Below are 72089 nucleotides of genomic sequence, written 5' to 3'. Positions count from 1 at the left end.
CAATCACTGGATATTGATCAGGAACTATAAACTGGCTAAAATGTTCCCTCCAATTCACCAGCACCTCAGTTGTCACTTGGCTTAGATCAATTTTCTCAATATACTGTAGGCAAGTAATTCAATGAGAAAACTTAATACTTTGTTTTTAATTCTACATTTAAAGATATAGTTACTTCATGATGCATCCCTTTCAACTCCATCAGCCAAATAATTAATTCCAGGATGCATTCATATGGAAGCTGTCCCTTACATCTCTTACAAATTTTCAGCCTGGTTTTGCAGCTTTTCTCTGACCTATACAAAGACTTCCATTTAATTTGTGTCTCCAAGGAAGCCCAAATTACTTTATATATATATATATATATATATATATATATAATAAAATCCTTCAATGAGCTATTATACAGACGAATAAATATACTGTATGACAGAGGCTACTATATGCAAAATAATTTAACAACCCTTACAATATCTGCCTGCTGTTATTCTGGAGTGAGTGCTGAGAGCAACATTTATGATCGGTGGAAGCAACATAAATTTATATCCAATTTAAACACATGGAATTTAACTTAATTTTAAGACATATATCACAAGTTCACAAGTTATAGGAGTAGAATTAGGCCATTTGGCCATTGAGTCCACTCTGCCATTCATGGCTAACCCCTGCCCCCTAATCCCCTTTTCCTGCCTTCTCCCCATAACACTTGACACTCGTTCTAATCATGAATTTGACGATCTCTGCCTTAAAAATATCCACTGATGGCCTCCAGAGCCCTCTGTGGCAATGAGTTCCACAGATTAACTACTCTCTGACTAAAGAAGTTCCTCCTCACCTTTCTGAAAGACCGCCCTTTAATTCTGAGGCTATGACCTCTGGTCTGAGACGCTCCCACCAATGGAAATATCCTATCCGCATCCACTCTATGCCTTTCATTATTCTATAAGTGTCAGTGAAGCTCCCCCTCAACCTTCTAAACTCCAGCGAGTAGAGGCCCAGTGCTGTCAAACACTCATCATATGCTAACCCACTCATTCTGGGAATCATTCTTGCCTTAGCTCTATATCAAATCAAAATAACAAAATATGTTACCTTTTAAAGTAAAAGTTACCAGCTCTTATCTATTCTGTTTTATTGTAACCTGAGCATGTAGTTTAATCCAACAAAAATGTATGAAATGATGGGCTCAGAGTGATGACTTCCAAAAGTTCAATCCTGATCCTTAATTGTTCAGATCATACATTGGGAAACATGGAGAAACATAAGAGATATAAGCAGGAGTAATTTGACTCTTTCAACCTGTTTAAAACAAATCATGGTTGATCATCTTTCTCAAAATTATATTGCTGCTCTCCATACCCTTTGATGTCTTTCCAATCTAAAAAGAATACTTATTCCCTTCTAAAATCCCCTTCTTAATCATGTATTAATCATGTATTGTCTTTCCGTTGACTGGTTAGCACGCAGCAAAAGCTTTTCATTGTACCTCGGTACACGTGACATTAAATTAAACTGCGACTGAAACTTAAATATGCTCAGCAATTTTGGTGGTAGAGAATTCTACAAACACATCATCCTGTGAATGAAGAGATTTCTCCTCATCATCATCCCAAATCTCTTGGTGCATGAGATTTGTCGAGACTGATCTGAGATTGTTAACCACTGTTCTGGACACAACGACCAGGGGAATCATCCTCCCTCCAGTCAGTCTTCTAGAATTTTGCATGTTTCATCTAGATCCCTTTTCATTCTTCTAAACTCTATTCATACAAATTAATTTATCCTCATATGGCAGTCGCACCACCCTGGGAATCAATCCGTTTCTTTGTTATACTCGCTCTATGGCAAGTATATTCTTTCTTAAGTAAAGAAACTGAAATTGCACGGAATATTGTAAGGGTATCTCACCAACACCCTGTATAACTGCAGTAAAACATCTTTGCTTCTGACCCCACATGTTCATGCTATAAAAGTCAACCTACCATGTGCCTTTTTAGTTGCCTGCTGCTCTTGCACATTTGCTTTTAGTGATGGTTGTATAAGAACATACACACCTCAACATTTTCCATGCTAATATAATTAGAATGAATGCTGCCTTTCTGTCTTTCCTACCAAAGTGGGTATCTTCGTTTATCCACATTACACTGCATTAACTTACTTTTTGTCTCCCAATCTATCTAAGTCCCTTGAAAACTCTTTGTATTCTTCTCGCAATGAACAATCCTACGCAGTTTGCTGTCATCATCAATGTTCAACCCATTACATTTTGTTCCCACATCAAAATCATGGATATGTTTGATAAATAGCTGAGCTCCAGGCTCTGATATGTGTAGTTACCCCACAAGTTACCCTGAGCCACCCCTAAAAAGACTGTTTCTTGACAACCAATTTTCAATCCACGTCTATGCATTACCTAAGATGCCATAAGCTTTAATTTTACACACTAGCCTTCTCAGTGGGACATTATCAGAGGCTTTCTGGAAATCTAAGTACATCACATCCACTGGTTTTCACATTTCCCACAATTTACAACCAATAAAGTTAATAGACAGAAAGTCATGGAGAACTCATCCATGATTTCCCAATATTTCTTCCCGAAAGATACATCAAGAAAGTTAATGCTGTAGGTCCCATTCTTGTCATAATAAAGGAGAAATTAAAATGAATGATATTATGATGCATATGTTTGCCAGACAATTTTAAAATCAAATTTATTAGAGTTATTAACCCATTTAAAACGAACTGGATAACACTGCAAGCAAAATAGCAGTGAGAAAATTTGAAAAGAAGACAATAAGTGGATTTCTCAAAGTAATTTCCAGATTAATACATTTCACATGTATAACTTACCCAATGTTGCACCTCCCCAATGTTGATAGTTCTGTAATGGTCACTCACAATGTTTCAAGTTGTCTAGCCTTACCGTACATCACCCATTGGAAGTCCCACTCAATTTGATTTGTTTTTTTTTACAATACTGCAAAGTAATATTAACTTCTTGAACTATTGCAGTTATTCCGGTGAAGGTACTTCCAAAGTGCTGTTAATGAGGGAGTTCCAGGATTTAGACTCTGCAGCAGTAAGACAATGGAGACAAATTTTCAAGTCAATTTGGGACATTGACGTGGAGGTGATCCTCTGTATCTGAAGCCCTTGTACTTTTTGGAAGGTAAAGATTGCAGGTTTGGGAGACACTTTCAAAGTAGGTTAAGGAGTAACAACAGTGATTATTGCTGCTGGTACATCACAAAATGCTGGAGTAACTCAGCGGGTGCGTAGTGCAGCTGGAGAAGGAGAGAATTTGGGGTGTAGCATGGGGTACATGCTGAATGCCCTGAATGGTGTCGAGGATCTTGAGAGTTGTTGGAGCTGAAGTCATTCAGGCAATTGCTGAGTATTCCAACACACTCCTTACTTGTGGAAAGGCTTTGGAATGACAGGAGGTGTGCCACTTGCCTCAGGATAGCCGACCTCTGACCTGGTCTTGTAGCCATGGTATTTATGTGGCTGGTTCGATTGTGTTTCTCTCCAATGCAGACACCAGGTTATTGATGGTGCAAGACTCTGTCAAGGTAGATGACATTCAAGATTGTCTAAACAAGTGATTAGACTCTCACTTGTTTTAGATGGTCATTGCTCGCACTTTTGTGAACATTTCTTGCACATTAGCAGCTCATGCCTCAATGTAGTCTGGGTCTTCCTGCATGCAAGTAAGCTGCTTATTTGCTGAGGAATTACAAATGATATTAAACGTAGGTTTAAATTTTAGGTCAGGGTTAAGACATGGTCGTAGAGTCGGAGTTTTACATGTTGTATCAGCGAACATGCCAACTTCTTACAATGAAGGAAGTAGAGCTTGATGTCACAAACACTCTTACATTATTATTTTTTTATAGTTTGCTCTCAGTCAACAAAATCCTAGAACCAGAGGCCATTGCCTCCTTCAATTGACCCTTTATACAATTAGGTTTTTACAGACTACTACCTCTTTACGCATTCTTTGAATGAAGTTCTTGAATCAGGATACAATCACACCAAAGACAAAAACTGCATTATAATAATCATTGAAGCCTGCAGGCAATATTTAAGTGAAGTATGCGCTGAAAATTGCTGGTAATGTGAATATTGTCTTTGTGTTTATGTGGAACAGAGAGGGGCCTCCATTATTTCCTACCATCAGTAGACTTTGCTGAGATTAAGGCCACAGACCATTAATTTTATGGTTTATCCGATTATGGGGAAAATGTTGATGGAAAATAAATATTTTCAGTTTCAGCTAATAACATAACAACATCTTGAATTTCTGTAGCACATTTGAGGTAATAAAATATCTCAAAGAGTGGCACAATAATGTTACGAAACAAGTACATAAGGAGTACATAAGGAGTTATTGGGAAAAGTAACCAAAACTGGTGCCAGAGGTATATTTTATGGGGCACATTAAAAGTTAATTGGCACAGATAGAGAAGCTTAACATGAATTGTATGTCTGAGGCTGTGGCCGCTGAAGGCATGATGACCACTGGTGGAGGGTTAATATTCAGAGAAATGTGATGGTGCAGAATTGGAGAAATGGAGAACCTCAAAGGGTTGGAAGGCTGCAGAAGGCTACGGAGGTGAGGAGACGCAAGATCATAGGTGGATTGAAAACAAGGGTGAGAAATTTATAAGGGATGTTTCCTCTTAATCTGGAGTCAATATGGAGTATGAGTGAACAGGACATGAACAAACAGACTTAAGAACAGTTTTTACCCCAGGGCCATACGAGAACTGAACACTACCTTTGCACTAGGCAACACCGTTAAAAAATCTTGTACTTAATATAATTGTATTTAATTGTATTTATGTATTTATTTGTTTTTGCATTTATTGCATATATGTTTGTACGCACCGTCAGGATTGGCTATTTTTTAATTTCGTTGTACTCGTTGCAATGACAATAAATGAATATTATTATTAATATTATTATTATATGAGTAAGGACATGAACTGCAGGTTGTTGGATTAGTGTAAGGTTATGTTGAGCCAGGTGATCATTAAACAAGTAAGGTCCAGAGTTAAAGAAGGGAAGGTTTAAGATTTCATCAAATATTCCCTAGTGTGGGCCAAAGAGAATATGGCAGAAGTAGATGGATTGGTGATGGAGTTTTTAAGGAAGTCAGAGACAAACTCAGACTCCAATAGAATGCTGAATATATATGAGACCTGACAATTGCAGTACAAACTTCTGGAAGTCTGGGAGCTTAGGGTGGTCTACAGGGAAGGTCAAAGCCTGCAGATAGATCAAGAAGAATAAGGAACATCCAGCAATACAAGAAGTTTGATGCAATCTAGGACAGCCAAGCCTACTTGGTTAGGACCCCATCACACCACTCTAAGCAGTTATTGCCTGCACCACAGGCTGTGTTGTATATCATCTGCAAAATGTACTGTTGTTATTCACTTAGGCAACACTGATCTACCAGTCATTTAGGCAACACAGCACCTACCAAAGCTGTGATCTATACAACCAGGAAGATCAAAGACTTCAACCACGTGAACACCACCAATTGGCATGCTCACCTTCAAAGCATTCAGCATTGTGTATCAGAAATATATTACTGGTCCTTCGTCATAGTTGACCTAAGTCCAAGAAATATCTCAGTGGCCAATTAACCTACCAAACGACGCATCTTTAATAAAAGGGAAGAAACTGGAGCAGCCAAAGAAAACCAGGTGGTCACATGGAGAACATGGAAGGATGCTTATAAAATACAAGATCAATTCGTTTAACCTATTGAGCTTGAGTTTAGCTTGATTGTGGCTTTGTATAGTATTAAATGATTTGATTGGATAGCATGCAAAACAAAGTTTTTCACTGTACTTCAGTACACATGACAAAAATAAACCTAAACCTATTTTTATTTAATGCTTTCAATAATTTCCATAATAATTTCTGATAAATATCTTTATTTTTACAAGGCATGGCTTCCTGAGTTGTATTTCTGTTGTCCACCTGGGCTCTCGTTTAACCGAATGTCACACCTCAGTTGTTTCATTCATATCTTCCACCAATTCTATTGATCACACAATGCCATGCATGTGAATACTAACTGTTATATAAGTCACTTTATTGCTGCCCAAATGTATGGAAAATTCTTCACACAACAAGAAGTTTTGGAAATAACACAGCAACATGAATTTAAATTATCAATCCATTAAGCTTCAGTTGGCCACAGCAATGCCTATAACTGCGCAGTTATATATATTTTATAGCTTTGCAAAGATTTTGCATTTTTATGCTATGGTGACTTTGATAAATCCTGCATCACCTTCATTCCAAGTTAATGCTCCCTCCTTTTACTCCTAATATATGTAGATATATGAATCTAGCTTCAATCTAGCTTCATACTGCAAGGATGCTAAAACCATCTCTGATAGAATTTATCTAATCCAGTACAGATTGAACTCAACACCATTCTGATAACAACGACTCATAGAAATAGTATCAGTTCTGATATGAACAGTAGGTGTGCTTCAGTAAACCTAGTACCTGCCATGGTACTGTTTAATACTTATATAGTTGAAAGATTCTTTGAAGACTATTAAATGTAACATTTATTAAATTAATGAACATCAAAGGCCTAGAATAAGTAGCTTTATGATGAAGAGATTATCATTGATTGATTTCTTTACTTTGTGTCTGCATATGCACCTAGAAGTTAAACCACTATTTAGCATGAATAAAAAATAACCTTCCTTGCCAGAAATATCACAGAATTAACCTAAAGTAGCACCAGGATAGTTAATAGCAAGCTTTAAAAGAGGACCTGTAAGTATTCCTGAATATCGGCATGACCAAGCTTGGTTTTGGTGATCATTTTACAAACCATCTGTACCCTGCCTGCAACGACCATCTTGAACTCATTTCAACTCTACTTTTGTGTAGGAAAATAACTGTAAATGCTGGTACAAATCGAAGGTATCACAAAATGCTGGAGTAACTCAGCGGGTCAGGCAGCATCTCAGGAGAGAAGGAATGGGTGATGTTTCGGGTCGAGACCCTTCTTCAGACTCGTTTGAAGAAGGTTCTTGACCCGAAACGTCACCCATTCCTTCTCTCCTGAGATGCTGTCTGACCCGCTGAGTTACTCAAGCATTTTGTGATACCTTCAACTCTACTTTTAATTCCTATGTTGACCTGTCCATGTTCAGCATTCTCCACTGCCATGGTGAGGCCAAGCATGAACTAGAAGACCAGTACCTCATATTTCACTTGGGTCGCCTGTAAATTTTCCAATTTCAATTTACCCATTCCACTGTGTGCCTTTCCCTCAGTATACTTCTACACCTACATCTATCTGTTCACAATACTCTTCAGAATTGTACCATTTACTGTGTAAGTCTTGCCCTTGCTTGATGTGCCAAAGTGCAACATCTCACACTTGTCAGAGTTAAATTATTTTTCCCTTTCCTTGGCCCATATTCCCGACTGATCTAAATTCGGTTGTAAACTTACAAATCCTTCCTGATTGTCCACTATACCGCCAATTGTAGTATCACCTGCAAATTTACTAACAGTGTTAACTATAATGTCACATTAACTGTATCCATTATGTAGATAACAAACAATAGTGGACCTAGCACTGTGCCCTGCTGCACATCCTGGTCACAGGTCTCCAGTCAGATAACCAAACCTTCACAACTACTCTGACTTCTTCCTCTAAGTCAATCTTGAATCTATTTGGCAAGCTCATCTTGGATTCCTTGTGATATAACCTTCCAGACCAGCTTACCATGCAGGAACTTGACCAAGGCCTTACTAAAGTCTATATAGACAATGTCAACTGCCCTGCCCTCATCAATCCTCTTGGTGACCTCCTCAGAAAACGATCACATTTGTGAGACACGATTTCCCACGCACAAAACCATGCTGACTATCCCTAAATAGTCGTTGCCTTTAAAAATACTGGTAGATCCTGTCCCTCAGAATACCTTCCACCAACTTTACCACCACTGCCATCGGGCTCTCTAGCCTGAGGATCCCTGGCTTGTCTTTGCTGCCCTTCCTATATATAAGTTCAACTTTATTTACCCTCCAGTCTTCCGGTGCTTCACCTATCACCTGTGACTATAGATGATGCAAGTATTTCTGTTAAACATCCACAATTTCTTCCCAAGCTTTCCGCAAGCTCCGTGGATGCACTTGGCCAGGCATTGATTTATCCACATTCATGTGTTTTAAAACCACCAATACCTCCATTTTGGAATTCATATGTCATCTCAGACATCACAACTCATGTGCATCAATTCCTTAGCTTCCTTGATCTTTTCCTCAATATAAACAGATGAAAAATATTTATTTACGGTTTATTCGTGTCTCATAATCATTGCAGTTGAATCTGAAAAGCAGCAATATCATCTAAGCTCCCTTATCTGACTATTAGTGTATGATATTGTTGTTAATCATTGCACTGTGAAGAGGTTTACTTGATTTGTTTATGGACTATCCTTTTGCAGACGTATTATGACAAATATCTCTATCAAGTTCTTTATATCCCACGATAACAGCGCTTGGTTCCTCTTCTCATCTGCAAGATGTGTCTGTAGATGCTGAGTGAAACAATCCCTGGGTAGACTTCTTTCTCCTCATCCTACCATTCCTACTATCCTATAGGCTCAGTCTTATGGATCTTGGGTTCTGGGTCTTCTTCCTCCTCTTCCTCTGGCACAAGTTGTCGTCAGCATTTTGCTTGATTGTTCGCTAAATATAATGTTTTCAGAGAGACCCCTGACTAACTACACTGCTGGAATTTTGAGCAAAAACATAAACAGTTGGGGGGGGGGGGGGGGGGAGGAATTCTTAACAATTGGATAAAGATGCTACATTAGGACAGAGTCGAGAGGGAAGATGGTTGGGAAACGAGGAGAGGGAAGGGATGGGACAGTGGCCAGTAAGTGAGAGGTGGACCAAAGGAATATGAAAGGTTACCATTTGTTTGTACTATCTCTCCAGAATGGTGCAAGGCAACAGAATCTCATCTTTGGAGACACTCAAATCTGCAGATGTTGGAATCTTGAATAACGGTCAAACAGCCAGAGGAGCTCGGCAGGCTCAGGGAAATGGACTAATGATGTTTCCTGTCAGGACCCTTCTTGAGGCTGATGTTTACTAATCTCATTTTTATGAGTGCTTTGATGCTCTCCATCACTGTCTTTGCTATTTGATGATTCTCCATGTATCTGTATTCAGTTGGTATAGCTGGAGAGCACATTGGGATGATGAGCCTAGGAGGTAGAGAGTGCTCTTGACCCTTAGGATCCAGTGCAGCTACTGAGAATGTCTAGCATTGTATATGGTATTGGCCATTGAAAAATGTTTGTAATAGAGTCATAGTGATACAGTGTGGAAACAGACACTTCGGCCCAATTTTCCTACATCAGCCAACATGTCCCAGCTACACTAATCCCACCTGTCTGTGTTTGGTCCATATCCCTCCAAACTTGTCCTATCTATAATGATCAACAATAATCTGCAAATTGAAGGAACAGAGGCCATTTTTTTCCATAAAATGTCCAGGATATTAAGGAGAGCCCTTAAAATACCTGAGTGCTGTCAGTGGCTATCTGTATTCATGGTGATTAAGTGTTGATCCAATGCCATAAGGTGAGAGGCTGATCCAGTTCCCAGTGGGTACCATTTTACCTGAAAATGGTCACTTTCATGTGTTGGAAGGGACTGCAGATGCTGGTTTAAACTGAAGATAGATTCAAAAAGCTGGAGTAACTCAGTGGATCAGACAGCATCTCTGAGAAAAGGAATAGGTGACGGTTCGTGTCTGAAGAAGTGTCTCGACCCGAAACGTCACTTACTGTATTCCTTTCCTTCTGAGATGCTGTCTGACCCGCCTAGTTATACCAGCTTTTTGTGCCTATCTTCATGATCACTTTCATGCTGTATTCGGGGTTATAATGTATGTTGCTGTTATTAACTACTCACAAAATGGTTGCTAATTGATCCAATTGGTAGACTAAGAATCCAGAAGTTGCTGTCAATGATAATTGCTCTTTCACCAGCTTCTCTGTTTAGTCTTTACAGAAGTAAATCAACATTGCACCCATGATCTGATGTGAACTTTATTTTTTTAATAGTACCCCTATAGTAAATCCACGGAAGATATAAGACGGAAGATATTAAGACATTAATGCGGTTCATCTGAGCTTTTGATAGTGTGCTGGATATAATTGCCACGTGACAACAGCTCTGGCACTAACAGAATTACTTCTCAATCTCATAGATTAACATGTTTAAAAAATATATAAAAATACGTCTTTAACCTTCTGCTTTGCTTTCTGTGAGAATTATCCAACCTGTTTAGCTACCTAGACTCCTGACAAGATGTCTGAAGAAGGGTCCCTGAAATGATCCAGGAAACATCACCCATCCCTTTCCTCCAGAGATGCTGCCCGACCCGCTGTGTTACTCCAGCACCTTGTGTCTAGACTCCAGCAAACACTGATTCTGAATGCATCAGGTTTTCTATAGATTGCTATTTCAAGTTGGTAAATTGGGAATCCTTGTGACAACGCCTACTTGTTCATGTGTGGTCAGTGGTATACACCAGTCTTTCGTTGCTGACCACAAAATATTGACCTTAAATTGTGTGATAATAGTATTTATATCGGTGTACTAAACAGGCATCGAAAATGTAGAGAACGAAGCTTCCGTTATGTAACACCTTATTATGATGTTCCAAAGTGCCATGTGATGAGAAGCTTGCCATGTGATGAGAAGTGTGATCTCGTTTGTAATATGCAGGAAGCAATATGCCACAAATAGCAAAGGACAGATGCCATGATCATTTGCTTATGTGGGGATGGAAGGGGTGTGCGTGGGCTGGCTGCATCCCTATGGGCTCGGGTCTGCTACATGACAACATGACGTTGACCAACGGGAAATTCTTCCACTGATCCACATTAAGGAAATGGTCAGAGCAGTGAGGGCTTCTTGAAAGTCCCAAAGAACCGATAAACTCCAAATGAAAAGGCAAATAATTTTAACCAGCCATCCAGTAGGTTTAACCCTGCTGATATATCCAAGTAGATTTAACGTTGAAGACAGGTGTGAGTGTCTGAAGAAGGGTCTCGACCCGAAACGTCACCCATTCCTTCTCTCCAGAGATGTTGCCTGACCTGCTGAGTTACTCCAGCATTTTGTGAATAAATACAGGTGTGAGTGTCAGCCCTCTGTCTCCAGAGGCGGGAGTGACCTTAACTAAACAAATACCTTTCATTAAAGTATTTAAGTCATCGCTCAAAGTGTACGTGGGTCACGCTTATTTTACATGGACAATCTTTTCTATATATTGACACAGAGGACGGCATTAAACATTTACTTTAAGTGACTTCAAGGTGAATGCCGGATCAACGTGTAACGCAGCCCATCTACAGTTTTACAGCGGCGAGAAAACACAGTGGTTTTGTAATGTCAAGGTGGCGGAAAGATTCTCGAAAGTAAAAAAAACGCTGCACAATTGCACGGACCAAGCCGCTATTTAATTTGAGTGTTCCAGAAAATAGTTGGCATTGAATGTAGGTTGCTTAGGTAATCCCGACGTCCCTGTCACCCTCCTTGGTATAATTATATACTCACATGCTGCCCATAACGGTCTGTTATTATTTATACAATATTAAAGTGTTTTCCCTCATGTGTTGCAACATTTGGATAGACATTTATGGCTCGAACAGAAAATAGGATGCACCTGTTGAACGCGTCAACGCAATAGGCTGTGGAAATATAACACAGGTGATTATGTTTGGACGGATGTTGTGCACTGTGCAGAAAATCCCCTCTTAACGTGTTTTAAAAGGGATGGACGAATGGGTCAAACGGACAAGTCCTTAAGCACATAAATAAACGTGCAATTTTAACATTGTCGATGTCACGATGGGGCTGCTAAATGATCTCACGGATATAAAAGTGCTGGTCGGAAAGTCACCCATTTTGTGTCATTAAAAGGTTAAACATTTCACCGTCAGCAGGGGTGATCAGAGCAGCCCAGTCCAGCCATTCTGCGCAGCCTTCGGCTTTATCTCGGCAGATAGCGGCGCATGGAAGCAGTGTTTCTCCTCGTCACTTCGAAATCACACCGGTTAAGCAATTAAAGTCAGGTACTGCCTCAAGGCTAGTTCGATAATGTGTTGTTCCTGAGACAAAGGGCCGAAGCGATCGTCCCTAATTTCTTCGGCGAGTCGAGAATGTCGTAATTGGAGCGTCAGAAACAGAAGTTTCCGCCAGTTTTGTTTTCTCTTTGCGCGTGGCTTACCTTCAATTGGAATTAAAACATTGAGAACAAATATATATAAATAGCAACACAACACAAGGAGAAGACACATCGATTTGTAAATACAACGCCGAGATGTTATACCGTTTGCTGTCTCGTATTATTTCATACCAATTGGTCCCATCAATTGCGTTTGAACTTGATAGGACCCAGAGCATAGATACTTACTCCATCCAACCTGTCTCAAAACTTTACATGTAAGCTTCAGACAAACTTATTATTTTTCCCTTCAGGTGAAAAGTCCGTATCGATTTGTCTTTCTGCAGATGTTTTCCGACCTGCTAAATACTTCCATTATTTTCTCTTTTTATTTCAGATTTCTAAATCCAAAAGAGAAATGCAGCATTTTGAAAGGTAATTGTTTTGAATTCGCTGGGCTATTTATTTCAAGTTGGAATAAAACAGAGCACAGATAACGGATGAAAGTCGAACATGCACATCATGCTTAAAATAATTAAAGGGTGTTCGAAGGGTGTTTTTTTTTTTAAATGATTGCAGAAATAGCGTGAATTGTCCAAACAGTAACAATTTTCAAAGAACGCTTATTTCCACCGCTACGTGTATTTATTTGTAAAAATATTATCGAGCAAAGTATTTCATAGGACTACATTTTAGGAGCAGCCCAGAGTACAGTAAATTATTTGAACAACGCTTGAATTTGGACTCGAACGCGACGGAATAAACCAAGACGTAAATATAAACCACAACTCCTGTAAGCGAATGACTATGTTTGTTTTAGTCTCAGAAGGCAAACTGTACCATGCGAACCGTTTTTTTCTGGGCTGGTATTCATCTGTTCAAATTCCAGACTCCTCGGTTAATACTGCTTGGGACCGTTCTCAGTGGGTGACCCTTTCCTGGTGATCTTGTCACCTTCACCAATCTCTCTTCGGGACCTTACTGACTCCTTCGGAGTTCATTCAGAGGCAGCTGAGAAACAAATGCAAAAAAAAAAAAAAAAAGACATATTAGGAATACGCGTGAAACTATTGCACAATTTAAAACAGAAGGCCGTAAGGTTTAGATTGATTATAATATGCATTGCTATTTAAAATTATTTATGACTTCTTTTTATGGACGCAGATAATGCCGAGAGAAGACGCTGGGCTCATATTTCAGTGTGGTTTAGGACGGCACGCTTAGCTGCTTTAGTACACAAATCTATACAATTGGGTGGATATGCCAGTAACTGGAGGGATGGCATTTAGATTTTTTGGGGGGGGGGGGTGGAGATGGAGGAGAAATATTGTTTTTGCCTGGTCAATCATTCCCCCCACTTAATTACACGTGAAATGCTGTTGGATGCAGTCGGAGCCGAGGCTGGATATTAAAATCTGCCCTGACGCTTTGTAAGCGGACCTTGAGAACACACTGACAGTGCCAGTGAATATCTCTTTTGTTCCCACCACTTCTCCCTGGATTTGAAAGCAGGGCTGCACACGTCGTATTTGCAAAAAAATATCAACAGATAAAAACGAGCAACTTCATGTTGTTTGACAGAGTTACGCGTTGATGGAGTAGCTTCCTAAAGGGGGTGATAATGGCGAATCCAGCCCTTTTAGGAGCTTGAGCCTGCAGGGTGCACGTGACTTGACCGTACAAAACCAGATTAAACATTTCTTTCAATAAAAAGTCATTTTTTATGTCTTTGAACAATAAACCGGCATGATGCAGAATCTCGCACCGCGGAATGAAAGAACAGTTTCTGCAGAACGATGCATTTTGATTAAACCTGACATGCTGATAACTTCATGCTAATGTAAAATAATTAACATAATAAGTGTAATTAAGAGCGCGCCAACAATGCCATTAATTCATCACGAATTTTATTCGCATTCTAAATGCTGTCCAAATACTGTATCCGATTTCTTTGAACCTTTAATTAAACGAGTTGCCTTTTTATTAAACGCTGTTTGATTTGTACAAATTGGAGTTATCCCACTTTCTTCCTATCCATTATCACCCGAGTCTGCGCCCCCTCCCCTTTAGCGTCTTTTTCACTGAGTAAGTTACATCATGGAAATAAAGATTTTGGGTTTTTTTTTCAATTTCCCCACATTGTTGTAGCTAATTGAAGATTGGAATACGTTTAAAGAATGTTAAAATAACTGTGAAAGGAGCCGAGCGATTACTGAGGAGGTTGTTTTCGGATGTCACGACCACCTTGTTTGGACGACTGTATCCAAACATGTGAAATCGCAGCGTTAACGCCTTGCGTTAGCCGGAAATTGATATTTCAAAAATGAAAACATTTTTAAAAGCAATTAAATCAGCCGTCGCGGAGATGTCCCCTCTCTCTCTCTCTCTCTCTCTCTCTCTCTTAATAGAGTAGAGTAGTATCGGTGAAGGTATTCTTAATGGCGTGGGGATTATTTTAATACAGACACTCAGACACGGCACATAATGGGTAAAAAGGTTTGATGCTGTTGCTGATTTCAGTTAGTCGGCTAGTAAATGTATTGATTTTGCTAGATGTACAAGGATTGGGAAGAGTATATGCCACAGGTAAGAATCTGCTGTTTCTCAGATCTTTTAATAGTATTACCGTTAACGTTTCAATAATAAATCTGGGGTCGCTATCTTACGTGGATGCAAAATATATTTCTTATTCTTCACTGTTGCTCGGTGTGGCATTGCCGAAGTTTGGAGTCAGCCCACACGTTAGAAGCTGATGGAATATTTCCCCTCAGTTCATTTTCCCTCCATGCAATGCACATCATAATGGGATTTCTCGTTTAATAATCCGAGTGTGGCGTGATTTTACATAATTCATCGGAGAGGCTAATAGGGTTTAAGGAGTAGAAATAGGATGTATTTGATACCCTTCCTCTGTTGTGTTGAAGGCGACTGGATTCTGGCAAGTGCACTTCGCTACAGCCTTAGGGTTGTGGAGTCCGAATGACATCTGAATGACCGCGTCTGATGGATCCAAATCTCAGCTATATTTAACTGAGAGATTAGTAAACACTGACAAGTGCATTTAAACCGAATTTAAAACGGGAGGGGGTCAAAATCAAACAATAACTGTATCGCATAAAAATATCCCCTTTACACTTTCGCTCCCTCTATAAGTCCATATAAAAATGTATCTTATTTTTTCTATTCTCCTCCCCCCACCTCACCTCCCTCCCCCCCCCCCCCCCCCCCCGCTCGTCTTTTCATTCCTTTTACATTTGTAGCTTTCTCTTTTCGCCCCATCGTTCCTTCCTTCTCGTTCCTTCTCCATCACAGTAAACCGTCTTGGATGGATTAGGTGCCGGTTCCTATTAGGAAGATTCGCCGAGGATCCTGTTATTATTTTCAACGGGTCTGTGATACCCAGGGCTGCTTAGAGATTTGCTCTTTCTCATTAGCAGCACCACATTAAATTAGATTATGGACGGTACGAGATAGAAGTCCGGTCGTTGAATGCGAGAAAGCAACTGCGTCGCTTTTTTGATTATAATTTTCTGTGCAGTGATGAAGTTTTACGTTTTTAAAAAAACAGCTGACTTTTAAAGTTTATTGGTTTTGCCAAATAGTTTCAGAAATGACAGCCAGTTCGCTTGGTCCCTTCTGAGGGCCGTGTGCTTAATTCAAGACGACCTGGACAAACGTGAACATCTCGGTTGTTTCTTTACAGTGGCGGTGATATCCAGATCATTATTTCACCCTAAATATACCTGATTAAGATTTGCTAAATTGATCCTGAAAGCCTTTCTACAGAAATGATTGTCGAGCAGAGTTCTCTGAATCAACACGGGGATTAGCACAATACATCCTTAATCGAGGGGAAACAATCCTTTTCACGCTAAGGGTCATAATTAATGGTATGATTTAATTAATTTGACTTTTATTGTGTTTAAGAAATAGGCATCAAAGGGACATGCGTTCAGTAGTTGTTTTTTAAATTCTCTGCCAAACTCCTCTGAGAGTTAAGAAGATCATCGGAAATAAATAGGATGATGCTTGTGGAACAAAGACGGCATTTTATGCTTCTCTTAACGATGCTCTTCCGACCACGAAGCTGATCGCGATTGAAAGCAACAGCCCAGATGGTCGCATATAATAGTTTTTTTTTTAATCAAATAGTGCTCAAAAATGAAATCATTGATCTTATTTTGCTGCTACATTCCAAGCTCTGGGCACATTTTAATTCCTCTTGAAGCCAAACAAAGAAACTGCAATCTTGAAATATGGAACTTTTCGAACCCAGTTTCAAACAGGAAGAGGGGCAAATAGGAAGAAAATTGGAAAAAGAGAGACTTTGTGTGGGCAGTTTTGACTGCCAATAAGGTTAGCTAGCCTACAAGGCAGGCTATTTTAAATAAAGAGCGATTATGGAACCCTTGGTTATAGTAACCTGCTCCCACATTACACTAAAATCAGTATTTTGCTTCAATAATTAAAATCCCATCACTTTCAGCCGCAGAATGCATGCAATTTTCTTTAAATGTGATATACTGGACGTCGATGACGTAATTGTAACGAATAAAAACGAAAACTTGTTAAAATGTGTATAGATAGCTGTGAATTTCTGATCCGTTTCATCCTAAATTTGATTTTGCTTAGCGTTTAATAGAATCAATGAAAGCGTTTAAAAAAAAAAAGATGATAGTGGCAGCTGGCCCAGGAAGAAGTAAACAAGTACGAAAACTAAATGCTTTGTAAACTGGGATGTTCTGCCGTATTTACACAAATGAAAACAACAACCAACAAACACTCATTTATAACCAATTTACAACCGCACAGTGTCGGCTCCCCGCACTCCCTCCCCTTCAGGCTTGATTATTTTTTCCTCTTGTCCAGGATGATTGCTTAACATATCTTCATTCGCTTGGATTCCACACGTTAAAAGAAAAACACAAAGCTATATATCTCAATTGAAGTTTGCTAATTGAAGTAAACATTTCAACAAAACATTTTAATTTCAACAAAATGTAAAGCCGGATGCCTCTCGGAAATATTGTCGTTTTTGCTTATAGACTTGCCCGTTAATGTTAATAGTTTAAAATCAATTTTGAGAAAAATAAAACAATAACGCAAAATAGCAACCAAGCAAAAAAAAGGGAAATGAAAATCTATTGTTGACTATACAGTGCTTAGCTCTGTGGGGGGAACGCTTACAGTTTATAATATCATTTTGTGTCACAGGGAAGCCCTGTCACGTTTAAATGGTTATTCATTCCTCCCATCGAAAACATGTCGTAAACCCATTCACATAGTTTTGTTAGTCTTAATAGGAGGGTGGAAAGAATAATTGATTCTTTTGTCACTTAAAGATATTCTGATTTGAGTAGGAGGAATTGGGAGGACAAATCAATTCGATTTTAACCTAACACTAAACCAAAAAAATATTAAAGCTAGTATTTACACACATAACTTTAATCCTGCACAAAGGCATTGCTTTTGGGAAGCGATTATTGCGCTGAAAATAGCCTTTTGTTCAAAGGACTGTGTCAGTTCCTGTCAAACTTATTTGGAAAGTATAGCTTCCACTCTGTAGTTTAAAAATCTTCTTTCCTGAGAACTGTATTGAGACAAACGCTTACCTTCAGTGTTGTGAATAGCTTGTTCACATTCACCCACACTCTCCCATTTCCTCGTTTTTCATATGCTAACAAACGGGATGATTAGCTCGTTAACACCTCTGCACATCCTGGTCCAATTTTCTTTATTTGAGGCTTCTCTTTTGTTACCGCTGTCTCCCCCAATAGCTACCACCTCCTCCCCACCCCTGCCCTTTTCGTCCCCTCTTCTCTAAACCTAATAGATTAATCAATAACCATTTTGCTGTATGTGCGGCAACCTATCTGATGCAGTTATAATACGTCTTTCTTACAAAAAAAAATGTCGTTTAGACGCTGGTGCCTGACTGTAAGTCAATGTAAAAAAATATAAACCGTTCACTGTATTTATAAAGAAAGCCTGTGACACGCCAATCCGCATAAACATTTCTAAACTAAATAAATAGCGTCACGTTCATTAATATAGTTATATTAAGTTTAATATTTAATTAACATATTAGTTTTGATAGGGACTGGAAAATGCCCTGAAATAAAGCAAAATCAGTAAATAAACAAAATATCTTGCATGGCATATTTCTACATTGCCACCCCCCCTCCAAAAAAAACAAAAGTGAAATTGCAAAAATAAAAGCCTTCAATTGAATAATTTGAGGTCTCGTCTTGCTCCATTCCGCTAGCAAGTTTATTGATAAAGAATGCTTTGATCACGCTGGTGAAATGGTGCTTGTAGGAATGAGTGGTGCTACTGTTGTCGTGGCCGGATCTATGTTGACGATTACATGAAATAACTCGAGTTTTGCATGGCTTAACAGAGGGAAGTCTGACGTTAGCCCCTCACGTGACAATCCTGAGAGTATATCTTTAACTGAGACAATCACCAGTCTTTTTATATATATAAAGGAGGCATAAAAAGCTAAAGAGCTGCGTGCCTGCAAACGTTTTAAAAACATTGCCAGGAATTATAGGAAAAGTTAAAACGTTGCAATGGGCAAATTGAAATAGGCTGTCAAAAAGTTAAATGTAAGTGTTATTGACAGCCCCTTGACCTGCATTAAAAAAGCGTTGTCATCTGATCTGCAAGGGACTGCCAGCTGAGACAGTGTGTATGTGAGAGAGACGACAGGCTGGAGAGAGAGAGAGAGCGAGAGAGAGAGAGAGAGAGCGAGAGAGAGAGAGAGCGAGAGAGAGAGAGAGAGAGGAAAGAAGTTTCATCAGGAAAGAAGCCAAGCTCTTACCTTTTTTTGGTGATTTGTGAGAGTGGAGCGTGATGACCCTGTCAGGCAGCGGCAGTGCGAACGACATGTCAGGGCACACGGTGCTCACGGCAGAGGATGTCGATATTGATGTGGTAGGAGAAGGAGACGAGGGCATGGGAAAGGACAGCGACTCGGAAAGCCACGCCACCCACGATCAGGGAGAAGAGGTGGAGGAGATCGGGGCGAGGGAAATCGCGGAAAGCCCTTCCGCTCCCTGCCAGCCTTCCTCGGAGGGAGAATTAGCCAAATCGGAAACTCAGGAAAGTGGCTCTTCGGGCGGCAACAACGTTTCAAAGCCCAAGAACAGCCTGGTGAAGCCACCTTATTCGTACATTGCTCTCATCACCATGTCTATCCTGCAAAGTCCCCAGAAAAAGTTAACCCTTAGTGGAATCTGTGAGTTCATCAGCAACCGTTTCCCTTACTACAGGGAGAAATTCCCTGCCTGGCAGAACTCCATTCGCCACAACTTGTCACTGAATGACTGCTTTGTGAAGATTCCCAGGGAACCTGGTAATCCCGGCAAAGGGAACTACTGGACGCTGGATCCACAGTCGGAAGATATGTTTGACAACGGGAGCTTTCTCCGTCGGCGGAAAAGGTTCAAGAGGCAGCCGGCGGACCATCTGAGAGAGCAGACTGCCCTCATGATGCAGAGTTTTGGAGCTTATAGTCTGAGCGGCCCTTACGGGCGTCCCTATGCTCTACATCCCGCCTCCTACACCCACCCTGCAGCACTTCAATATCCCTACATCCCTCCTGTGGGTCCCATGTTACCCCCAGTCGTCCCGCTCATCCCGTCCAGCGAACTCAACAGGAAAGCCTTTAATTCTCAGCTGAGCCCCAGCCTCCAGCTTCAACTCAGCAGCCTGGGCTCCGCGTCCATCATCAAAACTGAACCCTTGATCAGACCTTCGTTCAGCATCGAGAATATCATCGGGGTGACAAGCACGTCGGGCAACTCACAAACTTTCCTCCGGCCGCCTGCGACCATTCAGTCCGCGTTGGTCAGCCCCCAGCCCTTGTCTTTAGCACGAACCACAGCCGCAATCACCCCAATCCTCAGCGTCCCCACGAATATCATCTCCGGACAATTCTTACAGTCAGCAGCTTCGGCCGCCGCAGTGACCAAATGGCCATCTTAATACCTTCTCCGCTTCCAAACGCTCACACACCAGACCTTTTTTTTTGCTCCTGTGGTAGTGAGTTGCACTGAACTTGACTGCAAATGATAGACTATAATCTTATCTTATATTTAAAAAAAGGAATGCTTTCTGTACAGGTAAATACGTTTGTAAATATTTGTATAAAGAACCTATCGGTTCATAGTCATTGAGTTTTATTTTTTAATTAGACGGTTTCACAGTTGTAGTATAGAGCTTTGGGCTTTCACACTTAATGTCTTTTTGAAAGGTTCATTGCCAGTAGTTTATTGATGAACATGTACAGATATTGCGGAAGACTGAATCATTCTAAAGAATTAATCCAACAGGAGAAAACTGTCAATATTGTATACGACTACAAAAGCTTAAAGCCCTTTATAAGAATTAAATATATGTATTCTATGTAGCGCCGCCGTCGTGTTGTACAATGGGAATTAAACTTTATAAATAAATTTTACAAATTGCAAACATTCATGTCTTTATTCATTTCTCAAAAAAAATGTTATTGGCTGATAATTGTAAAGTTTATTTCTGTCGTAATTGTACTGCGCGCGGGAAGACACACACTGCCGGTTCAAATTCATTGCCATGGTTGTAACCTGCTTAAGATAAGGAGGTCTAAGCAACATGGTAGCTCAGCTTGTTCTTATCAATTAAAAAAAAATATTTGTAGCGACGACATTGAGGTCATTGCCTTTAAAAAAAAGTAAAAGCCAATTAATCAGTGGTCACTTTGCTGTAGAAATGTGGGGTGAAATTTGAGCTGACAGCATTTACTGTACAACTTCATGGAAGAGAGGTTCGTAAAGGCAAAATGAGCACGGCTCGACTGAAATCTCGCTCTTTTTTCATTTTAGTCATGTCGCGAAATCGTTTGATTTGGGAGAATTTTTACAATTTAAAAAAAATCTAAGCAAAGCGCGTTATCATGAAATATATATTTTATATCTAAATAAACGCAATTCCGATTGTAAGTGGTGATCTTTTTTAATGTGGAATCATCAAAGATTGCACTATTGATAGTATAAATTAACGTCTATTACTTTAAATTGGTGGGAGAAGTGTTGTTCGAGCAGATTTAGTTTCCAGTAAAGGAACCAGGTTTGACGATCTGCCTGGAGTTACGGTGTATATTCCTTTGCACAATTTCCCCGTGACTCCTACACTATCACTGGAATAATAATACACAAGTTCAAATGTGGCACAGGGGCGCACGAACAATCGGGTGCCTGCAAGTTTCATGAAACAACGTAAAGAATTTGAATGTCATTTAAATAAAGGGTAATTTGTGGGATTTGGTATAAAAAGAAAATAGGCAATTAAAGGGTAAAGGTACTCTGAAGAGAAGATCTAAGGTTCTGGAGATATTTTGCTCCGTAGGCAATCTTATCATTTTTTCTGTACCCCCCAGTTGCAGATATGTCTGATATTCTGCTGAGAGGTATTGTGTTTGAACGAATGTTCAATAAATATTATTCAATTGTAATTTAAATACCATTGGAATTGTCCCAGTTCGCAAGCTAGTCTCTCTCTAGAATGGACCAGAACACCGTGAAAATTGGAGATGTAGTTTTTCCAACTTGTGTAATATGAATTCAATCAAACAAAACGCACATTCTGTAAATGGGGAGAGAAAAAAAGAAAGCTGGGGTTCTGGGACAATTCTGTCAGGTCTTTGTTTTAAACCACAGCGGAGGGCCAAATAAGTCGAAGCAGATAGTATTCGTTTTATTTTGTAAGTGATCGCGGGCGACGAGATTGCGTTGAGATCGCTAGCGCTTCTCTTCTCCCTCGGCTGTTTGTCGATGTGTCGCGGCTTAAGTGTCGCTTCTGGTATTGAATGTCCATATTTACTTCACACTCCGTGCTTAAAGAGTGTTGCTAGATGATTGACCCCGTCCAACTTGAACAACATTTGCGTCCGGGCCAAGGCTCGATTTCTTTCTGTAACCGTAAATATTATTTTACAGTGAGCTAACATTTGCACGTCCGTATAAAAACACCAAATGAAGCGAGCCGCCCTGCTCGCCGGGGTGTGGTCTGAACACCAGGGACATATATTTGATAACCATTTGACACGGGCAGAAATGTCCGCCTCCAACTTTATTTGAAGGGCAACATAATAACAGCAGATCCTGTCCCTAAACTGAATCTCCGCAAGTAATCCTTTTACAAGGAAATTGAAACTGATCTAAAAATGTTGTGCCTCTTGTTTCTATAAATGTAACAAGATGTTAGGCATCTGCGACCCTACTTATGAGTTGAGTTTACACAAATCAAGCAAATGGCGGATGGTTCGTGAAACATGAGCATTAGTTCTATATTTGTCTGATACCCCTGGGAAAGTAGAAGGCGACTCCTAAAATCACTGTCCGTCTCAGAAACCTGCTGATATAACCATTCCGAAATGACAGCGCTCATTCCAACACTGGTCCTTTGTTGCCTCCAACTTTTGCCCATTCGTATTTCTCTCCAGTTGTAACTTTTGAGTCACCTTCCGGTCAACTGTGATGTTCAAGTGATTTATGGTGCATGGATTTTCGCGCAACGAAACGACGTGAATATGAACTTCGCAGTCTTCTGCATAAACGCGGGGCAAATGGGAATTTACCCGTTTCGAACCCACCTGCTCAAAATATATCTATATTTTATAATGATAGAATCTCTCATCGGGAACAAATGCTTAATGTTATCGAACCCCCGAAGGAGAAAGGACAAGTTGAGGGAAGTAACGATTGATTAATTGACAACGCTCAGATCAGCCACGACACGAGTATTGGTAACGATAATTTTCGTTTTAGTCAGAGTTTAGACCTCAGAGCAGTGTTGATAATGATGTGAGCAACATCATAATAATTATTGCAGCTTAACCAAATCTCGTTCCATTTGGAAGCTCGGGATTTGATTTAGACGGGACATGATTTGTGTGGTACCGCAACGCAGCACTAGATGGCACTTACGGAATGTAGCTTGAAATGTCTGAAATGTTAACAACTGTCCGAGAGGTACTTTCAACACAAGAGCAAATAAAAAGTTTAACCCGTGCCATCAAAATATGCAGGAAATCGCAAATGTGCGCATTTGGGTGTGAATTGAGTTTCGAATTTTCTGAAGAGCTGACCGTGTTTGCAAACAAAAATAACATCTAATTTAGCAGGTATTTTCGGGAGGTTATTTTCGGAGTGAGTCTACACGGGATCCCAACTACTCCAACATTTAACACGTGAATGAAACCTTTTCTCAGCGGGCTCTATGACCAGGAGGCTTCAATGTGAGGAAATCAGTATGATTTTGTTTAAAAAATCCGCCGATCCTTTGCTGGGTGGTGGGATTGGAAGAGGAGGCGACCCTCTGCAGTCAGTGACTGGCCACACCTACTGCACGGCGAGCTCGTAAATAAAGCGATAACCGAGCAAATTCCATTCCCAATCCCATCCACTGGCACCGGTGTTTAAAATATATCAACGTAAAAAGTTAAGCGTTATCTTTAGGAGATAAATCGGCGACCACACATCGTCAAGAGGAGACTTAAATAGAACCAACTCTCATTTAAAACCTAAATAAATCATTATTTGGGGTTCTTTTGCCGTCACTTTTACCTACACTTTCCTCATTAGCTCGTACCGATGCCCAGAAAGGCAATTTAATTAAAATTTTGTTCCCAGTTTCTGTGTTTCAAATACCATCGAGTTCAGTTGTGAACAATCAACAAGACGATTCAAGTCGTTCAACCCTTGAGTCAAGGTGTGTTGCTTACGGCTGTTGTGTTCTTGAACAAGCGCCAGGAAGATCTCTCCCGCTTTTAAATGCATTTCGAGAGTACTATTTACAACTATTTGGCGGCAATAGGATAAAAGGGTGTATTTTCAAATATAGTCAGTGAAACACAGGAACCTGGGAGTGATTTATCTGATAGATCCCGCTTGGTTGGCAAGATACTGTGGTTCTGTAAGTGTTGGGCAAACATGTCCGAATTAACTTATTTCACCAAGCGAATTTCAAATGTAAGATCACGATGTATCTATTTTACACACAAAAAATTACACACGATATGTGCACGATCTGTGCATCTATGTTTGCTGGATATTAACACCTATTTTTAATGTATGGGCCTTGATAAATACGTCAGTCGATATAGCTGACGGTATTGAAAAATAAAGAATAATTTGAGCTGTCAGAGGCTGACGTTAATATTCAATGAAATTCTAATAGAGAGAACAGTTACATTTCACTTCAACTTTTAAACAAACAAAACATAGACTTCGTCGGCGTTGGACTTTAGGTCTGCACACTCACGGAAGCAAAACACTTGAACATTTTCATGAATTGATTTAAAAAATAATTTTAATAATTCACTAAAACGTACAAACGAGCTATTTTGTGCGCTTGAACAATTCTGAACGCGAGGAATTATCATAAGATGGAAAAGACGAAAAGTAATCAGCAACGATAGTCTCATCAGAATGAATGAAAACGAATCCAATTAAATTGTTCTACTTTTGTATTAAAGCTAGGAAATTCAATTAAATATCATTCTCAAATCTTGTCAATATCTAGTTCAACTTAAATATATTCGAGGTTATGTATGAGACATCTAATTAGATAAAACTAATTGCCTCAACCGGTTCCATTATAACGTATGATGACAAATGAGGTTAAAATAATATTAATTTTGGCAGCAATACAAGGAAGCCTTGCAGAAAGTTTAAAAACGACCTGGTGATACAACTCAACTCATGGTCATGAACGATCTTTGCAGAATTACGTCTTTCCCCCATCGTTCGATTGGCATTATGGTTAAGTGAACTTTTATGAGTATCGGCAAATCCTTCTGTTTTCCTGAACTACCTGATCTCATTGCCCACTTATTAATTAATGTCTAGTTTAATGTAAGAAACAAATGCAGTTCTATAATCGGCGTGGTTTACTCCACCCAACTATTTTTATAGTTTCTCTCCCAGTTTTTCTTCGTCTGTTCTTCATCAGTATTGGCAGTCATTAATACGCTTTTAAGTGCAAAGGGTGACATACAATTATAACACAACTCCACATATATAAAATCATCCCACGAACCTAATGACAATTTAAATATCTTTCTTATTTATCCATTCTAATATAACCACGAATTTTACTAAATGCGTCAACGTGAAAGAAAACTCTAATGCGATATTTAAAATGCAGGTTACCGCAATTGGAATTGAAACAGCTTCTGAAATAGTTACAGCCATCAATTGCAGCTTAACAAAGTTTTATAAAATGCAGGAATTGCAGTTATCCGATGAGAATTTAAACCGGTTTAAAGTTTATCTTTGAAAGTGACACGAGGTGTCTTCTACATAATTTAAATCAGATAAGGCTGACATAACTGAAAGTGAATGACTCACTGCAGAGGACCATCTCCCTGGGACAGAGCTCAGCTCTGCGTCATTGCCAGGCGCCGGCCGCCAGGCGGCTAGGAGCGCATGCGCGCGCTTCAGGAAGTGCTGGGCAGAGAGGAGAGGGAAGAGGGAGAAGGAGAAGGAGAAGGAGAAGGAGAGGGAAGAGAGGGAGAGGGAAGACAAGGAGGGAGAGGGAAGACAAGGAGGGGAGAGGGAAGACAAGGAGGGGAGAGGGAAGACAAGGAGGGAGAGGGAAGACAAGGAGGGGAGAGGAGGGGAGAGGGAGAGGGAAGACAAGGAGGGGAGAGGAGGGGTGAGGGAGAGGGAAGACAAGGAGGGGAGAGGAGGGGAGAGGGAGAGGGAAGACAAGGAGGGGAGAGGAGGGGAGAGGGAGAGGGAAGACAAGGAGGACGGAGCAGAAGACAAGGAGGAGAGGAGAGAGGGGGAGAAGGAGGAAGAGAAGGAAGCGGCTGTTGGGCAGAGCGGAGTGAGAGAAGAGAGGATAAGAGAGGAGAGGGAAGCAGAACGGCTGCTGGGCAGAGGGTGAGGGTGAGGGAGAGGAGCTGCTCGCTTCAACATGGAGAGATGGAGTATTGTTGTCCTAGTACTCATGGTCAGCTTCACAGTGCGCTGGGCAGTGTCTCTGAACCCATACTCAGGTAAGTGGCGAGAGAGTCCTGACTCTGTTGTTCAGCCAGAGGAGGATGGGAGGAGGAGGGTGGTGGTAGTGCATAGATAGGCTGGGAAGGCGAACAACTGTCTTTATTTTTTGGATTGTAGATGTTTCAGGTCGAGACCCTGTATTAGATTTCTGTATTGGAATCTGCCTTCTGAGCATCGTTCAAGAGGGTGAAGCCATGCAAAGCCTCCAGCCCAGACAGTTTACCTGGCCAAGTGCAAAAGACCTGTGCAGACCAGCTTGCTAGAGTATCTAAGGACTTCTTCAACCTCTTGCTTCTGTGGTCTGGGATTCCCACCTGCCTCAATGACTATCATCTGGGAGTATTTGCATCCACTGAAATGAAGTGCTTCAAGAGGTTGGTTGTGGCGCAAATCAACTCCTACCGAGGAATCACCTGGATCTCCAGGTCCAGATCCTTTTTTCAGTGGCTCTCCACTCTACTCTGATTGCCACGGACAAGAAGATCATATACGTTAAACTGATGTTTATTGATTGCAACTCGGTGTTTAACACAATCATCCCCTTCAAACTTATCAGCAAACTCCAAGAACTAGGTCTCTACTCCTCCCTTTGAAAATGGATCATTGACTTGCTCACCTTAATCAATGCGCATTGGTAACAAACGTGTAGGAAGGAACTGCAGATGCTGGTTTACATCGAAGAGAGTCACAAAATGCTGGACTAAATCAGCAGGAAAGGCAGCATCTCTGGAGTGAAGGACTGGGTGGCTTGTCGGGTCCCTTCTTCAGACGGAAGCTCCTTGTTTCTATAGGGAGATAGAGCAGCTGGTTGAATGGTGCCACATCAACAAAACCAAAAAACAAAATGCTGGAGTATCTCAGCGGGACAGGCAGCATCTCTGGAGAGAAGGAATAGGTGATGTTTAGTGTCAAGACCCCTCTTCATTGTTGACTTCAAAAAAGGGTAGTCAGACCTTGCAGCAGTTTTCCTTGGTGGCAGTCAGTGGAGAGAGTTAGCAGCTTCAAATTCCTGGGTGTTAACATCTTGGATGACCACGAACATCTTGGATGACCCGTCCTGGGACTAGCCATAGCTGGAATTACGAAGATGTGGCAGTTCCTCTACTTTTTTTAGTAGTTTAAAGAGATTCAGCAAGAGAATCGTGTTTAAATGCCATATGTTCTGACAACAGAACAATTAAATTATTATTTGCAGTACATTAACAGATCTGTAAATGCAACGCACAGATTAAAAAAAATAATTTAAAAATTCAGTACTCCAAGTCACAAAATACTTTAACAAATCTCTACAGTTGCACTACAGAAGGTATTCTGACTGGTTGCATCATGGCCTGGCAGAGTAATTCCAACACACAGGGACGCAAGAGGCTGCAGGGAGTGGTGGACTCAGCCCAGTTCATCACATGCATGGCCCTCCCTACCAACAAAAACATCTAGGATCTCTACCATTTTCTCGCTGCTAGCATTGAGCGGGAGGTATAGAAGCTTGCCATCGAATGCCACAAAGTTCAGGAATAGCTATTTACCTACAACCATCAACCTCTTGAACCAACCTGCACAACTCTAATCCTACCTCAACAATGGAACACTATGGATCATCTCCTGTACTTATCACGGACTTGTTTTTCTAACTGTGCATTACTCTAACAACTTGTTTTTGCACAGTCTTTCTTTTCACTGTCTTGTATAATTTTTGTATAATTTATGTATAATTAGTTTTGTATGCTGTCTTGAGTCTGTGCCCATGATGCTGCTGCAAGCAAGATTTTCACTGTACCTGTATCTCACTGTACCTGGGCTAGTGCCTATGACAATAAACGATTGGACCTGATTAAAAATTCACTGAAGTTGTTTGTTTGCCATGGTTCTGTAAATATAGCTCATACATCTTTGCCAATACTTCCTAAAATGTTCCACAAGCAATTTTCAAATAGTGAAGTTGGTGTGAGCTTGCCTTTTCTCTGCTTTCTGATCGTCCAACTGCTCAATGCTGCTTTACTGCGACGCTGCTGCTTAAAATTAGCATATCTACTCGTATACTTTCTTAATTTTTATAGTACCAGCATCTTTGTTTTTACAACATAGTGTTCTTCCCATCACCACCGCCACCTTTCTCACTTAATCTCCCATGGTTCATAGTTTTGAAATTCATCATGTTAGCATTTTGCTGCTTCTTTATTTATTTGGCTTCTCGTTATTTATGAACCAAGACCACATTCTTAGTCATTTCTCTAAACTGTTCTGTAAGTTGTAGTTGGGGTTTGATCCCACTTTTTCTCATTTTTTAACATTGTTGGTTCTGTGTCCTGAAACAAAAAGAGTGTTGACATCATCAATTTTTTACAGGTGTTATTTTGACAAGATAGGAGACTGCATATTATTGAAGAACCCAGTCTTCTTACTTAATACCATGTGAAATTAAAGAGCCAAGAAACTTGGCCAGTATTTTCTCCTCTCTACTGAAATTACACTGTAACTATTTTGGGAAATTTCATTAATTTACTTCAGTACAATGTTCTTTTTCTGCATTTTTCACTTTGCACATGAATGCAAAACAGTTCAGAAGAGTAGATTTGGCCAAGAAAACCTTTTGATGTTATCTCTACATTGTTTTTTCATCATCAGGTGCTGGTAAACCACCGATGTATGGGGATTATGAAGCACAGAGACACTGGCAGGAGATTACGTTCAATTTACCCATCGATGAATGGTTTGTAACCTCAGTGCAATTAACTAACATGTTAAAATCGTAGTTGAGGATTTTCTCCAGTATATATGATATAATGAAGAAAAGAAATGTTTCCCCCCTCCATCTCCCTACCCTTTATCTCTTCCAGAATACCCCAACAGTTATGTTACTTTTGGAACTTTTTCATATTTCAATTAAGTTATTTGTATACAAGCTCAGATAGGGGATGTTGAGAGGCTCTTCAACCTTTGGAAAGCATCATAATCGTAATCTCACTTAACAGAAGGAGCTATTGGCAATTGTGCATGTGTGTGATCTCTGACTTTCTCTCTGGACCAGAGCATGATCTTACTTGCTGCACCATCAGAGGTGCCCTGCTGAGAAAGAAACCTGTTTCTTAACCTGAGAGAATTGTGATTCTGTGGCATAACCTACATATCCTCTGACAGTGCATTTAAAATATTATAATTTAATAAATTAACTTGCCTAAATATACGCTTTATAAGCAATCTGAGTATCGGCTATTTCTGAACATATTGACTTTAACATTGATTTGTTTCTCTCCAGGTATTTCAATACAAGCAGAAATGATCTTGAGTACTGGGGCCTTGATTATCCACCTTTTACTGCTTACCACAGTTTGCTTTGTGCATATGTGTAAGTTCATTCTGCTAATGGTAGGACAATTTGGTATTTTAAATTATCCATCGGAAATCTTTAATTCCAAATAAATGAAGCTTTGAGCTTCTGATCAGTGACTGACCTCTTCCAGATCCTTTTATGGGTAAGTGCAAAAGCATCAACCTGGTGGAGATTAGGATAATTTGTGGCCCTTTTCAGTCTTTATTTGCAAGCATTGATGTTAATGCTATTCTCCAAATTTGTAGATGAAGAATAGTCATCAATGGCATTAAAAATGCGCCCTACTGTAAACTACAAATGATATGTTGTGGTGAAACACTTATGCATGGGGTTCTGGGATTGTTCAGCCCACTTAAACCAGCAGCTCTAACAGAAAAGCAAGAATGGAAGAAGACCACTCGACCTCTTGAGCCTGCTCTATGGTTCAATACAATCATGGCTAATCTCCCAAAGCCATATTCCTGCTCACCTTCTGTATCCCACAATGTGTCTTGATCTTTACACCTCCTTCTCGAATAGATCCAGTGACTTGACTCCCATGAGTCTTTTGTTATGGAGAATTATATTTCTTCCTTAAAGAAATTTATCTTCATTGCAGTCCTAAGTACCTTTCCATGCACCCTTAATCTATGACCCCTTGTTTTAGTCCCCTGCATCACTGGAAACATCCTTGTACATCCATTCTGTCTAGCTCAGTCAGAATTATGTATGTTACAATGAAATCCCTTTTTGTTTTTCTAAACTTGATCCAATGCTGATATGACTGCCCCACCATCCCCAAAATTAGTCTAGTGAACCATTGCTTTGTTGTACTGTCTCTGTGGCAAGTATATCATGTCTTAGATAGGGAGACCAAACCTACATGTGTACTTTAAATTGGTCACTTCACAACTAAGTGTAAAAATTGTAGTAAGACATCCTTGCTCCTGCATTGTAATAATCTTTTGAAGGCTAACGTACAATTTCCATTCTTAATAGTTTGTATTCAGTGGCTGGTTTAAAAGAACATTCGGATCCTTTCGTACATCGCCATTTAAATAATATTGCCTTTCTGTTCTTTTTCAACCAAAATGGATAACTTCACCATTCCCCACATTTTACTGCATCTGCCATGTGTATTTGCCCACTCACTCAACTTGGCTGGATCACGTTGATGCTCTTTTGCATCCTTCTCGCAAGTCACAATCCCATCCAGTTTCCGAATATTGGCAAATCTAGAAATATTATATTTGGTCCCCTTGCTCAAATCAACGATGAATATTGTGAATAACTGGGCACAATCACTGATTGCTGTGGTACTCTACTTGTGTTACCAGTCACCCCAAACAACATGTTTACTGCCACTGCTCTGTTTCACCTCTGTCAACCAATTTTCAATTGATGCCATTATGATGCTGCCAGTCTTGTGTACTTTAATTTTGCACACAAAACTCTTGAATGGAATTTTACGAACATCTTGCACATTATTAACTAGTCATGATTCTCAGAGAGCAAGCAGCTTGATTGAATTCTTCAATGGTTGAGGGCAGTTCAGTCTCTTCCATTCAATGTTTGCAACGGTCTTTTATTGTCACATGTACCAATTAAGGTACAGTGAATTGCGAATTACCATACACCCATACGAAAAAATAGCAACAAGACTCACAACTACATAAAAGTTAACATAAACATCCACCACAGCAGATTCCCCACATTCCTCACTGTGATGGAAGGCAAAAAAGTCCAACCTTCTTCCTCTTTATTCTCCCGCAGTCGGGGCGATCGAAGCTCCCGCGTCGGGGCGGTCGAAACTCCCGCGGCTTGGAATTCCCGAAGTTGGTCTCTGACCAGAAATCGCGGGCTCTGCGATGTTAAAGTCCGCAACTATCCACTGTTGGAGCTCAGAGGTCGATCCGTTTAGACTCCTATTTATAGATTGTGCACTTGGTTAAATCATTGTATGCCTTCATATCCAGAGTTATTTATTTTCGGGCAGAAGAGGAAAATAGATGGGCAAAAAGAAAATATTAATATTTGGATGTTTTTCCTGAGGGTGCACATTATTTAAAATGTAGAATGACAATAAACCAATCTGACATCATTGCATTCACATCACTTTTGGCCCGTAGGAGAATTTTGCTGGTCTGGAAATCTACAACTCCTCCATCTGCTGCCGCTTGGCTAGAGGACATAATGTTTTTTCTAAAACTAGAAAAGATCAAATTTACACTGAGGGGGTCTGTGAAAAAGTTTTATTCAGAATGGGAACCTTTTCTGTCATACTTTGAGAATCTAAAAGAACTACCCACTGACTGAGGGCACTTGATTGCAGTTGGGGATCTGCCTTTAATTATGTTTTACTTTTATTTATTTACTTATTTTTGTTTACACAATTGCCGATTACCTCACAGGATGGCTGATGCATAATGAATGAGAGAATCCTGAACCACCTGACATGTTGTAGATATGTATGGGTCTGCGCCTTGGAAGAATGTAGAGGTTTTGCTGTCAAATTGTGCATTTGTATTTGTGATATGATATATTGTGAACACATCAGCTGCAAAGGGGTGTCCAGGGAGGGTGGGTGAGGGTTATTTTTGTTGTTATATATAAAGAACAAAATGGAGGGGAATGTAATGCATTACGTTTTTTCGTATTGTATTTTTCCTTCAATAAAAATAAATATTTAAAATGTAGAATGACCTTTTTTTAATTTTTTTAACCTAGAGCTGAATCAATAAACCCTGAATGGATAGCTCTTTTTACATCCCATGGGTATGAGAGCCCTGGACACAAACTCTTCATGAGAGCAACAGGTAATTAAGAATTTCAGAGATAACTTTGAATCTTGTTTGGGTGGGTGGGGGGGGGGGGGGGGGGGGTGGGGGTGGATGGAAAGAAGGGCAATACATTATAGATAAATGGTTGAAGCTAGTTTATGATACTTAGGAATTCCTGAATGAAACATTTTCACCCCTCCAGGTTGCTTCATCAGTGATGTTCTTCCAACATAAAACCAGACTTGGGTCAGTTTTACTGATGATTCCATTGATTTCTATTTTCAAAGCCCCATGTTCATTCAGTAATATAAGGGTGGGGGGGGGGGGGAGTGGCACCACAGTGCAGTGATTAGTGTTGTCTTCCAGTTTAAGAGCATCTGCCTGGGTGCTGTCTGTGTATTGTCCATTTTCCTTGAAACCGCATGGGTTTCCCCCTGGCACTCTGATTTCCTCCAATGTGCCAAAGACATCCTGATTGGCAAGTTAATGGGTTTTGTATGTAGTCCATATTGTAAGGTGGCAGGTGGTTGATGGGGATGTGAGAGCAAAAAAAATGGAATTAGCATAGATGGGTACTTTCTGGTCATTGCTGATGTGGTGGGCTGAAAGGCCTGTTTCCATGCTGTGTGACTTTGGAGTATTCAGACTTGGGCTGTCAAGTATTATTCATGACACATAATTGCCAGGTAATGACCATCTTGTACAATAGGAAGACCAGCCATATATCTTGTATAGGAAAGAACTGCAGATGCTGGTTTAAATCGAAGGTAGACACAAAATGCTGTGTCTACCTTGGGTCTCGGTCCTTGGGTCTCAACCGGAAACGTCACCCATTCCTTCTCTCCAGCGATGCTGTCTGTCCCGCTGAGTTACTCCAGGATTTTGTGTCTACGAGCCATATATCCGGATCGTCAACACCACTCTTGTTGAGAGCTCCACCATCTTCTATGGGTTATCGTTGACCAAGTGCTTTACTGAAACACCCATAATCAGCATTATTACAGGGCTGGCAGTGAAGAAGGTGGAGACTCAGACTGTTGATGCCAGAAATGGAATATCCGATATGCACACATTGTACAGCACCTGTGGCAGCATTACTGAGACAGCTTACGGTTTGAACATGTGGGTAGGAATGACCAACATTGAGACATTAACATTAAATACATGGGAAAAATCACACAAACATATTTTCATTATAATAAGGAATAAACAATATAACTTTATGGAAGGTAAACATTTATGATGGTCGTAGATCAATTTATGTGATGTTGATTCTTGAGCAGCTTCTTCTTTTGAAGACTGGAGGAAAAGTAAATCTAACTTTGTTCCTGGGAATCGCCTAAGACTGTGCATTCTACCCTGTGGACTAGGTCAGCAGTTATTTACACCTGTTCACTTGGTGACCTTGAGAATACTACAGGTCATGTGGGCTAACTGGCTGGAAGACAAATGTTATTTTTCTCCCTGTTCCACATGTGAAAAGTTTAACTAGTCGATTAAAGGCCAATCTGAAATATCTAAGGATGCTTGTGAGTGAAGTGATCATTCCTTCCTCCACGAGAGTGCAAATGACTCGTATTACTGATTTCCAACCAGTGCATTAAGCAGGGAACCTCTCGATTTCCACAAGTTGCTTTGGCCTTAGTTTTGGACACAATGGATCCCATCCACAATAAACTGAACCACAATGTGATAATGAGATATAGACCCAGAATTCAACACTTTAAACCATGGTGTGAATCAATAGAAGGAAGCAAAAGACAGTTCCTTGAACCTTGATGTTTTAAGATATTTTGCATTTGTGTAGAGATGGAGTAAAGGACTGATTGGAGCACACAGTATTGATTGAATATAATGAGGTGTAATGAGATAAACTGACGCCATGGTATGAACTAGTAGACTCAACCCATAGAAGAACAAAAAAATTAAAACAGCCTTCAGAAATCTAAAAGAAACATGGCATATTGGATATACTGCAACATATATCACTTACCAACAAGGATTTTTCCATTTCTCCTTGTGGCATCTGGGAGAGTCAGTTATGATTCCAGGTAGTTATAAGTTTCTGCATCCTTGTATTTGTCTATCAAGATCAAAATGAACTCTCGCCTACATGCACTGCATGCACTCTCACTTGTAAGCATTTAACCTGAGAGAGACCAAAGCACCAGGAGTGAAAGAGAAATGGCGTCTGCAGCAGCTTGGCCCCGAGTGCTGCTATGTCATTCCTCAAGGTCACATTACTGAATATTACGTTGCTGTGAAAGATTGACACAAAATGCTGGAGTAACTCCAAATGTGGGCCAAGCAGTGTCTCTGGAGACGTTTTGGGTCAGGACACTTCTTCAGACTGAGTCCCATCCTTTTTCTCCAGAGATGCTGCCTGACCCACTGAGTTACTCCAGCATTTTGTATCTATCATTGGTATAAACCAGCATCTGCAGTTCTTTGTTTCTACATTTCTACATTAGGTTGTTGCGGTCTGCTATACCATTTTCACTTTCACGTATTACATGTTCAGGAATTAGGAAGAAAAAGCAAACGGTAATTTTCATACACGATAAAATGGGCTGAGTTCCCTGTCTATTTGGTAGACTAAGTTTGTGATCGTATAGGAATGAAATCAGAAAGTGTTTTAACATAAATAGAGCTGAAAATAAGGAAAACCATTTGCCATGTGGTTTTGGATGTTGAGTTAATGATATAATTTACAAATGAAAATTCGCATTTTTTAAAGAAGTTCATGGAAGATGCAGCAAAGGCAAACAAATGAGCCCAGAAGAGAACTGGTTTCAAAGTTTATGAATCCACATTCCATCCAAGCCAAAATGTACTCAGTGGTACCTGTGGCCTGGGCAGGGTTGGATGGTTTTGGTCAGGGTGATGTGCTGAGAATGTACTGGAATCTTTGGAGGAGGAAAGAGAAAGCATCAAAATTATTGCTGTTTTCTGATCATTGATCACAGGTATTATTATTTGGACAAACCTCTCCCAGTGATGAAAAGTATGTTGTTTTGCTTACATTGGTTGTGTACAGCAAACATGATGAATTCAGTGGCCATTTTAGGAGATACAATACAATGACTAGCACCTTTGGAATGGTGTTAAGATATTGAGCAAATTACTGCGGAAACCTGCTAAAGCAGACAAGATGTGGGTTCAGTATTTGAAGAATATCATCAAAGTTGTGTTTGTGGAATGGGGTTGCACTAGTTTAATTTAGTTTAGTGATACAGCATGGAAATAAGCCCTTTGGCCCGCTTAGTCCACGCTGACCACTGAGTCCTTTGGCCCACCCATTCACGCTAGTGCTATGTTATCCCACTTTCGCACCAAGTCCATACGCACTATGGGGCATTGACAGAGGCCAGTTAACCTACAAACTCGCACGTATTTGGGATGTGGGAGGAAATTGGAGCACCTGTAGCAAACCATGGGGTGACAGGGAGAACCTGCAAACTCCACACACAGCACCTGGGGTAAGGATCGAACCCTGGTCTCTGGCGCTGTGAGGCAGCAGCTCTACTGGTTCCATCACTGTGCCACACACATTTGGGTCTTGATGTTTTTATTCTTAAAGATTCTTGTATACAGTACTGACATTCTGTCGATTTTGTTTAGTGCTTGCTGCAGACATCGTTGTATATGTTCCAGCGATCCTTTACTACATGCATCACCGCAAAGATCCATGGGCCACCAAGGTAGGCATTATAGTCAATGTTACTCTGGCAATTGCAAACACAAAACATTAGGTAAATGCTTGTGAAATTTTGTCTCGAGCCATACACCTGAAATGGTGTATATTAATTCCAAAAATCTTAACTTCCAAAAAACTATAACTGGAAGCAGAAGATTGTCTCTGAAGTTTATTCCAGGAATCAACGAAATAGTATTGATATTTCATGAAGCAAAAAAAACTGTAGGTCCTGGAAATTAGAAGTAGAACCAATAAAGTTTGGAAAATGGGATGTTCGGGGTTATGGGGACAAGGCAGGAGAATGGGGTTGAGAAGGAAAGATAGATCAGCCACGATTGAATGGCGGAGTAGACTTGATGAGCCAAAGGGTTTAATCTTGCACCTTTAACTTATGATCTTATGAAAATAGAAGTTTCTTTATGTCAGAACAATTCTGTTGGAATATATTTTTGGAGAACTACCAGCTACTCTCATCAACTTAATTTGATACAACTCATTACCGGGTATTTAAAATTGTCAGAATCAGAATCAGAATAGCCTTTATTGTCAACCAAAAAACATGTCTTTTGGACGAAATTCCGTTACCCACAGTCCAACAATAAGAAGCAATAAAAATAAAGCAATAAAACACACAATCACAAAACCAACATAAAACAAATAAAAACCATCCATCACAGTGAGCCTCCTCTTGTCACCTCCTCACTGTGATGGAAGGCCAGAATGTCTTTTCTCTTCCCTGCCGTCTTCTCCCACGGTCGGGCTGTTGAGCTTGCCACATCGGGGCGGTCGGGGCTCCCGACATTGAAGCCCCCGCCGGGCGGAGAAAATCCCGCGGCCTATTCCAGGCGGCGCCGCACGGTGAAAAATCCGCAGCTGGCCGACCCAAGCCCCACAATTCGGGACGGGCAAAGACGCTGCCGCTGCCGGAGCTCCCGAAGTCGGCCCCCACCCAGGGGCCTACGAGATTCCCACATCCACGCGGCCCGTGACCGAAGCCTCCGAAGGCAGCCAGCTCCGCAGATGGTAAGTCCGGTCCGCGGGCTCTGCGAACCAGAGCCCCAGGTGGTCGCAGCCGGAGGCCGCCGGCTCCAGGTGTTTGGTTAAAAGGTAGGCAGCAGCGGGAACGGAGACATGACCCAGAAAAAAGGTCGCGTCTCCGTTCGGAAGAGACAATTTTTACAGTTTCCCCCCCCCCCACACATAGCACACAACCACAAAAAAACACCATCACATCTAAGCACTACAATTAAGACAAAAAACAACAAAAAACACAAAAGACAAACGGACTGCAGGTGAGCTGCAGCTGCTGCGCAGCGTCGCCACTTCCTGTTTCTTTTTGTTGTGCTTTTTGTTGACAAAGGAAACTTCCTTGCATATATATTCATGCTTCACTTCACACTCAGGCCGTAATAGTTAAGTTAGTCTTTCTGTCAAAGAACTATACGCATTTCAAACTCGCGTTGGCAATTGCATGTATTATTCCAATTCTACACTCTGCCCTGTTTCATGCACATCATCAGGGTTAGGACGGCACGGTGGCGCGGCAGTAGAGTTCCTGCCTTACAGCGCCAGAGACCCGGGTTTAATCCTGACTACGGGTGCTGACTTTGTGGAGTTTGAACATTCTCCCTGTGACCCCGTTTTTTTTCCAGGTGCTCCAGTTTCCACCCACATTCCCAAGACGTGCGGGGTTGGTTAATTGACTTCTGTAAATTGACCCTAGTGCGTAGGATAGATCTAGGTCGGCGCAGACTTGGTGGGCCGAAGGGCCTGTTTCCACGCTGTACCTCTAAATTAAGCTAACGACTACTATTTATCTTATTTCATCCGTTAATGTACAGCTGAGATTGTGGACATGATTTTCACCCAACCTTATGTGGACTTTGATATGTTCACTTCATGGCGCTCTCTCCTCTTCACAAAAAGCAATGTTTTTTTTTGTGAAAACAACATAACAAAAAATGAACGATGCGCCAAGCTATTAATGTAAAAATCATCCAGCAACTTACGTTGCCCATTTGGGCCTGGCTAAAATAAGTTTTTTTAACTTAGGATCATGAGACTTCGGGATTCTCAACCTCAGATAGTTGTGGAGGCAGTTGTTGAGAATATTTAATACTCTGGTAAATTTTTGGAAACTAAGAGAATGAAAAGAGATGAGGATCTAGGAGGAACCTAGATGCAGGGTCAACCATGGTCTTATCAAATGGTAGAACGTGCTTGTGTATGGTCTGTCGCTTCCGTTTTAGATGTTCATGTGAATAAGAGGGATCCTTTGAATTGCAAATAGCCACACTCTGCTGGACAATTTCCACCACACTGCTGTTAGCTTCACATAAGAAGCATCTTGCCTTTACCTACCTTGTGAATTTCAAATTGCTACATTGGCATATTAAGTAGCTATTAAACTCACCACAGAAAGTTAATCTAGTAATTAACAGTGTAAGTACCCTTTAATAACATAATAACCATTAATGACAGCCAGACAACTTTGCTTGTCCAGAAAGTGAACAATTAAATTACAGGGCCTTTGTTCCTTCTAACTGTGAATTATGGAGACTTCAATTAAAACTTGATATTTTCTTTAACTTTTTTTCTTTTCATTTAAAAAAATCCTTAATTAGATTTTTCTTTCATCTCTCTTTATTTCCTTAATACTTGCCATTAATTTAATTCACTTTCCTTTATTCCTCTACATATTTCTTAACCATTTAGCCTGTTGTCCAAGATGGCTTTCAACTTCACTGTTATTCACTTTCACTTCCGTCAGTCTCATGGATAAGAAATTCTGTCCATAAAAACTACGGGATTAAATGTAACTATCAAGTACACAGTGAGATGTTCCACTCAATGTATAATATTATATTCTCCAATAGTCATTTGGACTTGGGAGAAGGATTCAATTTTATCCTCGGTATCCTCCTGTGACCTCTTCCTTATTTATTTACTGTGCAACCACAGCTCACTTTTGATGTATTTTAGAACATTGTGCTTTGTGAAAGGAGCAACAAAGCGCAAAGTTGAATGCACTACAACATTTCACACAGGCTTTTATTTAAATCCTTGTCAAATTTACTACTGTATACTTTGATACTTCAGTCCATTAAAATCATCACTAATTCAAGATATTGATAGTGTAATGGGGTAATTGAATTAAGTGCACTGCTGAATCGAGGCTTTCTCCAAATTCAAAAAACCTTGATTGAACCAAGTTGATTAATCTCCGCTTCAAGTATTTGGTCTTCACTGTGTGCTGCGATGGGGTTGGTTGGTTGTAGATATATGCTGGTGGGAATCAACATTCTGTGCGCTGTAAGTTGATAGTGAAGGAAAGACACAAAATGCTGGAGTAACTCAACGGTCGGGCAGAACATGGGTAGGTTAGGCTTTAGGTCAGGACCCTTATTCAGAACTTGCATCAGTATATTCAGTGCACAATGGACTGAAGTATCAAAATATGCAGCAGTGTGTTTGACATGCATTTAAATAAAAGTCTGTGAAATTTTGTAGTGCATTCAACTTAGTGCTTTGTTGCTCCTTTCACAAAGCACAATGTTCCCAAATACATCAAAAGAGAGTGGTAGATGCACAGTAAATAAATAAGGAAGAGGTCACAAGAGGATACTGAAAATAAAATTGAATCCTCCTCCCATGTCCAGTGACTATTGGAGAAGATTATATTGTCCACAATGTCTTTGAGTGGAACATCTCTGACTGTGCACCTGATAGATAGACTTGCTCCTGCAGTTCCTTGTTTCTACCAGTTGATAGCGAAGACCGGTTTGCCAAGAGAGAAGGCTCTCATTCCTAATCTCTATCTCTGTGTGTATATTTATGCATTTATGGACATGTGTTGGGTGAAGGGAGGTTAGCACTCCACAGTGATGAGCCAGCTTCCCGTCAGAGAAATAGCATGTTGACACCATGTAGGCTCAAGTGATGAATGCCTACATGGTCCAAGGACACTTATGGAAGCATATATTTAAAAAAACAGTGGTTAGTCTTAGAGGAGGGAGGAAACGTGTTGTTCGGTGAACAAACAGAATAATTTTTATGGATTGATTACCATGCAGTTTTGAATCAACCAAATGATTTAATATGGTTTGGCATTTTTGTGAAGGTGACTGATTTGGACATGGGTGGAGAGTTTCAGCTAAATCCTCTGGAATGTGGTCGCTGAACAAGTGAAGATCATTCTTGGCAACGCTGGCTTACTTGACTTGAGGATAATATCATTTGAAACCGCCTTGAGGTTTTAAATTCTGTCACATTACAGAATCATCATTAGATTTACTGGTATTTTTGTATACTGAAACAACAAAACCAAATCATTAACATGCTCTAAATGCTGATAAAAGTCAAGGTGAAGGCTTCCTTGATCTATGGTGGGTGCTTCAAGATAACAAGCAAACTAGATATGTCATGAAACCAGATCTGCTTGGCTGGTAAACAATTTTTGAAATCGTTTCCTGAGAAGCATGCAGGAGAGCTGGTTGGGGGTGGGGAAGGAAGGGGGGGGGGATGTTGGAGGTGGAGACAACCAAGGCAATCAACAGCTGAGAGGGAGCAGTAATGACATTTATTTACTGTTCATTCCGTGTAATTATCAGAGTTGTTCATCTAAAGGTAACAGCTGCAATTGAGCATTAACTGCCTCACGCTCTTCGCCGTGCGCAGTGAGTAAGTGTTCCTAAATTAGCATCTGCGCTGTGTGTCTAAAATCACAATACCGCTTCGTACCATGTCATGGGGCACAAATCCCTGGCAAGCTTATGATATTCCTTACCAAAATATAGAGCGCAAATGTTTTTTTAAATCTTTGAATATTTCATTTCACCACTTTCTCCTGAAGGCTCCCTCTAATCCTCAATGATCTGCACTACCTCAAACAAGGGTCACTTTTTCCAACGCAAATAAACAGCAGCATGTTTGACCGTGGAGCGCATAATGGTTGAGTCTAATTCTGTCCTGGTGTTGCTGTTAACCTTCTCCTTTGCCAACAAACGTTAAATATTTATTTGCAGGTGCCCTGTTTGATTGACCCTATGACTCTCACCCCTTCCTCTACTCAAGGGCAGAGTTAACGCCATTGATACAAGTTCGGTTGAGATCCATTTACACATTCCACGAGTGAAACTTAGAGCTTTCCACAATATCTGCTTCACTCTCGTATTGAGTTCTCAATTAAGCACAGTGCAAAGTCCTTGCAAATAAATTTATATTGTTACTTTGGGGTTTTTTTGCATTTTGCATGGAGAAATGTATTCCACATGAAATCAGGTGACTGGGGTGTTGCATTCATGGCCACTTGCACTGTTGAGTAGAAGATTCATTGGGTTTATCACATGGTTTTGTCCAGCACCTTCTTTAGTTTAACTGCATCATGCAAAATGATACAGAGCCAAACAAATCAAACTTCAAATTTGTGTCTGAATTGGCATTTAGACAATGTAGAGAAAAAACAGATCAATGACAGGATAGGCTTGAGGGACTGAATGGTTCCTTCAATTTAATCGCTAATTGATTTCAGATGAGCACCACAGTAGTAATATCTGTTTATATCTTGAGGTTTAGACTGTGCTCCATTGCAAAACACCCTGTGGTCAGAAAAACTGAACAGGTGCAGACTTGACTAAGGTGGTTGCCATGGCTAATTAACTTAATTACACCTGCTATCTAGACCTAACTTGGGAAGATTGAGCACTGAGACATCACGAGGTACCTGTATGATTTGGTGCCTTAATATAACATGAAGCAAATTAAACCATATAGCAGGTCCATTTTGACAAAAAAGCTTTTGCATCTGCATTTAGGCTGAGGGCTAAAATTAGTCAAGGTTCCCAACTCATGATCAATATCAGTGGCCCTTTTGGAATTGTTCATATGTTCACTGGTAAATGTAGATTAAACTCAACCATTTTCTATAGTTTCAAACAAATTATGCCATGTGAAACATGACTTCTTGGGTGACGCACTGTAGAGTCTAATAAAATGTTTGCCGAACATTTTCGAATCATAAGAAGAAATGGAGAGAAAATTGTTTGCGTGGGGAAAATTTAAATCATTTGGGTCTGAGCCATATTTCTGTGCCACTGACACCCCTCCCAACCCATCCGAATTTGGCAGAAAGTTTCCACTTTCTTATTTCATTTCCGCCATTCCGATTTTGCCTCACATATTTCTGCAAAACAGTCGGTAATTGCAATTTGTCAATTCGGCCGCTAAAGGTTGCTAGGGGGTCCACGAGAAATCCCCCGCGCCCTGGAGGTCTCCCTGAAAATGTGGCACCTAGGCTGGGCAAAGCAGTCAATCTCTACCTCATCGGGACTCCATGGCCAATTTGTCAATTCGGCCGCTAGAGGTCGCTAGGGGTTCCACGAGAAATCCCCTCGCCCTGGAAGTCTCCCCGAAAATGTGGCACCCGGCTGGGCAAGGCAGCCAATCTCGACCTCATCGGGACTTCCATGGCCGATCGGTGGGTTGAATTTGCGCCCGGGGGTCTGGAACTCCAGCCCAGCTGGAGCCAGCACATCTATCCCCACAGTCGTCTTCCTTGGTCGGCTGGATAAACCAGCAAAGCTCTGGACCCAAGAGTGCCAGAAAATCAGTGGTGGGACTGTAATGAGTAAATATTAAATTTAAGTGCAAGATTATATAACTAAATTAATTAAGATGGGGTTAAAATATAAAATACAACAGAAAAGCCAATTACCACCTTTTTGGGCTGATTATCAATTAATGTGAGAATTTACTTCAACAGGTACTTCCGTATGCTTAGTCAAGTCGCATATATCAACTCTTTCTTCATAACTTAGTCATACATTTTATGACCATTGTTCTTTTATTCAATACCAAGAGAATTGGGATGTGTAAAGAAAAAGAAAAATAGAAAAAACAAAATAAAACATTTTTTTCTTTCTGTTGCAAAAAGTATCTCTGTTCAATAACCTTTCTATAAATAGCAGAATATACTCGTGATAGGCCTGACATTGTGCATGTAGTCCAAGAACTACAGACTGTTGGAAATAACAGTCGTTTATCACACATGTGCATGTGCATTTGGCGTGCATACCTTTTTTTCTGAAAAATTGCATTACGTGCCATATTATGAATTTTGATGTAAAATTCTTAATTTTGAACATCAAAATTATGAATTTGTAAAATCAAATGTTGGGAGGTCTGCACTGAATCTAAATACACACTTGATGTTAACTTAACATGTGAAATATATTTCAAACCTATAAACTCTACTTTTCCTTTTTTACAGGTATCGTTTTTGCTGTGTGCCTTATTGTACCCTGGACTCATTCTTATTGACCATGGCCACTTTCAATATCCTTACTGATAGAAACTAAATTTAAAAAGAAATGCTGTAATACAAACAGCTCCCTTGTGCTTCATTGGGAGATGTCCAACATGATGTGGCACTAGGCCATATGGGGTAAGCTGATCTTGGGGTCAGTTCCTTGCCTTTAATGAGTTTATGGGTTGAAATTGGTAATCTAGAGCTTGGATAGAGTGGATGTGGAGAGGATGTTTCCACTAATGGGAGAGTCTAGGACTGGAGGTTATAGCCTCAGAATTAAAGGATGTTATTTTGGGAAGGAGATGAGGAATTTCTTTAGTCAGAGGGTGGTGAATCTGTGGAATTCTTTGCCACAGAAGGCTGTGGAGGCAAAATCAGTGGATATATTTAAGGCAGAGGTAGATAGATTCTTGATTAGTATGTGTGTCAGAGGTTATGGGGAGAAGGCAGGAAAATGGGGATAGGAGGGAGAGATAGATCAGCCATGATTGGGTGGCAGAGTAGACTTGATGGACCAAATGGCCTAATTCTACTCTTATGATCCAGGGGAAAAAAATTTGATCAGTGGTTTTTGCTACCAATTGCTCATCATGATCCTCTGGGGAAATATGTGTGATGGTTGAGGACAGATTAGTTTCCTTGCAGTTTTCACTTTGGGAAGGCAACTGTGTCCCACACCAGCCTCGTGGCTTCAGAAACCTGGTGCAATCTTGCTTGTTTCCGTTTCTGCACAGGCTCCCCCCAAGTGTTCTGGTTTCTTCCAATGTGCCAAAGACATGCTGGATGGTAAGTTAATTGGCTACTGTAAATTACTCCTTTTGTAGGTGGGTGAAAAGATAATCAGGGAAGCTGCAGTTAATCGGAATGTGAAGGGCAGAATGGAAGTGGTATGACGGGTGCTTGATGGTCAGCATGGATGCTGTCAGCTGAAGGGCCTATTGGTGTGCTCGATGGTCAGCATAGATGCTGTCAGCTGAAGGGCCTATTGGTGTGCTTGATGATTCTGGCTCCACGATCTAATGAATCAAAAATTTACTGCCTGACAACATTGCAGAGGGGTTAATACAATAGTAATAAAACTGAAGCAAAATACCACCTCATGATTATAACCTAATTGTTTTTATTTGGTTGGCTTTCAGGCTATTTATTAAAGTAATTCAGCTAATCTGTTCTCACACTTTATCTAAGTCCTATTTAAATAATGAATTCTGAAAATGTTGAATGATATTCTTCTGGAAATATTTCTATTATGAAAGTTGGGGACTTTGGTCTTCGTCAATACTTGTGTGTAATCCTTAACATGACAACACATACAACTGCATCAGCTTGGGCCTCACTCTGTGGGGGGTGCTAGGCCTTTTGAATGACCGGGTCTTCTTAGGGTCAGTGGCATTTTGCATGGCCCTTAATTATAAGCAAATGGAGCTTTACCATGCTCTGCCTTTCTTCTGTTATCTCCTTGGAAGCTGTTTAAGAGACCTGAAAGTTGGAGGGTGAGTAACTGAAAATGAGTAGTATTTTAGTTTGTGCTGTGTCTAATGGATCTAGTAAGGACATTTTAAGGACAATTTCATGTTGCATCTAAACACCATGAAATGGTGAACGATAGCGTAGCAGTTTTGTTATTGGGTGACCAATCCATCGATCTGAACTAATGATCTTGAATTTCAATTCCAACATGGACAGCTGTAGAATTTAAATTTAATTCATTAAATAGGTACAGAATAAGAAGCTGCAATCAGTAATGATGATCTTGTGGCTTCAGATCGTTATATTTGGTTCACCAATGTCAGGATGGAAATTTGTCCTTATCTGATTTGGCCCAATGCGACACAGGGCATGTACTGTGTATTTGACTAATAACCCTCTGAGATAGCATAGCAACTCAGTTCATAGGAAATTAGGCAAAGGTAAAAATGTTGACATTACTAATAAAGCACAAGAATGAAATAAGATATTGATTGTTTTTAATTGTATTTATCATTATTTAAGTTGTCATAGGATACAGTAATTGCTTAATTATTATTAATTGCTAAATTATTAATGCTTAATAACCTATGCTTTTATATAATTGGGCTTGGCGTTGCAGGGATAAGGAAAGATAAGGCTGCTGAATGCAAAGCATTATTGTCAAACACTGTCATAGTCTACTCATTATAAGAACATAACTGTACAAAGAATGTTAGAGCATAAGGTAGGAAACAGTTTTTTTAGAGGGGGATAATGTTGTGGGCTGGGGCAATATAGAGAAAGTGAAGCCACTGTGACATTCTTTTACAGATATAAATAAAGTGCACTTCAATTCAATCTGAGGAGAAGATGCATTATGTTTTTTTTTCTCATTGTGGATATTGGTGCCCAAGAGATGGAAATAAGCTTTAATTATACCAGAAACCATTTTTTTTCCTCTTCTATTGTAGGTTAAAACAATTGATCAAAATTGCCCTAGTGGTGTTGATTTCATTTGCTTGTTGCTGGCTACCCTTCCTCACCAGTTTCCAACAGTCTCTGCAGGTGATTCAAAGGCTTTTCCCAGTGGATAGAGGTTTGTTTGAGGTGCGTTCAGGAGATTATTGGCAACTGTATGTTTTATTAGTTGTTCACCATTTACAGAACTTGGAGATTGTAGTGGTACTTGTGTAATTTCAAGCTAGAGTGTAACTCGGAAATAATGCACAAGATGCCACTTTGGTATTTTTCCTCATGTTGCAGAAGCACTGGGAATGTTGAAAAAAGATCTTTTACCAGGTCAACAAAATGAACCATGCTTATGAGCTCAATTATCTAACTAAACCTAAGGTGCAAAGCCCACTATCCTCACCTGGCACCAAGTTCATCATAAAATCTCCTTGATTAACATTTCAATGATAATATTAGCTCAGCAATGGTGTAAAAGTCTTACGTGAAATACTTATTTGGACATGGGCGAGGACGAACTTGAGAAATTGTTAGCGTTAGCAAGTTATTGACAAGTTAGGCATCTCCAATTGCTGTTTAAAAATATGCTGATGTGTAAATTACACGTTGAGCTATAAAACTGATATCTGCTCAGTTTGTTTGTAGAATGCGTCAAGCGTTAACCTTCTAACCTTTCTCCGTGTCCTCATCAAATTCGGGGCCGATATTCTATCTGTGCCATGTATGAGGGAAATTATTCCATCAGTCTGAGGCGTGGCCAGCTTGCCTGTGAAGTTATGTCCCCTCCAGTTGTGACACTGACAACTGTCTCTGCCGTTTCTATTTCCTGTCTTGAATAGAGGTATCAGATATTGCATTCTTGATACTGATATCATAGCCTTCCACAGATAGCCCATTTATAGAACCAATCTGGCTCAAACGTAACCCTTGAAATTGGCGTGCACTTGTATCGTAAACACCACAGATTCTGTTGACTCAGTCAGGCCTGTGAATGTTAGTGCCACACATTATTCTGCCATTTTGGTGTTTGGTGTGCTGTGAGCAGTAACTTTGCTGGACTTAACAGCAAACAAGTTTGTGATAGAGCACTTGACCACAACTTGGTTGTTCTGGTCCATTTAGATAACCCGTTTCAGCAGTGTTAATTTGTGCAACTATCCAGAGCAGGAATAAATTATTGAGCAAAATTAAATAATTCACAAATGTTTTTTAATTCAATAGAATGAACAAAATACCTATGGAACATGAAACCTGTGTTAAAGTCTTAGTAGTTGTTAATTTATTTTGTTTCTGATGTTGTTTGCATGTTCGAGTGGAAGTGGTGCAGCTGTCGGGGTTCCATGTATTTGTGGCATCGCAGATGCTGGCCCCATCCAGCAACTAAAAATCACCACTCTAATTGTGATACTGAATCAATGGCCATTCTCTAGGATATACAAGTACTTTGCACTTGATTCACTGAAAAACATTCTTCATCCCAAATGTCCATCAAAACAAATGGAAGCAATGTTTCCCTTTCTGGATGCACAAACAAATCTCTGCAGTTGCCTTTTCTAATTCAGCACAGATTAAGAATGAAACCTGCAGCTTTCATGTCTGCCTGGTCTAGAACTATGTGGGAGGAAAAAGGTATTTATTCCACAAGTGGTAGCTTTGTTATTTCTTCACACACCAACTTGTAGCAGTATGCAATAAAAATGGTAATGAAATAAATCTATTGAAATGGTTAGTATATGTTCAATTGCTTTGTTCAGTAGTAAAATATCTTAACTTGTTACAGCTTTCTTCTGCTCTTGGTTTAATCAGATACCATTTGCTAAGTATTTGCAGGAATATATTTTAATAAACCTCAGTTGTGTTTAAGTTTCAACTGTCATGTAGCAGGCTTTGGAGAAGTGTGCAGATTCAAGCAAGAATTAAATTTCAGTACTCTGGAAGAAAGATATGGTGTTATGCCACTGCAAATCTTTTTATCACATCTCTTGTAGATCTTAAAGTGCTTTGCATATAATTACTCTGAAGTTCATTGGCCAATGTCGCTAAAGGTTCATGTTAATAGGCTAATAATACATAGTCTTGGATTATTGATCCACTGATAGTTCAAATTAACATATAGTTAATTAGGGAGGTAGAACTGGAATACAACAATAACTGTGACTCCAAGCCACAGCTATGTGGTTTACTAGCCAGCAGGACGGTGCCTCCAGATTTTGCCGTGCTCCAAATCTTAGCGAGAAGGAACGTGCAGGGCTGACAGACTGTGTGCTTTGTGGTCATTCTTCATCTAATGGAGTGACGTACAATTGACCTCGGGGGAGTTGTAGGGATTTCCATGTCATGTGAATGAAGGATAAATCCTTGCTATTTAGGAAAATGTAGCATGACATTGTGTGCAGAAAAAATCCATGAATGTTAGATAAATGTTCAGTAATGTATTTATTGTATTAATTTGGAAAGAATTTTGCAACAGATATTAACACTACTTAAAATTCAAGGGCACTTCATAGTCAATGAAACAATTGGAGGGGATAACGCCGTTAACTAAATATCAGTTCTTGGTCAGTACTGCACCAGCTGACTACATGGCAGAATCCAATAAACCTTTGCCTATGAAGAATCTTGTGCTTCTTGCAATCTATACAGACACACATCTTTTGTTTTTTTCTCCTTCCTTTCAGCCCTTTTGTCTCGGAACTTGGTCAGAATTACTTGGCAGTTTTTCAATTTGTGTTTTGCCAGATGTTGAGGATGCAATGTCTGAGTATTTCAGAGAAAACTGCTGGACTTTACTGTGGATCGAGAAAAGCAGCTGCATAATAGCTACAGTATAAACCTGAAAAACCCTTAATGAACTGCTCCAAATGACAAAATATATAATAATAATAATAATAATGCATTACATTTATATAGCGCTTTTCAAACACTCAAAGACGCTTTACAGGGATTACTAGAACATAGAGAAGAAAATAAATAGATAAATAAGTAAACGAACAGAAAAAGGAGACAGAAGGTGAGGTGACGGTCAGTGGTTGAAGGCAGTGCTGAACAGGTGAGACTTCAGTGATGTTTTGAATGTGATGAGTGAGGAGGAGTCTCTGACGGTTTGGGGTAGTGAGTTCCAGAGGGTGGGAGCAGCGATGGAGAAAGCCCTGTCCTCCCAGGATCTGAGTTTGGTCCGGATGGGGGGGGGGGGGGGGGGGGGGACAGGAGGTTGGCAGCAGCAGAGTGGAGGGTGCAGGTGGGAGTGTGCCTGTGGAGGAGGTCAGTCAGGTAGGACGGGGCCAGGTTATGGAGGGCTTTGTAGGTCATGAGGAGGATTTTGTACTGGATTCTCTGGGGGATGGGGATCCAGTGGAGCTTATAAATGACGGGGGTGATATGGTCACGGATCGGGGAGTGGGTGAGTAGACGGGCAGCGGAGTTTTGAATGTATTGAAGTTTACTGATGATTTTTGAGGGTGAGCCATAGAGGAGGCTGTTGCAGTAGTCCAGACGGGAGGTGATGAAGGCGTGGATGAGGGTTTCTGCAGCTGTGGAGGAGAGGGATGGACGGAGACGGGCGATGTTTTTGAGGTGGAAGAAGGCTGTCTTTGTGATGTGTTTGTCGAAGGAGAGGGTTTGATCAAAGATGATTCCAAGATTCCGGATGTGAGGGGAGGTGGATACTGGGAGACCATCAATATTGAGGATGAAGTTTTGGGTGGATTTGGTGAGCGTTTTTGGACCAATGATGATGATTTCAGATTTGTTGCAGTTGAGTTTGAGGAAATTTGATTGAAGCCAAGATTTTATTTCAGTGATGCAGTTTGTCAGTGTAGAGTGTGTGGTGGTGGAGATTGACTTGGTGGAGATGAGGAGCTGGATATCATCGGCGAAGCAGTGGAAGTTGAGACCATGACGGCGGATTAATTGACCAAGGGGGAACAGGTAGAGGATGAAGAGGAGGGGGCTAAGGACTGAGCCTTGGGGGACACCTTGGAGGAGGGGAGCGTTGGGGGATTTACAGTTGTTAATGGAGATGAACTGGTGCCTGTCAGAGAGGTAAGATTTGATCCAGGATAGGGCTGTGCCGGTGATGTTAAAGGAGGTTTCAAGTCGGGTGAGGAGAATGGAGTGATTTATGGTGTCAAAGGCGGCGCTGAGGTCAAGTAGGATGAGGATGTTGAGGTTGCCAGCGTCAGAGGAGAGGAAAAGGTCGTTTGTGATTTTGAGGAGCGCAGTTTCAGTACTGTGGTTGGAGCGGAATCCGGATTGGAAAGTTTCATGCAGGTTATTGGTAGAGAGGTGGTATTTGAGTTGAGAAGCTACAGCACGTTCCAAAACTTTGGACAGAAAGGGTAGGTTGGAGATTGGTCTGAAGTTGTTTGGGGTGTCAGGGTTGAGACCAGGTTTTTTCAGAATGGGGGTGACAGCAGCGATTTTGAGGGATGGCGGGACGATGCCAGTGGACAGGGAGGAGTTTATTGTTGCAGTGATAAGTGGAGAGAGAGCAGGAAGGCAGGCCTTGACAAAGCTGGAGGGGATGGGGTCCAGAGAGCAGGTGGCAGTTTTTATTCCTGTGAAGAGGAATAAAATTGTGCATAGCAAAATGGGAAATCTAGCACTGTGGGACAAGAAAATATTGGTCTTTGGGCCATTTTCCGCGTTGTAACGGAAAAATGATTTATGATAGATTTCATGTTCAAGCTCAAAACATTAGGGGTGGCACAGTAGTGCAGCTAGTAGATTCATAGAGTCATACAGCATGGCATCAGGCCCTTCAGCCCAACAGGCCCTTCAACCCATTCCGACCAAGATGCCCCATCAGCAGTAATCAACTGAGACTATGGTGGGGTTATATTTCTCTAAATCATTCTTATCCATGTACATGTCCAAATGCCTTTTAAATGGTGTTATAACACCTGCCTCAACTACCCTCCCCCCCCCCCCCCCCCCCCGGCAGCTCGATCCATATACCCACCTTGTGTGAACTAGTTGCCCCTCAGGACTCTATTAAACCTTTCCCCTCTCACCGTAATCCTATGATCTCTGGTTCTTGATTCCCCTACTCTGGGTAAAAGACCGTGCATATACCCTAGCGATTTCCCTCATGAACTAATACACTGATGATCACCCCTTATCCTCCTATACTCCAAGGAATAAAGTTCTAGCCTGTGCAACCTCTCCCCATAGCTCAGGCCCTCGAGTCCTGTAAATCAGTACTCCAAATGTGTCCTCACCAATGTCTTGTACAACTATAACATAACATCCCACCTTCTATACTCACTACCCGGACCGATGAAGGCCAGTGTACTGAACAGCTTCTTGACGATCCTGTGATGTCACTTTCAAGGACGTGTGCCTGCACTCCTAGATTCCACTGCTGTATAACATTCCCCAGAGCCCTACTGTTCACTGTGAAATTCCTACCCTGGTTTGACTTCCCCACAAACAGCAATGGGCCCCACACCAATCCCTGAGGCACACGCTAGTCACAGGCATCCAGTCCGAAAAACAACTTTCCCTCTACTTCTTTCCATGAAGCCAATTTTCTATCCAGTCGCCTAGCTCTCCCTGGATCCTATGTGATCTAACCTACCATAGCAGCCAACCATGCAGAACCTAATTAAATGCCTTAGTGAAGTCCATATAGTCAACGATTATAGCTCTGACCTCATCAACTTTTACTTCAAAAACTCAATCAGATTTGTGAGACTTAATTTCTCGCAAACAAAACCATGCTGACTATCCCCAATCAACCGTCTATCCAAATGTATATATTATCTTATCCCTGAGAATACTCTCCAGTATCTTGCCCACCACAGATGTAATGCTCACTGGTCTACAGTTTCCAGGCTTTTCCTAATGGTCCTTTTTAAACAGAGACACAACATTAGCCACCCTCCAGTCTTCTGGCACCTCACCCATATCTAATGACGATTTATGTATCTCAGCCAGGGTGCCTGCCTATTTCTTCTCTAGCTTCCCACAGTGTCCTCGGACACATCTCATCAGGCCCGGGAGGTTTGTCGACCTTTATATGCCTTATTCAACACTACCACAACCGTAATACTGACTGTCCTCAAGACATTTCCATTGACTGTCCCAAGTTCCCTAGTCTTCATGTCTTTCTCCACAGTAAAAACAAGCACCTCCAATGCTGTTTTATGAAGTCTGCATGTGCACCCTGTGACCATATGGGTTTCTTTCTGGTGTTGCTTTCCTCCCACATATCAAAGACATATGGATTGATAGATGACTTGACCACTAAATTTCCCCTTTTGTGTAGGTGAACGGTAGAATCAGGTGAGAGGTGATGCGAATGTGGGGATAACAAATAAAATTCCCTTGAGCAAAAGTTTAATGTTAAGGGTTGTTTGACAACTAGTGCGGAATTGGTGGGCTCTATTTCCACAGAGTATGACTATGTTTGTTTCCTTTGATTTACACTTATAATCACAGTCTTCTCACTTCCAATTTTCAAACTTTTTTTCTCATCACATAACCATTATATTTTGTTGATACTATTTCTTGAACTTGAACAATTTTCCTAAATTCCAAAAATGTCACCTGCTCTTATTCCACCCAATATTCCACACCATGTTGAAATGAAAATCGTTGCACAGTAAATTGTAATTTATACTTTCTTTAAGTTTCAAAGCAGCAAAAACCTTTAACCCTCTCATTTTTTCCCCAATAAATCCTCATAAATCAACAAGTTTTCAAAAATTGAAAGCTTGCTGCCAACTAATTAATGCTCCTCCACAAGTGATGTTTCTTATTTTCCTATTATGTAATTTCCAGATGTATAAGGTTTAGGCTTTGCCTTTTTTGTTTTTTGATTTTTTTAAAATGACGGATTTGACATTTTATGCCCCAATTTGATATTCCAACACACATTTTGTGAACGACCACTAGTCTGTGCTATTGTATAGTTTAGTGATGACTTTCATACTAGAAAATGTAAGTAGGTAACTTTATTGGCACTTGAATAATTTACACTTTTGTCCAGAATTAGCAAATGAAGTATTGTTGCTCCAGTGGTATGAAGTTAATGTTGAATTTTGAAAACCTGAGTCAGAATTACAGATTAGGTGTAACAATGTTGTTGATTGTTGCTGTACATGCAGGTGGAATATTTTGCTGTGCCAATTCATTGATGAGGAGGAGCAAGTGTGACCACTGTTCACTTCAGCAGCCTACCTGAAGATGGCTGCAACCTAGGCCATTGCATCATCCCAGTTGAATGGCAAGGTGCAGTTGAGACAGAAAAATATAGGGCATGGATATAATGTTCCAATATTTTGTGGCAATTTTTGTGTATAAAATCATGAGAGGAATAGACCAGGAAGATGAACAGAGTAAGTGAATCGAGGACCAGAGGACATGGGTTTAAGGTGAAGCAGGAAAGATTTAATACGAATCTAAGGGGTAACTTTATCACACAAAGTGGTTGTGGGTGTATGGAACAAGTAACCAGAGGAGGTAGTTGATGCTGGGACTATCCCAATATTTAAGAAACAGTTAGACAGGTACATGGGTAGGGCAGGTTTGAAGGGATATGGACCAAACACAGGCAGTGGGACTAGTGTAGCTGGGACATGTTGGCCGGTGTGGGCAAAAGGCCACTTTCCACTCTGTATCACTGTGACTCTATGACAATGGTGGGCCTCTTTGGATTTGACATTACTTGCCAACTAATATCTTACTTAACTTTCAGCCTATTTCTCAGCAGCCTTCTTACCGAAACCACCCTACTACTTATTGGCAAAGATCTCTGAGTGCATTTGGGGTTTATATGCCAGCATATGGTGGAATCAATCATAATGGTGAAATAAACTAGGCTGCTGGATAAGTCACATTCCCTCTCCTAGTCAACTGTCACAACCTTGAATTGTTGTAAATGTCACTGATATTTAGAAACATTCAAAATATTAGAAATTAATCAGTTTTCTAGTACTTTATTTAAAATACAAAACAATATAATGAAACATTTAAATAACTAGATTTAACCAAAAAAAGTAAATGATTTTAAATGAAAAGTACTTAGCTTGTTCCCTTGCAGTTTGTTCTCCCCATTAATGTGAATGGAGTTGTGGCTCTTGTGCAAGACTTAATCTGGCATAGGTTCAGCTGGAAAATTGTAGAATGTCATGGTTCTGCCGCTACACTCCATGACTCCACTAAAAAAGGCAATCAGTTGTCAAGAAGTTCTGCATTTGTGTTTGTGTGCACCAGTAGAAATCCCAAACTTGCTCATGTCCAGGGAAATAGTAACAGATAGAGAAGAGGTAACTTGAGGTGGACAGTGAAGTTGCAGAGTGTGGTGTCGTATATTTCTCGGCCGTGTAGAATCCATTGCCCAATTTATGACCTATTTTTGGGTTGTTAGCTGTTTCCCTAGTTTGTCTCTTAATATATCGGTAAGGTCACACCACATGATAGAGTGTCATATTGCAGAATTGTGCTGAGTGACTAAGACGTTAAAGGAAAAAATATAAGCACGGGTCTTCAGTTTGCACAGCAGGGGTACTGGACTTCAATAAATATTCAGAAAAATCAAAGCAACGTAACTTGAAAGTACAAAAAGCCAGGGACATTGCTAATTTAATCTGAGTTGATGTAATTACAAACAATACCTCTACAGGATGAATTTCTAAAATCTCTAAAAGATAATGAATAAGGATGCATTTAGTATAATGCAACAATTTTAGTCAGTTTTGCCTAATTGCATAAGTAACATTGACCACAGAGATCTGAACTGTATAGGAAATATTATAATTTGTGCAAATTTTGTTCATCTTGGTAAATGCTTTTAGTGTTTTTTGTCAATCTCAATTTGATTCAACTCGAATTTATTCAACTTTCTTTTCAAAAAAAAATTCTGTTGAATGTTCTGCATTTGTTCTCAATTTGCTGGATAAGAAAACACTTATAATTTACAATTTTTCCTGCAGCACATTTGTTTTCTTTGGTACACTCAATTTAATCCAAATAATTTGTTTATCAATACTTTTCCATCACGTGGAAAAGATTCAACAAATGCTCTTGAGGCAGAGTAAAATAACTCCTTCATACAGGATCCAGATAAATATCTAGGAATCAATAACTTACTACAGTGGTTCTTTGGGCAGGGGAATTGTGGGAAAAGTATATTGCAAGTGGAGAATAGGAAAATTGATAAGGTTACAGAATGTTTGTTTCCCTCAATTTGATGGGGAGCAATAAACTCCAAGACTCCACTCCACATGTTACATGATTGATGGATTTGTGGTCTTTACTCATTTTATGCTTTCCAGTGTTATTCTTCTGAATGTACACTTTTGAACCTTGTTTTCAAATCCCAGGAATATCTTTAGTACTTGTCAGAAGCCCTGATCTCAGTAACTATTTCTAATGAGTATTTCCTGCTAAAGGATACAAAAATTCACAGAGTTTTAGAATAGTTAAAATGTAGTAGAAGGCCATTCAGTCTGTTGAATCTGTACCAATTGCTTGCAAGCAATCTAGCTAGTCTTGTTCCTCTGCCCTTTATCTAATTGCCTTGCAAGTCAAGTCAAGTCAAGTTTATTTGTCACATACGTATACAAGATGTGCAGTGAAATAAAAGTGGCAACGCCTGCGGATTGTGCTAAACTACAAAACAGAATAGAATTATTTTTTTTAACACAAAAAATAATTTAATACAGTAAATTAAATTAGTCCCTGGTGATATGAGTCCTGATGGCCTGTGGGAAGAAACTCCGTCTCATCCTCTCTGTTTTCACAGCGTGCCAGCGGACGCGTTTGCTTGACCTTAGCAGCTGGAACAGTCCGTTGCTGGGGTGGTAGGGGTCCCCCATAATGTTGCTGGCTCTGGATCTGCACCTCCTGATGTATAGGTCCTGCAGGGGGGCGAATGTAGTTCCCATAGTGCGTTCAGCCGAATGCACTACTCTCCGCAGAGCCTTCCTGTCCTGGGCAGAGCTGTTCCCCAACCAGATTGTGATGTTCCCGGACAAGATGCTTTCTACAGCCCCAGAGTAGAAACACTGAAGGATCCTCAGAGAGACTCTGAATTTCCTCAACTGAATTTCTGCAAGTTCATGTACTGGTCACAATCTGCATGGATCATGGGGTCCCACATTTCATCTTGGTATATTGTTTGAGCGAGGAACTCTAGTAAATTTGACCAATGCTTAGTTAAAAATTTTAAAACCAACCCAGACTTTGATTGATACAAATTGATGATCTGCAAGACTTTGTGTATAATAAATGGCTATATGTGTTTCTAAATAGGATAAAGTTGGAAATGTGTGGTGCAGTTTATCTGTAATCCTGAAGGTGAAGGAGATACTGTCACAACGGACACAGATTTGGCTCAGGTAGTCTTTTTGTTCCTGTTGAACAATTTTGTGTTGTTTAAACATTTCACAGTTGTTACCTCAGTAAACGATGAGTTGGTATTTTTAAAGTAATTGCAAATAATATATATTTAATTTTTAAAGCTCTGTTTATTTTTAATTGGAAGATGGTTTATTTTTCCTCCATTGTACGGCTACTAATGACACCATTGAGATCAGTTAATTTTATGTATTCAGTTGAAACTGCACTTAATGTCTGTGCCCTATAGCAATCTGGGGCTTTGAGAATGGGCATCAATTGAGGTATTTAGATCACCTGGCCAATGATAGGAAAACAGTGGAGTCAAAACATTTGGGGATAAAATAAAACATTCAATATGTAATTTGGTGCCATGGAATTTTACAGCACAGAAATAGGCCCTTCAGCCCAACACATCCATGTCAGCCATTTTGCCCAAATGGACGGTACTTGCTGAAGAAAGGACCAAACGGAATTTCATACTTATTACACAAACAGGGCAGACTCTTAAAACAAAAATTTGAACAATCCATTTATGATTCTGACTGAGTTTGTAGTGGAACAGCATGCTAACATTTTCATATCTGGTCACATCTGAAGAATGGTAATCTTGTCATGACAGTGACGACAGTTTTTGAAATCCATCCCAGCCGAAGTCAACACCTTGTGGAGAAAATGTGTAGAAAACTGAATTGAATTTAAAAGCACACAATTATGAGACATACAAAATCATGAGAGGAATAGATTGGGAAGATGCACAAGGTCTTTTGCCCAGAGTAGGAGAATCGAGAGCCAGAGGAGATAGGTTTAAGGTGAGGGAGGAGCGATTTAATATGAAAATGAGGGGTAACATTTTAACTCAAAGGGTGGTGGGTGTGTGAAACAAACTACCGGAGGAGGTAGTTGAGGCAGGTACTATCGCAACATTTTAAAAACGTTCAGATAGGTACATGGATAGGACAGGTTCAGAGGGATATGGGCTAAACTCAGGCAGGTGGGACCAGTGTAGATGGAACATGTTGCTCGGTGTGGACAAGTTGGGCCGAAGGGTTTATTTCTACGCTGTATGATTCTGACACACACTAAAGTTTTGATATCCACAACATGCATAAAACACAAACCACATCAAATGTTCAAAATTCAAGATTTTTGTTTCTACAGTATTCTGGTTTATTTCCACTTGGACAATTTTTATTCAACATTTATCCATAACTGATATAATTGATGAGTTTGTGTACTAAGTGTTCTACAATCCTATCGGTAGTGCTTAAAAGTTGTTTCTTCACTCTCCTGGTTCCAATGAAGGGCCTATGACCTGAAACTAAAATTCTGTTTTCATTTCCACTGCCTGACTTGACTGTTCCAGCATTTTCTATTTTTGTGCCCGATTTCCAGGATCTCCAGCTTTTTGATTTTCAATTTGTTTTTTGCTAGGCATGTGTCCATGCATACAATTTCCCACAATTTAAAATTACAACTACCTAGCAATCTCACTCTGAGGCAGCTGGGTTGGAAAATTGTTGTAGTGATGTTGTATGTGGTAGTATTCTGGAGATGAAGTTAAAAATAATTGTCATCCATCAACCCTGCATGCATCCATTCATCCATCCATCTGTCTGAAGAAGGGTCTTGACCCAAAACGTCACCCATTCCTTCTCTCCCGAGATGCTGCCTGACCTGCTGAGTTACTCCAGCATTTTGTGAATAAATACCTTCGATTTGTACCAGTATCTGCAGTTATCTTCTTATACATCCATCCATCTATCTAGTTGGGTAGGGGGAGATGGAGTGGGTGAGTGGGGGATCGAAGGGGGCATTGAGTGGAGGAGGTGAGGGTCCTCGACCAATACAGCAGAGGCTTTGGGTCCACGGCTCGCTCTGCCTGCAGTGCTGGCGCCATGGGGCCGAGGTGAGTGGCACCCTCTCCCTTTCCCTGTCCGCCATCACGAGGAATGGGCCCAACGGGTCCACTTGGTCTACTATTAGCTGAAAGTACAATGGTGATCTTAACATGGATACAAATTTTAATCTTTAGGCCATATGAAATGAGGGTAAGATTTAAAGAATAAACTAGAGGAAATGCAAGTTAAAAAAATAGGTAGGTGGTCTAATTATGGCAAACAACATTTAAAAGAGATGGATGCAGAGACGAAGGAGGAATCTACTGAGCCTAGTCAGTAAAAAATCTTGGTTTGGCAATACACCAGAGGACATTGCATAAAGCATGCTAATCCTGTGCAGGAGTAATAGAGCACAATTGCCAGGATGTAGTGCACATATGTAACCATGCTGTCTACAGTTCTGGCCACTGCAAAGATACAAGGGCATTGATGCCAGTGGGCAAAGGACATCGAGACCAATAAACTATGTTAAGTCGTGACAGCTATAAGGAGAGGTTGTCATGTCTATGGTTTTGAGGTTATGAGCACGATTCTTAAATGCAGGAAGATGGTGTCAAAGATTAATATTGCATACAAACAGGCCCTTCAGTCTCCTATGTTTATTATCTACATTAGTTTCTTTTGCCCACATAAAGATCGTATTCTTCCATGCTTTTCTAAATGACTTTTAAAGGTATTGATTGTGTGTGTTTCCACCACCTCCTCTGCCAGCATGTTTCAAATATCAACTACTGTCTACATAAAAGAAAAAACTCACTTCTGAGATCTCCTTTAAAATTACTTCCTCTCATCTTAACTCCCTACCATGGGAACACTATTTTGATTATCTGAACTAAGGCCTCTCATAACCAGTCTCGTCTTATAATGAATCTAGGCAACATCTTAGTGAACTTTCCCTACTCTCTCTCCAGTACAATCACACCCTTCCTTTAGAGGTACGACCAAAATTACACACAATAAATGCCCAAGTAGTTTGGTTTAAATTATTCAAAAAGATAATAAAAGCAATTGCGGACAGGATGTGTGGAACGGTTGAAGGGATTAGTGGATGGATTAGAGGCTGTTGGCTTTTGGACCTGCTGTTGGCTTTTGGACCTGCAATTGGTGCATCCTATGTCCCACACTTAATCCAAACATTTGGAGAAAATGTTTTATTTCTAATTGAATGTTAAGTTGAAGCGGATAGAGGATAGTGGATAGATATTCCAAGTTGCTTTCATCAGGTGGGAAGGCAGAAACACCCAGTATTCCTAGGTTACTGTTCAACATCAAGTTGGGCCAAAGGGCATGTTTCCACATTTCCACACTGTATGACTATGATTCTATAATGCTTAGTCTTTGTCCATGATCAATGATTCTCTACATGCAGATTTCCTGATCTTGATAAAATGTTTATATTCATTCCAAAACGGAGTCTTTTTTTTGCATTTGACATGAAATTATTTAATTATCTGGCAGTTTAACAATTGTTTATTTTTGTCAGTTTTGCAGCAACACTTTTGGCACTTTTACCTACGTGCATGAAGTTGACAATTGATCCCACAATAAAGGGATTTAAATTTTCACTGGTAAGTCTTATTTTTCAATTTTGAAATTGATTGATATTTATTACATGCAATTTTTCTGACATTAATTTTCCTTTGGCAATACAATGACAGGGAACTGAGATGCACAAATCAGGATTGTCCTTTAATTCTGTGCCCTATTGCCCTATTTAAACAGGCTGCTCGTGGCAAGAGTCAAAATCGCCTTTCTTACTGAACAAGAAGTGTGAAGTTTTGAACTTTATTTTTGTGGAGTCTGTTTGTAGATAGTTGTAGTTAACACCCGGAGAATAAAATACTCACTTTTTCACTTTGCATGAAGAATAGTCAATTGGTTTGAAGTGTGGGCATTGGTCACTTGGGGAATGGCATCTCACTTAGTGTCAGCACACTGTCCAAGATCTTGTTGTTTATTCCTTTCTGGCAACGATCACTGAACAGTGAAAAGGAACAGAGGCGATACGCTTGAACATTGGAGCTGTGATATGCTTGATTTCCCCCTTCCTACTGCACTGCCATATTCACATCACAATGGATTATCTACCTCTAAGCTATAGTTTTCATGCTCTGTGTTACCAACATTGTGCAGTTCACTTACTTATGCATTAGATAGATTAATGAAAGGAAAATAATTTTAAAAAGTGTTTTGTCCTTTGATAGTAAACCATAAGATTAATGTAGATGCAAAGAGATAATTTTAATCTTCACCTCTTTATTTTGATCTTCTATAGCCTGGGATTTATTCAGGGAATGTAATGTAGTATAAGCAGAGAAAGTAAAGGTAGATGTCATAAGGTCCCACCATGATGGCGCAGAATGGGCCATTCTGCAAACATTGCATTGGAAAACATCATGCTAACTGTAGATAGACACAAAATGCTGGAGTAACTCAGTGGGACAGGCAGCATCTCTGGAGAGAAGGAATGGGTGAGGTTTTGGATCTGAAGAAGAGTCTCAACATGAAATGTCACCCATTCATTCTCCAGAGATGCTGCCTGTCCCGCTGAGTTACTGCAGCATTTTGTGTCTATCTTCGGTTTCACAGGATAGGAGTAGAATTAGGCCATTCGGCCAATCAGGTCTACTCCTCCATTCAATCGTGGTTGATCTATCTCTCCCTCCTAACCCCATTGCCCTGCCTTCTCCCCCTAACCTCTGACACCCGTACTAATCAAGAAACCAGCATCTGCAGTTCCTTCCTACACATCATGCTAATTGTCCTCTTCAATGGCCTGATGGACGATGAAGGGCACAATCCAATGTAATTCTGCTTCTATAATTGGCATCACTCTGTCTCTGAAGAGCAAAAATCGAGTGCTTCCACTCTTCACTGTTGTCGACTGATTCTTGCTGACTGCCTGCTGGATAGCTAGTCCACCAGCACTCATTGTTAAGTCAAGATTGATGACTTGGATGAAATTCCAGATGGCAGGCAGCTGCTGCAGATCTCAAATGTGGGTTGGTGCCGGCAGAAAAGGAGGGGAGAAATAGGCGGGAGAATAACCTTGAAAGCACAAGTATAAATTCAACCAGTTTGTTTTTGCGACTTGCTTATAACTTAATATTAAAATTATTATTTTCTCTAGGAGTTAATGCTACAAAGAATTCACACATTGACTCTCCACTCGTAAGATTGAAAAATGCAGCAGTAATTGACTCAAAAATGCTCTACGAATTCTGTGAATCATTACAACTCAACAATTCTGACAGCTTTGGGTGGATTGGATAAGCAGGTTTAGGTTTGCAATGTGTAATTATTTTTACTTAATCATACATTTCAGTTTTAGCCAACGTTCTAAACACATTCAAGCAGTGTGTGGACTAAATTACCAAGGGTCATATTCTTAACCAACATCATGCTTAGAAGCTAGAGACATGGATGATGTACGGTAATTTGATTGGGATTTCTGCATCGTTTTAACGTGTGAGCTATTTAATGCAATCAGTCTTTTTCTTAATTCTCCTCATGCTGTTGTCGGCACCTTTAGTCCAGGAAGAAGGAACAGTAATTGGCCTTTTTTTAATTAAACTCTCTTGCTCTGGAAGGATGTTGGGATGGACTGTTTTGTCCAACTTTGGCCAATACTCTTTGGCCAACCAAACAATCAATAATTTGAGAACTGCATGTTGAAGCAAATTTTTGAAACCTTTATGTGGGAAGGAACAGCAGATACTGGTTTATACCAAAAATAGACACAAAGTGCTGGAGTGACTCAGGGGGTTAGGCAGCATCTTTGGAGAACATGGCGATAGGCAACTTTTCAGGTCAGGACCCTTCAGTCCGAAACATCACCTGTCCATGTTGTCTAGAAATGCTGTCCGAGTTACTCCACTGTGTTGTTTTAAGAAAAATCAGACAGTTTCACTCTTAATTATCATAACATACAAATGAATGAATACTGGCTGTTTATCTTGAATTGCATTTTCAATATTTTCTGGGAGTTATTTACATCCCTCTTCCCTTTCACCAATGCACACCCGGTCTTGGGTGTTCATTGTGATCCTGAGCCATCTTTAGAAATATTGTACTGTGCTGGGACTTTATTGATGACCCTTTCTCCACATCCATAAAATGATCCAAGTTACCTTTGTGAGGTAGCATTATCATTGTACCTACCATTTATTAAGTTTAAAAAAAAATCACATTTAAATAATGTTGAAAGTTTTTGGATTCCATTTGGCAATTGTCCCACTTGTATATCTAAAATCAAGAAATATGTATGTGAAAACACACAGGAAAAGCCCTGGATCACATCTTTCTACATTGACTCATTCCCAAGGATGAATTCACAACTGAGTAATGGACCAAAGACCACGCTCAAGTTTGAGGGTTGCTGGCGTTTGTGAAACTGCACCCTTTTATGATTCTGTAAAAGAGAGAAGCGTTAGAATTAGAGGAATAACACTTTGATAGTTTCTTGCAAAATGTAAGTGGCACAAACTAATGCAACATTTTCTTTTCACTTTTCCAATTTATAGGTAAATTGTTCCTTGGCATTCTTCCTGTTTTCATTCCAAGTTCATGAAAAGTCTATACTTCTGGCAGCTGTGTAAGTTTTGGGAATTTGTAATTTTAATATCCTTTCAGATATAAACTGATAAACCACACGATGAGTGGTCCTCTGCCTCACCATTTGGTGTCCTCTGAATAATTTCATCCATTCCTCTCCCCCCCCCCCCCCCCCCCATGCGCACTTCCCCTCTTCCCTCCCTTTCCTGGGTTCACTGGAGTGAGAAACCTTTTCTTTAAATAACCTTCCTTTTGTCAAGCATGGTCTATTTAACATTGGATTGGCTATTTCACATCAGACTATTTAAAACATGGATGTGGGATTGAATCTGTGACCTTGCTCTGCATAGTCCCATTATCTCTTCAGACATTTTCAGTACTTTTGAACTTGATGCAGTGTTATAATTTTTTTTTTCCCAAATTATTTTCTCCATTTTATTTGTCATTACTCTGGATTGCTTGGTAGGATATGTGAAGAGTGTAAGAGTTGACCTTTCAAGGCAATGTTCCTTCATCAGAACTGGAGCAGTTATCTACCTTGTTTCCCAGTTCAATAGTTGACTCTCATTTTACATGTTCTATTCCTGTGACTATAAATGCATACACATTCATAGATAGGTACACAGTATTTGTTTCCAGTAACAAAGGAGAAATGTGTAACTTCTATTTTAATACTGATACATTAAGAAATTCTTGTTAAGTTCCTCGAGTCCCTTATGCTGCCTAAGCAACACTGTGAGTTCAAATCTTCAGATTGTCATGTGCTTTTGCTTACTGTTCAAATTAGTTAGTTGCGATATTAAAGTTAATGAAATCAGACTTTGAAAGCAGTCAGCTGACTTGCAAAAAGAACATTTTATATTAATTGAATTATGCGGCACTTAAGGCATCTATATATTGCAATTATGAGACGTAACAGCATATTAAAAGCGACTTTCGCAACTTTTGAAATTGTTTTGCAATATTTAAATAAAGAAAAGTTAGATTCTGCAAATACTTAATTAAAAAAAAAAGTTATATCCCATACTAGTCTCTTGCTACCTATTGTGATTGACCAAGTTTTTGGAATGGTTAAATGTTCAACCTGATGTATTAATGGGATAAAATAGATCGGGGTTCTCCCACATTATCTTGATGATTTTAATGCGCTGGTGGATGCTGGCAAGATCAGCCATTTCACAAGTTAGAAAGTGGGGAAAAAAACAGATCGAGTGAATCCCTGCCCCTCGTTAGGCAGTTCATCTTGCTAGAAAGGATATGTTTGCAATAACTCGCATCGTGTACTGATACAGCTGGATAGTCCAAATATAATGTATGCTCACACATAATGAAAGATTAATTGGATGGAGAACTATAACTCAACTGGTGTTGATGCTGTTAAGTAAACTGGAAGTTAGACAGCACAGAAACGGCCCCCATTGACCCACAAAGTTTGTGCTGATCATCAAGCACCCACTTCCACTAATCCCACACTAATCCTATTATATTCTCCTCACATTCCCAGTAACTCCTTCCACATTTCACTCTGCCTACACACGAGAGGCAGTGTACAGCAGACTATTAACAGACTGACCACACATCTTTGGAATGTGGGAGGAAACCAAAGCACTTGGATAAAATTTGTGCAGTCACGGGGAGTATGTGCAAACTCTAGACGGCCAGCATCGGAAGTCGGTATTGAACAGGTTGCTGGAGATATGAAGTAACAATTCTATTAGTTGTGCTATGGTAGTGTCCATGGTTGATGAGTAGATGGTGAAGGTAAGTGACCCAGAAGCCGTCATGTTTCGTAGCTGGTTCCCAGTACTACATTACAAGCACTGCTCCTTTTATGCTTGGCATTGCGATATTTTAGCTTAAAACGAATGTACATTTTGTCGTAAGTAAGCTCAATCTATTTTTTTCCCATTCTTTGAGTGATTGCAATGTTTGCAGTAATATAGACAATTTGGCGATTTACAAAAAAGACTAGGAAATTGTTAGGAACAGGAATGATACATCAAGCACAGTAAAATTATTCCGTTTTGGTTGTACTAACCTCTACCCATTTTATTCCTTATTTTATTCCCCAGTCCCTACGCCTTCAGAAATAGGCTTCATGTATTATCTGGTTCAATGATCCATCCCAGCAACTTTTTTTATAGATCTATTGACACTATTTTGTTTAACTTTTTCGCCCATCATATTAATTTCTAACACCCCTTGGCAGTTGACCTTCTGAATGAAGTATTTATCTTCAATTTAGTTAGTTACATTATTAAACTTCAATTTTAAAAATGTTATTTGTTTAGCTTATTCCAAAGCCTCCTTTTATCTTGCGTGAGAAACTTTACTTGAAAATGGAAGATATTTTCCTTGTACCTGACACACTGATCTATGGTCAATGTGAATCCAATCCAATTTTGTGGTGATCATAGCAATCAATGCTTTAAGAAATAGGCACTTGAACGATGAGCATATGGCTGAAGACAGAACAATAAACATTGTGCACAGTCTACTTACACAGAAACCTATTACAATACATTTAATTTACATTAGCAAGGACCAGAATTTACAAATTATTGCATTTTATTCTCGATCTACTAATGTATGTTGAATGTATTTTAAAACATGTTGACTAGTTTAAGACTTTTAACATTTTTTAATATTGCCATGATTAGGGCACTAGTTTTAAATAATTTCTGCATTGAAAAAAATTCCAAGACTAAACATTATAGATTCCATCTGGATTATGCTCATGACCTCGAATCAGATTTGTGCTCATATTGCTGACTCACTCGTTAACAATTTAACCAAACTGCTACTTTAAGATCATGGTAGATTTGTGGCAAACATTGGGTAAATGTCTAAAATTCATCGATCTGTCCTAAAAGCCGTTGTGTTGCAGAGTATTGGACCTTGCAGATTTAGGAAGGTTCCAGATTTTTATTGAATTATCCAGCTGGGCAGTGATAGAATGCTATTAATTACCTCCATGACCTTGGGTTGGGGAAAATGAAGCAGGGCCCCCACTCCTGATGATCACACTTGCAGCGACCATTTTACAGTGACTATCTGATTTGTACATTCGGTATACACATTGGATTGGAACACAGGCAGGTGGCAGCATTTAGGTGACCATGTTCCACTATGAATTAGCCCTTCAGGAAAGCAGTCTGGAATAGATTTATTTTTTAAATTGAATTGAATCTGTTACTTATAAATAAAAAGGAATTGGACGGGATATGTTATGCAAGATTAAATGAAGCGGCTGAATTGAACAGAGCATTCATGAATAAAATGTCTATTGCTAAACTGGGCAAAAATAACTAGCGATTAAATAATTATTCCTCAGTTACTGACTAATCTGATTATGTTTTTTCCTGTCAGTTAACATATCTGTCCATAACTTTGTTAAACACACAGTCTTCTGCTCTATCTTAATCCTACATTAAGACTGATAGTAAGCTTTTGCATGCCATTACAATTAAGAATTGCTTGGTGTCCAAAGGACACTTGATGGGAATATTTTAGACTTGCCTTGGCTACAGACTTGCCTTCCTGACTCAGTTTCTCAGTTTAAAAGCATAAAATTTTTGTTAGAATTTCCTCCCTCCTTTTCTGAAGGCATTGAACCTTCTTGGTTTGTACTTCTGTTGACACCATAGATGGGCCAAATGGCCTAATTCTGCTCATCACGTATGACCTTATGATCTTATCAGCTGGTGGGTCAAAAGTGAGCCAAAGGAGCATAATGAGAAGGAAGCAACAAATCCTCTTCTTTCCCAAGAACATGGGCTGCGACTTATATATTTGGTTTAATAGTGATGCTGCTTCTCTGTAACTTCCAGATGTCCATTCTTCATATTTTCTCGTCCTTGAAAACAATTGTGTGCGTTGGTCATCTGATATAAGATGTCAGTTTATTTGTCAGATGGTCAAATAGATCATGATATTTTTTGTCAACATACCAGTGCCTGGTGAATGCATCAAATAACACAATCATCAAGGGTTCATGTGAAGAATACAGGATGCCCCTCCGCCATTGCAGAATGTTTTCAGATTGTTTGTAATATTCTACCACAGTGCTGACTGAGGCCAGTGAAAGGAACGCAGACTGGAATTGAACCTCTGATCACATTCGTCTGAGCAGTTCCACACCATATAAAGCTGTATGTGTGCCCGTGCTCATAATTTCAGTTCAATTCTGTGCAAGTTTTGTTCATTCAACATTTATTTTGCTGGTTTGCAGACCTGTACTGCTGATTCTACATGAACTCCCCTTCATGGCAACTTGGTTTTTGCTGGTGTCAACTTTTAGGTAAGGTCATTCATTTTGCATGACAGATCATCATATGGAAGTTGTGTAACACATTCTGTGTTGGTTTGACCTCTCAATGTCTCTTCTTTGCATTTCCTTTTAAACTGAGAGCTAATTCAAGATTCAGGAAATAAAATGTCTTGTAAATCTTTTATGTTTCTTCTATAATTTTAGTAAACAACACATTATTATCCTTTTAAACATTGATCAAATATTTGGGACACTGGTTAAATACGTTTCTTTTTTCTGCTTTGGGAACCAGACAATGTGTTGTGGAAATGCCAACAAGCCTAACAATAATTTATTCATCAATCCACCCTATTGGCCTCCCTTGTAATGTGGTCACTGTAATTTATTGATCAATCCATTCTATTGTCCTCCACGAAATACATGCTGATTGTTAATGTTGTTAATCTTCAAATGCCGGTATTATATCCAAGATAACAGGTTTAATTTAATTTGTTTTTCATTTATCGTTTTGCCAAGTTAGAATAAAGCCTCTTGCTCTGGCATTCTTTGTGTTCTTGCAGCATGTTTCCTCTGTTGTTAAAGGATGGGCTACTCCTTCCTTACATCGCCACATCTTTGGCCTTCCTTCTCGTCACAACAAAGTTGTTATCAGCATTTGAAAAAGTGTCTGTGGAGGATCTGCAGCTCCAGTCATTTGCCCAGAGCTGGAGTAGGTACATCCCACAATTTGCAGCCTTGCCACATGTTGCAAAATCTGCAGTAAGTAATTTGGCACTTTTGAAAGAATGGTTCATTATAAAATTGGTTTATATTTGTTTTTAATGTTGTAAAGCATGAGTATGATGGATGTTTACAGTAGCCCATCAATGCTAGAATCTGGGTTACAATCCACTTCAGACTTAATTATTACTAAAGTAGCCACAAGGCAAGTGCAAGAAATGGAAACATTCACAGCAGTACTTTACTAAGTTGGAAGTGGCAGTGAACTAGAAGAGTGAGTTACACATACAATCTATGTCACATTTAATGGTGAATTGCACAAATGTTGATACCAGCTGACAAATGAATGCAAACATTTAATTTTTGGATTCAGCTCAATTCATCTTACTGGCCTATTCAACATATGCTCACTGCATCTGCTCTCTGAAATGCCGTGGAATTTCTTACTGACGGAGCAAACCGGCTCAGCTGTATAATATCTTGTATGAAAGACAGCTCCTCCGATCATCCAGCACACTCTCTTAGGAAAACATTGGAGTATGAGCCTAGATTATTATGATGGTGAAGTGCAACATGAGATCACAACCTTTTGACATGCTATTGAAGAGCTCTAATCAAAGAACAGATTGAAACTGGAGAGCTGATTTTAATTATTTTACTTTCTCTTGCAACAAGGAATATAGATGAACGAAGCAAGCAATTTGGTGAAGTGCATTACCAAGGTTGAAAATCTGTAGTAAAGAAGAGAACATAACTGGACAATCCTCAGATAGAAGCAAACTTAAATTTTAAAGGTCTGAAAATGGGAGAACACTGGGGCAGTTTGTTTTACAATTTTAACATCATGGGATCCTACATCAAAGTGGTGCAGTGGTCGAGTTGCTGCCTTACAGCACCAGAGACCGGGTTCGATCCTGATAATGGGTGCACTCTGTATGGAGTTTGCACATTCTTCGTATGACGGTGTGGGTTATCTCCAGGTGCTCTGGTTTCCTCCCACGTTCCAAAGATGTGCAGGTTTGTAGGTTAATTGGCTTTTGTAAATTGTCCCTAGTGTGTAAGAACTAGTGTACGGGGTGATCACTGGTCGGCATGAACGCAGTGGGCCAAAGGGCCTGTTTCCATGCTGTATCTCTGAACTAAAAACAAAACTATATAGGTGGGGCTTAGGTTACAGGAAGATGGAATAATTTAGAAGTTATGTTTATAGTTTAGTATGCTTAAACATGTTACAATATTTGTGTTTTATAGCCAAAGACAAATGGATTAAAAAATGTCACAATATATAAAATAGAGAAACTTTTTTTTATTCTTACAGTTTCTGCTATCAGTGATTGCCATGGCTACTCTTAGTTTAATAAGTGTTGCACTGAATCCTCCACCACAACTGCCAGACTTGTTCCCTGTCTTGGTGTCTCTGTTTTCCTGCATTCACTTCTTGATGTTCCTGATGTACTTCAACATTCTGCATCTGTGGCAGCCTGTGTTCCAGAGGCATCAAAGGAAAGTGAAGTAAAGCACAATTTGTTTGATTGCACTGCAAACCAGCATTCTGTTCCACTGTATATTACAGTCAATAAATATTACTCTAATCCTAATTGCAACAAATATTTTTATTAAGTACATATTCCGTATCTGCCACAATGGATCAGAAAATGTTGAAGAATGCACAATGAGTAATGAGGCTTAGTAAAGGAATGTGGCTCGCTGCTGTTCTAGTTGATCTCAGCCAGGCTAACAATTTGGATGCTTCATATGACCTCGGGATCTGATTTTTTAATAGGTGAGAAATCAGTTACATTTGTTACTCCTATCAAGTGAACTTTGATTTTAAAGGTGCAACAATTTGAAAATCTGTTGAGGCAAGGATCAAGTTTACATATGATTTCTCCGATGGTTAATGTACTGATGCCACTTTTACACTTGTGCAAGATAACAAAGCCCATGTGTCATTGTGATGACCACAATCTGGCATCAGGCACTGCCTTTGAGAGAGGGGACGTGGCGGGGGGGGGGGGGATGGGGGGGATGATGCTGTTTCATGATTGTAAAGAGAGCATTAAATAAAAGGAGCAAAAATAACTTGTGTGCTTCCTGTTTTCAGAAAAGAAAGAATAGCATTGGCAATAGTTTTGGTGCTCACATTTTTCAGTTTACTTTAGTTTAGAGATACAGCGCAGAAACAGAATTGACATTCTCCATGAGTATGTGCACAACATTAGACTAAAAAGCAGAACTTGGACAGAAAAGCAGAACACCCCATCTGAAGTTAAGAAGAAAGCTGGAGCTGAACGTTGAACAGTACAATGCAGAAACAAGCCTTTCGGCCCAAATGATGCCAAGTTTAATCCAATCTACTCTACCTGCATATGATCCATATCTCACCATTCCCTTCACATCCATGTGGCTATCTAAAAGTCTCTTAAACACTACTATAGTATCTTGGTTCTTGGTCCTCCAAAATATTCCAAATGGAATTTAAACTGGATGTGGACTATCACCAGCCCTGGGAGCATGTTCCAAGCACCCACCACTCTGTGAAAATACTTGTTTGCCCGTCCCTTTTAAACTTTCCCCCTATAACCTTAATGCTATAGTCTTTGACATTTCCTCCATGGGAAAATGGTTCTATCTAAGCTATATACACTGATGAGCCAAAACATTATGTCATCATGGGCACTCTGACCGGTCTGCGGCTACGCACCCCCATATGCAGTAGGGTGCAATGCACTGTGTATTGTGACACATTCCTCCCGTGACCACCATTAAAATTTTCTGTGACTTGTGCCACAGTAGACCTTCTGTCGGTTCAGACCAGAAGGAATAGCTTTCGTTGCCCTCGCGCATCGATGAGCCTTGGGTGCCCAACACCATGTCGCCGGTTTGTGATTTGTCCCTCCTCGGACCACTGTCAGTAGGTACTGCTGCTGACCTGGAGCACCCCACAATCCTTGCCATTTCAGAGATGTTCTGACCCAGTCGTCTGGCCATAACAATTTGGCCCTTGTCAAAGTCGCTCAGGTCTTTACTCCTGCCCATTTCTCCTGCATCCAACGCATCAACTTCAAGAACTGACTGTTCACTTGATGCCTAATATATCCCACCCCTTGACAGGTGCCATTGTAACAAGATAATCAATGTTATTCACTTGATCTGTCGGTGGTCGTAATGTTTTGGCTCATCGGTGTATGTTTCTCACAATTTTATATACATCCAAAACGTTTCCACTCAACCTCCGAGAAACTCCAAAGAAAACAATCCAAGTTTGTCCAATCTCTCCTTACAGATAATATCCTCTAATTTTGGTAAACCTCTTCTGCACCCTCTCCATAGCCATCACATCCTTCCTGTAATGCATAGAACTGCGCTAAATATTTCAAATGCAGCCTAAGCAAAGTCTTCTAAAGCTGCATCGTGGCTTTTTAATACATATTTAATACCTCGACCAATGACCTCAACCCCTATGCCTTCATTACTATTCTGTCCACTTGTGTAGCTACTTTTAGGGTGCTGTGGGCTTGGACTCTTTGTACCCTAGGTCCCTCTTTACATCCATGCTATAAGGAGATAGCTATAAGGGTGTAAGACCTTATCTGAAGAAGGGTCTCGACCTGAAACGTTACCCATTCCTTCTCTCCAGAGATGCTGCCTGTCCCACTGAGTTACTCCAGCATTTTGTGTCTATCTTAGCTATTAACTACTTTCCTCTTGCATTCACCTCCCAAAGTACTGCACCTCACGCTTGTTCAGATTAAGCTCCATCTGCTATTTCCCTACCCAAATCTCTAATTGATCAAAATCCCACTGTCATTTGACAGCCTTCCTCACAGTCCATAACTCCACTAATTTAGGTGTGATTGGCAAACTTACTAACCCACCCTTCCACAGTCTGCAGAAGGGTCTCGATCCGAAACATCACCCATTTGTTCTCTCCAGAGATGCTGCCTGTCCCATTGAGTTACTCCAGCATTTTGTGTCTATCTTCGGTTTAAACCAGTATCTGCAGTTCCTGCCTACACGTTTATGACCAAATCATTATATATCACGAACAGAGGTACCAGCAAAGATCCCTGTGGAACTCCAGCCAGATTAATGCCCTTCTCCACTACCTTCTGACTTCAATGGATGAGGCAGTTCTGAATTTAAATGACCATATCATCAGGGATCCATTGCGTATGAATCTTCTGGATCAGCCTACCATAGGAACTTTATCAAATGCTCTATTAAAATCCATGCAGACAGCATCCAGTATCCCACCGCATCAATCACCTTCGTTACCTCCTCAAAAAATGAATTAATGTTCATAAAACGTGAGCAGTTGCGGACAAAACCATGCAACTGTCTCTAATTATCATTTTCCCCTTTCCAAATGGAGTAAATCCTATCCCACAGAATTCTCTCCAATCGCTTCCCTGCCAATAATGTGAGGCTCACCAGCCTGTAATTTCCAGGATTATTTTAAATTCCTTTTTTAAACGAAAGATGCATAATTGGTCCTCCGGGAC

The 72089-nt window shown here is 40.1% G+C and overlaps 2 protein-coding genes across 2 annotated transcripts; both read left to right on the top strand.

The window, feature by feature from the left end:
* The first annotated feature begins 19094 nt into the window (after window positions 1-19094).
* Window positions 19095-20302, top strand: foxd3 (forkhead box D3). Its single transcript, XM_078408017.1, has one exon. It carries the CDS (start codon window positions 19095-19097, stop codon window positions 20226-20228), a length of 1134 nt encoding a protein of 377 aa, XP_078264143.1. The 3' UTR covers window positions 20229-20302.
* A 5658-nt stretch (window positions 20303-25960) lies between these two features.
* Window positions 25961-69579, top strand: alg6 (ALG6 alpha-1,3-glucosyltransferase). The gene is made up of 14 exons (XM_078407525.1): window positions 25961-26283; window positions 28913-28997; window positions 29544-29633; window positions 32325-32413; window positions 35999-36078; window positions 43342-43409; window positions 44694-44873; window positions 45801-45936; window positions 56056-56141; window positions 59524-59608; window positions 62564-62634; window positions 66826-66894; window positions 67425-67623; window positions 68903-69579. Exons 1-14 carry the CDS (start codon window positions 26202-26204, stop codon window positions 69098-69100), a joined length of 1518 nt encoding a protein of 505 aa, XP_078263651.1. The 5' UTR covers window positions 25961-26201; the 3' UTR covers window positions 69101-69579.
* Window positions 69580-72089: the final 2510 nt, after the last annotated feature.

Source organism: Rhinoraja longicauda, chromosome 11, assembly GCF_053455715.1.
Source record: "Rhinoraja longicauda isolate Sanriku21f chromosome 11, sRhiLon1.1, whole genome shotgun sequence".
In the NCBI taxonomy this organism is placed as follows: Eukaryota; Metazoa; Chordata; class Chondrichthyes; order Rajiformes; family Arhynchobatidae; genus Rhinoraja; species Rhinoraja longicauda.
Note: the sequence above shows the minus strand (reverse complement) of the source record. Positions and strands in the feature narration are given on the sequence as shown.

Bases quoted from the DNA above. Each gene is read 5' to 3' on its own strand.
- foxd3 (XM_078408017.1), top strand. From the start codon at position 19,095: ATGACCCTGTCAGGCAGCGGCAGTGCGAACGACATGTCAGGGCACACG.
- alg6 (XM_078407525.1), top strand. From the start codon at position 26,202: ATGGAGAGATGGAGTATTGTTGTCCTAGTACTCATGGTCAGCTTCACA. The intron at 29,634-32,324 runs GTAAGTTCATTC...TTTTTAACCTAG, and splicing joins AGTTTGCTTTGTGCATATGT to AGCTGAATCAATAAACCCTG. The intron at 62,635-66,825 runs GTAAGTTTTGGG...GCTGGTTTGCAG, and splicing joins TCTATACTTCTGGCAGCTGT to ACCTGTACTGCTGATTCTAC.